This window comes from Leptodactylus fuscus, chromosome 10 (genome assembly GCF_031893055.1).
Source record: "Leptodactylus fuscus isolate aLepFus1 chromosome 10, aLepFus1.hap2, whole genome shotgun sequence".
NCBI classification, from domain to species: Eukaryota; Metazoa; Chordata; class Amphibia; order Anura; family Leptodactylidae; genus Leptodactylus; species Leptodactylus fuscus.
Window position 1 is genome coordinate 66,707,097 of NC_134274.1, and position 72,089 is coordinate 66,779,185.

At 44.6% G+C, this 72,089-nt stretch overlaps 1 protein-coding gene across 1 annotated transcript; it reads left to right on the forward strand.

The window, feature by feature from the left end:
* The first annotated feature begins 14,843 nt into the window (after positions 1–14,843).
* Positions 14,844–37,365, forward strand: CALY (calcyon neuron specific vesicular protein). Its single transcript, XM_075257803.1, has 5 exons — positions 14,844–15,001; positions 29,738–29,874; positions 32,379–32,492; positions 34,758–34,871; positions 37,080–37,365. Exons 2-5 carry the CDS (start codon positions 29,752–29,754, stop codon positions 37,272–37,274), a joined length of 546 nt encoding a protein of 181 aa, XP_075113904.1. The 5' UTR covers positions 14,844–15,001; positions 29,738–29,751; the 3' UTR covers positions 37,275–37,365.
* The last annotated feature ends 34,724 nt before the right edge of the window (positions 37,366–72,089 follow it).

Here is a 72,089-nt window from a genome sequence, read left to right on the forward strand (position 1 = left end):
TCAACATATGATATCAAATAAGGATATCAATGGGGGGCAGAATTTAAGATAGAATCCACCTCAAAATCAGCGCCATATGCTACTGTGTGTATATACAGGTCAATACTAAGTCAGCGGGAAATGAGTTTATTTACCTTTCATTGGAAAGTTTTGTTATGGATAGAGATGAGCGAGTACTGTTCGGATCAGCCGATCCGAACAGCACGCTCCATAGAAATGAATGGATGCACCTGGTACTTCCGCTTTGATGGCGGCCGGCCGCTTAACCCCCCCGCGTGCCGGCTACGTCCATTCATTTCTATGCGAGCGTGCTGTTCGGATCGGCTGATCCGAACAGTACTCGCTCATCTCTAGTTATGGACCCTAATTGTGGTCCACAAGCAACCAAAGTCTAAATCAGAACTGGCACTGTAAACATTTGCCAAGTAATCTCAGAAACCACAGCATAACATATTTTGGAAAAATAAAGCAAAAATTATCCAAACCCTGCACAGGTTCAAATGGTCTTACCGTGTTCAGTAGTAGCCTCAGTACTTGCACACCAAAGCTTGTGGGTATAATGGCAGGACATTGGTCCCACTTAGGTCAAAGGCCTCTGGAGTGGGCATCAAATATATGGTCTAATAAAATCTCACCCTAAATCACTAGGGAATGTGGAATTGAGTTGCTACAACAATAGCGGATGCACTAGGCACCCAATGACTTCAATACACTGTGCCAAGCCTGTCCCCTGTCCACTCAATAGTGAATCAATAGAGAGACAGGACAGCTTAAAGCATGCCAAATGCTCGGCTCGATCACATATACATCACAGCTGGTAAATATAGTAATTTGGAATAAATGAGTGCGAAAAGAAAAAATACAAGAAGGAAGTGGGAAAATAGAGGGATGGATTTAGATATGGAGAAATGAAATAGGTCCAACATCCATTATACAGGTACTGTGGACTGGCTATGAAACAAAGCCTGTTTAACCAACAGTTAGTGTACTAGGCTCTGTCTCCCCTGCTGACATTCACTCTATTTAGTGGGACTTCGGTGATGCCATAGGGTGTCAGAGAAACTGCGCAGGAGAAAACAAACTAGAGTCTGGCCTCCCCAGTTGCCCTTTGCACTGGTTGTAGGTATGATATTATTGCATTGATACAAGGTTTTATAGTTTGCCTTCATTGAAAAATAACATGAGGCTGTAGTATCAGGATGTTGTCCAGCTGTATAATAAAAGAGCTGGTATTGAGCTTTCTTTACTAGCCATCTAATACGGCCCAGAAAACCCCTTTTAGGCCAGAGCTAATCCCATCCACACGTTGCAGAAAAAAAAATCTGCAGTGGAAAAGCTGGCGTTTTCCATATAGATGTAATAGAGAGAGAAAGCCTGGCCTGTCTCCTGGTAGCGCCTCCAGCATGTCATGTTACATCACAGACTGTCCAAGAGTTGGAAGATGCTTTCGTCCAGGTCTGGGAGGAGACCCCTCAGGAGACCTACAGGCACATGGAGGCCACACACACTACTGAGCTTCATTTTGACATGTTTTAAGGACATTACATCAAAGTTGGATCAGCCTGTAGTGTGTTTTTCCACTTTAATTTTGGGAGTGACTCCAAATCCAGGCCTCCATTGGTTAATAAATTTGATGATTGATGATTTTTGTGTGATTTTGTTGTCATCACATATTCAAATATATTTCATTCATTCAGATCTAGGATGTGTTATTTGAGTACTCCCTTTATTTTTTTGAGCTGTATATAATATCATGGTGTTGCTAAAGAGATATTGAGAGGGGGGGCTCAGGATTGAGCTCTCCGAGTACCCGTGGATGCCATCTGCATTATGCAGCAGGCACCCACTGATAAAAGCACAATCACCCTGCATGGCCACCACACAGGTAATAGTGACTCCCCTCCATAGCTAATAGCCCCCTCAAATAAGTAATGCTACTAATGTAATAGTTCGCCAGTAGCACACCACAGGTAATTGTTCCCTCCCTTACGTAAGTAATGCTGCTTCCTATGGGGGAGGGGGGCTAGTAATCTACCCCACAGGTAATAATCCCCTATAAATGCTATTACGTTGGATTTCACTATTACTGTAATAGAGTATTAATAGCACTTCACATAAGTTACCTAAAAATGCCGCCCCACAGGTCCCCCTCCATAGGTAAAAGCTCCCCCACTTTAGAAATGCTATTACCTGTGTGGGAGCATTATTTCTGTAATGGTGGCCTAATAGTATCCCCAAAAGGTAATCGTCTCCTTATACCATTCATTGTTCTATAGCACTGTATTATTATATTATACTTACAGAGCAGCCATGGGGTGGGCAAGACCTCCTTTTGTACAGAGTCTGTGTGCATCTTCTATCTCCAACCTGATTCTATGGTACCCACCCTAATCTGTTGTCTTTTAATTTTTTTTTCTATTTCTATTGAACACAGTTTATGATACTTTTGGATTTGAAAGTTCTTTGTGCCTTTGTTGTTTTTATATATATTTATATACATATTATGTATATATGTTATGTTCCTAAAATGCAGTGCATAGAAATGTTAGGTCTTCTTGGAAGAAAAAAAAATCCCTGACATGATTTTTTTGAGGCTAAGGCCTCACTTATAGAAAAACTTGCAGATTTTGCTGTGTTTTTTGGAGCTAAAGCCAAAAATGGCTACAAAAGGAATGATAAATAGATAAATATATGTACATCAGAATAATGCCATTACACTATAACTTTTCCTGCAAAATACACCAAAAAAAAAACCCTTAGACACATAGAGAAATTTTTTTTAAAAAAAGGTATAGCTCTTGACATATGATGGAAGAAAGCAAAACTAGGTTTGTTCATTAAAGGGAACCTGATGCCAAGAAAATCTAGTGCAATCGCTAAGTATCATGTTATAGAGCAGGCGGGGCTGAGCAGGTTGATGTATAGGTTTGTGGGGTAACATTCAGTATAATTTATAATATATATATATATATTCAAATCTCATTCTTTACTATACAGTTAGGTCTTAGAAGGGAGGCAGTCAATCCCTGATAAGAAAGAGTAGAGATTTCAATAGATAAATTGCAAGATCTACTGAATCTTTTCCCATTAAACTATTTATAAATCCGCTCAGTTCCTCCTGCTCTATAACATGATATTTTTCGATTTCACAGTATTTTTATACAACAATCCCTGCTCCTTTTACATTTTTTAAATCCCGGACAATCCCTTTATATATTTTCATCGCTATTCATACCCAACTGATCTATCAAGTAATAATTTCTGTACATATTTAGAATCGTATCGACTGAACAAATAAAAATGTAGCTACTAAGGAATCCACATACAGAAAGAAGATAATCTTACAACAATATAAGAAATTGTTCACTTCACTCCTATAAATCAATTATGTATAATAATACATTGCAATTTAATATTCATATATTTACCACTTCATGTTGTAGCTCTTGAGAACTTGCTCTTGAGAATTCAGTGTCAGAAGATATGGCTTGGAGACAGAGTTCAGCGCTAACTTCTTTAAGGAACTTTGAACTCTGTTGATAAGAAATTATCAGTTTAGCTGACTCATTTGGTTTCTGGGATGTTTTATTGCATTAGGTACATATATAATATATAAGTGGTTTAGAAATTACTAGTTTAATATTTTTTAATTACGGTATGCTATTCTAGAGTTGTTTTCCTGAAAGTATGTATGTACATATTTATGTATGAAAAATTTGCTTATGGTGTGTACTGTTACAAAACAGTGGTGACCGACCTATCACTTTAAATGAGACCCCATCTCTTTCCATTATGTAGCTACATGTGCACTTCTACAGTTTAATGGAGTTTTCCCCTCTTCGACATTTATAGCATATTCGCAGGATATGTCATACACGTCTTATACATATGGGTCACAAACGTATCTCAAAATTGATGGTCAAGACTCCCTGTTGAAGTCCACTATAAGTGGAGAGGTGGTTGCAGGTTTCCGTCTCTCTCTCTCTGTTCATTGCTGTTTCGAGAAGGGAACTCTTTCATTGCCAAAAATGTTTTTTTTTTTTTAACTAAACACCATGGGCATGCGCAGTATGTTCCTTTATTCAGAAAATGAAGGAGCTCCAAATGTGAGAGCGCACTACACATGCCCCGTACACTGTATATCTATGAGATACTGAGCATGCTCATTAGCTCATAGTACTACAAGAGCATACTGGCCACATGCAGTACACTCCTTTATTTGGAAAATCAAAGATGGCACATGAGCATGAGCAGTACGCACAGCCAAAACCCAAGAAGGCAGCCCGTACTGCACGTGTTAGGATTATGAATGAGGAGGCGGTCAGAGTGGTGCTGGAATGCTAGCATGAATATTAGGGGAAGGCTAAGACAAGAGAAGAGGAGAGCGCATAGGCGGGATCAGAAGGATGAGGCCGCTGTTCTCTGTGGTGAAAATATATGCCCCCTGTACTCTCTGAAGAGGGTGAAGATAAAGAAGAAAAGTGAGTTTATTCAAAATCTGCAGGATGCATCTGAAAAACAAAGATACTGCTGGAAAAGCCTTTATTAAGCCTACAATATATGGTGTTTATTAAAAAAAAAACAAAAAAAAAAACATTGTTGGTAATGATAGATTCCCTTTAATGTAGATTTTTAATTCGCACAGAACTGAATGGAGAAACCTGTGCAAGCATGGTCAATGGTGATTGGGGGGGGGTCCTTTTATATCTATAAAATATATAATATATAAATATGTATATAATTTTAGAAAACTTCTTTAGGTTAAGACCACACATTGCTGAAAAGCAGCTAATTTTGTTGCAGATTTTACTGCAGTTTTATGAGCCAAAGCCAAAAGTGGCTACGAAAGAAATGGGAAATATAGAGACAGTTCTTATTCTGCTGCCTTTTGCTCAATCCACTCCTGGCATTGGCCATAGAAAAATCTGCAACAAAAGGAGCTGTGCTTCCACAATGCGGCTAAGGCCCCACATTACAAAAAAAGCAGCTTTTTTGTTGCAGATTTTGTTGCCTTTTTTGAGCCAAAGCCAAGAATGGCTACAAATTGGAAATGCATAGAAAGCTCTTATGCTTCTCGCTTCTGCTCAATCTAGTCCTGGCTTTGGCTCAGAAAACTGCAACAAAATCTGCAACAAAAAAAAAAGCTGCGTTTCCGCAGCATGGTGCCTTATCCTTAAAGGACAAATTCATCCAGTTAAAGTAGGGTTGAGATGGCTGTATACATAACAATAACTAGTAATATTACAGCTTTCCGCAGCGACTTGACTCCTTGAACCACAGTTGAGGTGCAAATTCCAAGATTCTCTGTTTTCTTCCCTTCAAATAGGTTGGGTTGATATGCTGAATTCTGATGACACACTCCTTTTAAAGAGGACCTTCTACCACCAGCACCAAGTCCAGCTCTTTACATCATTTAGTAGCTGCACTAATTCCGACACAGTTGAAATTTTTTCTCTAGCTCCTGCCATTCTAGAACAATCAGTGCTGTTAATTTTGGTGCCACATATATTATTTTGACTCATCTACATCTTTTGAATGAGCACAACTCGGGGCTTGAGCTAAGTGAATTACTGTTCACCCCAAGTAGCACTTGTACTGAGACCCTGTAACTTTAAATGGCTCTAACTCCAGAACCGAGGAGTTGGTCTTTTTATTAAAGCCAAGAATCTTGACCAATATTATGTCTATAGCTCCCATAGATTTAGAGATATCACTGGTTTAAGCCATATTGATTTCAATGGGTCAATTGGAGGTGCTTATCTTCCTTGGGAATGAGGTTGGGCATGTTAAAATTCAGTCTGTTGCCTGAACTGGTCTTCAGGGCAGAGTTGGAAGTCCTCCATAAATGATGGATCTTTGTCCCATCCTGCTGACCATTACCTGGTTTATATGCCCAATTAACAGAAAAAGCTTCCAGTCCGTGCGATACATATTGCTATATTATTCTATTTTATTTTATTCTGCTGCTCAATCTTTTATAAGATGTTGTCAGGTAAATAATTGCTAGTGTTTGCTTACACATTGATCAAAGCTATATCTTCATTTGTCATGAATATTCATGACACATCGCTGATTTCTGTGCTAGAAAAGGTGTGAAGATGCCTGCACGCACGCTCTACTTTCCTGCCTGGTGATATCACTGTTTAATTAGAATTTCTAACATTTAAGACACTCATGTGATGAGCTTCTTCTGTTGGGCTGCAAAAGTCTACCGTGCAGTTGTCTCATATACTGTAGCGTTTCATTTGCAGTCATGTTAGCCTAACAGCTGCTTAGTTTCCTCTATGGTTGCACCCCTGACTTCTGTAAGGAACATTTTCTAAAAAATTGCAAAACACAGTAAAATATTGCATAACTAAGGTGATTTGTCAACTAGAAGTCTTTCAAAATAGTTTAGGACCCAACTATTGTCAGTTTGCGTAAAATCTTAAAAGGATATTCAAAACCGCACTAGATTCTTATGAAGAGTTAGAAGGATTTTTCAGGATTTAAATACAGACAGTGCCACTTCCAACAATGTTATATTTATTTGTCATGTGGCTTATGTGCAGCTCAGTCTCATTCAAATGTTTGACGCTCAGCTGTAATACCAAGCAAAGCTGCTATATGGTGTATTTCACTGTACATGGTGAGCAGCGAGAAGGGTGTAACCGTCATCCAAACACTGCAGTCTCTTGAAACAACTGCTACTGTTACTGATCTGGTATTGATGACCTATCCGATGTACAGATAAAGATAATAAAGTGTCAGACTGAAGGGCCTAGGGTCCACAGGAGGAACTCGTTCTGGAGGCCCACCTGACAGCTTCTTGCTAATAGCCTTAACCATGTTTCCTTCATTGAAATCTTAAATATGCGCTGACTATCCAGAAAGCAGCACTGCACATTACTGAGTATTTTCCTTATATTATCATCCCCTACAGTACTGCACCTGCTCCAATAGCTCTATGGTCGGTTCATCGCACAGTACTTTATGGAGAATGACACCATGGAGCACCACATGCATGTGCAAATTTTTTTTGAGGGAGCTATGATGCAGACATAGCACACTGGACTGCCATCATAAATTTTGGGGCCAAATACTGGCAAAATTTGTACTTCCCCCTCCTCCCTGTTGTGTCTTACAGTTTCCTGTCCTGTGTCCATACAGTATATAACATGTTCCCCAGACTCCCCCCCCCCACAGTATAGGTCCCTCTCAATGCCCCCCAGTATAATTCTCTACAATGGCTCCACACAATGACCTCACACAGTATAATATGCTCCTCAGAGCCCCCCCCCCCCCAGTACAAACTCTCCACAGTGCCCACCCATTATAATGCTCCACTCAGTATAATATGTTTCCCATATATTATACTCGCAAGGTACTTCAGGTTTTGTATTTTTTGTACGAAAAAGGTTGCCTACCCCTATTCTGGATCATCTGACTTCAACAGGGTTTCATCAAAGTTCATCCTACAACATGGAGTAGCGTAAGAACCAGAATGACACCCGAGATTTGCTTATCAGCAAATTTACTGGGACATCTGTGAACACTATCTTCATTGATAATGTGAGTGCCTCACTCTCTTTGGAGAAGTTTAAGACTATGTCTAGTCTGTTTCATAAATTAGAAAAATTGTAAATGTTATAAATTTTACATAATATCCCTGCAGAATTTTTGCAGATATATATTGTACATCCACCTTGAGTCTACATTTGGCTGGGATAAGACTGGGATAATTATCTTGATGAATGCAGCATAGGTCTACTCCATAGACTGCAGAAAAAAGAACTACATTGATGTTCCAGGCTATATTAAAGGGGCTCTATCATTGGGAAAAGTAATTTTTAGATAAGCACATCCTTCCATAGCCTTTAGAAAGTCTATTCCACACCTACCTTTTGTATGTAAATCGCCTCAGTGGTTTTTGAATTAGCTCGTTTTTATCCATATGCTAATTAGCCACTTGGTGCACCTCGAAAGTCTGATCGTGCACCCTCTGCCTATTGTTTCCTATGGGTGTATACAGCACAGGCTGCTGCCTTCCTGTTTGCACACACAGATAGGAGAGAATAGCAGAGACGATTGCTGCTGGGAACTTCCTGTGCTGGCTGGAAGATAATTAAGCATATGAATAATAAAAACGGACTCATTCAAAAACCACTGAGGCAATTTACATACAAAAGGTAGGAGTGGAATAGACTTTCTAAAGGCTATGCATGTATGTGATTAGTTAAAAATGACTTTTCCCAATGATAGAGCCCCTTTAAAACCTACTGATATGACTGAAATGTGAAAACAATGTTCTAAAACCACTTTTGTGGAATTAGATAGTACCATCCCAATCAAACATGCATTTGGTTACAAATACAGACAAATAACAAACAACCATTATGATAACTATGGGTTCTAACACTATTAATATTCCGATCATTACCACATCCCCAAATTTGTTTTGCCTTGCGCCAAATCAAAAACTCAGCTCCCAATTTATCATTCAGTTTCATCTCCAGCCTAAACTCCCCAGGGATGATCCCAAGTCAGGTGAAGAACAGTATATTATGAAAAATCAGTATGGAGTATTTAGAGGGGGAAGACGTTGAATGCGTGGAATTAAAACTAATTCCGAATACCAAAAAAAAGAAAGCAGAACAACTATTCAAATTACCAACTTAAAGATAATGAAATAAAGTTATTATCCAAAGGGTTGTCATTTTGCCAAGCTACAAAATCAGATTTGTTTCATGAGTTCTTAAATGCTAATGCCTTCATTAGGAAACTAACACTTACACATCAATTCTCCATTTTAAACGGTAACAACTCGAAAACTGATAAGGTATTTACTCCTCCTATATCTGACAATTCTAAACGTGTCCCAGTTTATTCTACTTCCAACTTCAATCCTATTCATCATAGAGGGTGTTTCATTGAAACCTTCCAGAATCTTGTTTTGAATGATCTACGTTATATTAATCATACAGGGACTGCCAGGAAGAATAACCTCAGTAACATCGAGAAACAATCATTATATGCTTGCAGGTTAGAGGGTGGGGTGTTGTTGTTATGAATAAGACCAATTATATTAAGGAGGCTTTGAATATTCTGTGTGATACAATTGTCCGTGTATCCAATGGAAAATGATTGCAGTAATTATAGATTCTTAATAGATGACGCCATTAACAACATCTTAAATAAGGCAAAGAGAGAATTTGTTCTTGTTTCCCACTACAGCAAGCCAAAATTCTATTATATATGGACAGATACTTAAAGTGCGAATCCCTATAGATATACTGTATATCTTAAAACTTAACATTTAATACATTATTTAAAATGTTGAAACTGGAGTCCAGAGAATACCAAAAGTGCTGGGGGAGTAGTATACCAGCCAGGGACAGAAATAGATTTGACAGGCTGGTTAGAAGGGCCAGATCTGTCCTGGGGAGCCCCCTGGACCCAGTACAGGTGGTGGGTGACAGAAGGCTACTGTCCATAGTGACCTTCATGCGGGAGAATAACTCCCACCCCATGTATGAGACCTTTGACAGCACTGGGCAGTACTGTCAGTGACCGACTGCTTCACCCCAAGTGTGAGAAGGAGCGCTATCGGAGATCCATCCTCCCAACCGCGGTCAGGCTGTATAATCAACATCAGTTTAAGTGAAGATCACTCCTCACAGAGAACTAAATGATCCTGAAGTCCTTCTTTTTCTTTTTAGTTGCTATGTCTCCTAGTATTTTTCTCTATCTGCTATTCTGAGCTTGTATGTGTTCTTTTCTTGAAATGTATTACTGGATTATCCATGCCCATGCTGTAACACACTGAATTTCCCCATGGTGGGACTATTAAGGGATTATCTTATCTTATCTTAGTTCACTGTCCAGTCCATATAGTAATGTAGTAGAAAGCCATGGTAGACACTGACTGTGAATAATGACATGTGGGTTATTGAAGTACACATAAGTGAACAAAGCATACATACATGTCCATCCAGATTGCAGTTATAGGGAAAATCCATGTAGTAGATCAATAATAGCATGATATTTTGGTCATTTAAAGGAGTTGCCCACGATTAACCATTTTTAGTAAGAAGGCCGGTGAAAGTGAAAAAAACATTCCATACTCATCTGTACCCGACACTCTGGGGTCTCCCACTGTGGTCTAGTCTTGTGGCACCCTTGCACTTCTTTTAGCAAAAATCCTCCTCTCACGTGTCAATCATTTCCCCAAATAACCTGGACATCACTCACATACGTCACCTGTGATGTCCCATCTTCTTTCTTTTTACATCTAAGACCGCTGATTGGCCTCAGCAGTCACATGTAGTGAGGCTTTCCGTTGGAGGAAGACTCCGGGACCAGCAAGATGGACTATAGCCTCCTTGACAAAATCACTTTACCCTGGACAACCCCCTTTAATAATCCTTAGTAAGCATGATCTGTGATATTAGATGTAGAATTATGCACTATTCCATCAGGCACCAAACTAACAGCACTTTGCTCAGGAATGGTTTGGGTAAAGCAAAAGTGCCAACTATACCATAATCAGTAAAGCAGGAGTATTATATGCCGAAAGCTGGACTTGGTGGAGGTGGTGAAAAGTCCTTCTCTTTGAAGATGCAGAATAATTTTGACATTAAATGCCACAAAGAACGTGGTTGGTTGTACCATAGGAGGAATCCAGCGATATGACCCCATGCTAATCGGTGTGACATATGGGTTGGGAGGAGGGCATGATGTATTAGAGCAGACTTGTGGCCTTTTCAGGGTCCGTTTGGTTGGTCATTGTGCATTAACCAAGGAAACATATACTGCATCTGTGAGTAAGAATGGGAGTGATGCCCACAGACCTAAATGACTGAAGTTACACATTAACGTGTATCTTATCTTCTGTATACTCATTAATTGACTTGTAACACTTTGGTTCCAGTACTAGAGAATGTCTCGTGATTTTCCTTTTCACACAAAACATATGACAAAGGTATTCTCATATTTGTTGGCCTGCTCAATTCAGATTTAGCAGAAGGTCTTGAAATTATAGGGTTAATCCGCCTATCATTGATCAGCAGTGTATACATAGTGACTAGAGATGAGCGAACAGTGAAATATTCGTTATTCGTTTCGAATAGCCCTGCAATATTCGACTATTCGAACGTATATCAAACCCCATTAAAGTCTATGGGGAAAAACCGTTTATTTCAGGGGAAACCACTATTCGACTCAGGAGGGTCACCAAGTCCACTATGACACCTCAGGAAATGATGACAACAACTCTGGAATGCAACTGGGACAGCAGGGGAAGCATGTCTGGGGGCCATCACAGCCTATCAACTACACACTTTTTACACTCAAAAAAACATCTATGAAAGTGGACAGAAACCCAAATTTTACGCTAAAGAAACATCAAGCACCTCTTTAAATCACGTTGCCCATGACAACCACAGATGGACTAGGCAATGGGAAATCCAACAGTACCCACCCTGAACTGTCCTTGTGTGTGTGTGTGTGTGTGTGTGTGTGTGTGTGTGTGAGATGTGGTAAGACGTTAAAAAATTAACTTTTCTGGCCCTTAACGTGAGCCCTTCCAAATTAGGTTACAGGTCCTTAAGCTGAGCTACCAGCAGAGATTGAGGCCCTTTAGGTGACTTCAGCCTTTTACCTTCAGAGTTTTTTGCCCTTTGGGTGAGTTGAGCCTTGCACCAGCAGAGTGTTAGCCCCTTTAAAATTCTTAGCCCCTAAAACGGTGGTTCCAGCACCATCGCTCTCATTGTGTTGGATTGATACAGTGGATTGGACTGAGGACCCAGACATTGACCTTCATTTGTTTTGGGAAATTGATAACATTTTGGCATCAAGTCCTGGGGTAACTTTTATTTAGAGGACCACAAAGGTGGAGAATTGGCTGCAACCATTACTAGCGGTAATGGTCCTCTAATATCGGACTCTACATTACCTCTACAGGGTTCTGATCAGGTGTTAATAATAGTTCAAACAACATGCTCCAGTACTTTAGATGTAGATCAGAAAGCACTTTCCTTTCCGGCACCAGATTTAACCAAGCTTCATCATCATCATCATCATCATCATCCTGCTGAGATGGAGCCACTAAAGGAAACCTTGCCTTCCAAGGCATGTTCTGGAGCTGTGACTGAGCCAAATCTAAACACAGTCCTTTGGAACTGAACAAAATTCACCAGCAGTGTTTTTGGCTCTTGAGGTGAGTTGAGCCTTGCACCAGCACGTTTCCTGTAACATCAGGCAGGCCCTAAGTTCTGCGCTTTGCAAAAAATTCCACTTGACCACCGATTCGTGGACAAGTGCATGCGGCCAGGGATGCTACATCTCAATCATGGCACACTGGCCGAATGTAGTTGAGGTTGGGACTGGGTCGCAAACTGTAGCGGCATGCCTTGTTTTCCGCCCAATATTCCTGGCGGGAGTGCCGAAACACCACTCTCCTCCTCCTCCGCTGCCGTTAAATCGACCCCAGTTACCAGCTGGAACCGCTACAACACTGGCGTGGGGAGACATCAGCAGGCCGTGCTGAAGCTCATCAGCTTGGGGGACAGACAGCACACTGCCTCCGAGGTGAGGGATGCCATCCTGGATGAGATGGCAATGTGGTTTTCGCCGCTGCACCAGGCATTTTTTCATGGTAATGGCCGGAACCTGGTAGCAGCCCTGGAGCTTACCAGCCTCCTATACGGTCCATGCCTGGCCTACGTTTTCAACTTATTGGTGCAACGGTCTTTAAAAACGTACCACAATGTTCTCGAGCTACTGGTGAAAGTGTGGCGCTTGTGCGCCCACTTTGGCAAGTCTACAGTAGCTGTTGCTAGCCTTAATACACTCCAGCAACACCTACATCTGCCTGTGCGAGGTCACCACATGCTGAAACCCTAGACACCATATGTTGAGTAGGGTGTGTGAGTAGCAGAGACCTTTGATGCCTGACTGACTTGCTGTGTATGCCACTTAGGTTTGGGGGGGGGGGGTAGACCGTTAAAAGCTGGATTGAGCTTATATGGACTGACTTTCTGTGTATCACACTTAGGTTTTGGGGGGTATACCCTTAAAACTGGATTGAGCTTATATGGACTGACTGAATTGCTGTGTATCCCACTTAGGTTTTGGGGGGTACAGCATTAAAAACTGGATTGAGCGTATATAACCTGACTGACTTGCTGTGTATCCCGCTTAGCTTTTGGGGGTACAGCATTAAAAACTGGATTGAGCGTATGCAGCCTGACAATTGCTGTGTATCTCCCTTAGGTTTTGGGGGGGACACACCATTAAAAACTGGATTGAGCGCATATAGCCTGACTGACTTGCTGTGTATGCCATTTAGGTTTGGGGGGGACACCTTTTAAAACTGGATTGAGCGTATATAGCCTGACAATTGCTGTGTAGCCCCCTTAGGTTTGGGGGGGGGACACACCATTAAAAACTGGATTGAGCGCATATAGCCTGACTGACTTGCTGTGTATGCCACTTAGGTTTGGGGGGGACACCTTTAAAAACTGGGTTGAGCGTATATAGCCTGACAATTGCTATGTATCCCCCTTAGGTTTGGGGGGGACACACACCGTTAAAAACTGGATTGAGCGTATATAGCCTGACTGACTTGCTGTGTATGCCACTTAGCTTTTGGGGGGTACAGCATTAAAAACTGGATTGAGCGTATGCAGCCTGACAATTGCTGTGTATCTCCCTTAGGTTTTTTTTGGGGGGAGGGACACCGTTAAAAACTGGATTGAGCGCATATAGCCTGACTGACTTGCTGTGTATGCCACTTAGGTTTGTGGGGGGCACCTTTAAAAACTGGGTTGAGCGTATACAGCCTGACAATTGCTATGTATCCCCCTTAGGTTTTGGGGGGTAGACCGTTAAAAGCTGGATTGAGCTTATATAGATTGACTGACTTGCTTTGTATCCCACTTTGACATTTGCGGGTAGACACTGTTGAAGGCTGGGTTGAGCGTATATAGCCGGACTTAATTGCTCTGTATCCCTGTTAGTTTTTGGGGGGACACCCCGGGGAAAGCTGGGTTGAGCGTATATAGCTGGACAAGTGCTGTGTATCTCACTTTGGCGTTTGGGGGGACGCACCGTGCAAAGCTGGATTGAGCTCTGAAAAAAGCTATTGTTGTTCTTCAGTTTTTCCCTGCCTAGCAGAAACTGATCCCTCTCTTGCCCTCAGCAGATCTCTCTCTCTCCCTATCTCTCACCGCAAATGTGACGAAGATGGCGGCCACTATTCTTATAAATCCGAGGTCACATGTTTTCGGCAGCCAATGAGGTTTTTCAATTTTTTTCAATGCCTCCGTTGTCGTAGTTCCTGTCCCACCTCCCCTGCACAGTTATTGGTGCAAAAAACGCGCCAGAGATGGTGGGAGGGGATACGAATTTTTACTGCGTGGAATCGAATACCTCGAACAGCCTGATATTTGATCGAATACCAATTCGATCGAACGGCGTTCGCTCATCTCTAATAGTGACAAAACAATAGAACACAAATGGACATCATTTCACTTTGCATCCAGCTAGTTGGTCCAGGGACAGCAAAACAATGTCCTAATCCCCTGCAGTTTTGCTTTGTTTTCCCTAATGGAGAACATAATAAGACATTCTGATTTTCTAAGATCTTACCAGCAAGAATATTCTTGTCTTTGTCTCTACCTTTGTAATGACTGTGTATTAAGCTATAACAGATCATTTCATTATGTAATTACAAGCTAGTTATGTTATGTGACATTGCATATTTGCTGTACAATTAAGGCTGCACATTATTATGTCTCGGAAATACTCATACAGGCTTTGCTATCTGTGTCAGCTTTACAGAAACCATTTTCTCTAAGCCCACCCTTTGGGAGACAGTCTGAGAAAACGTCACCTAGGAAACCAAGCTTCGTCAGATTCTGCACAGACACACACATACATACACACACACACACACATACATAAATACTAACAGGTGCATCCAAATCTCTACAGCGGCGCTCTCATCATCCTGGAGTGAGAGGTAATCATTGGGTCCGGGTTGCATGCTATATAGACCTTTCTCTGCCACATTCGTCTTACATACTGTCGGATATTTTTCCCTATTCCATGATGCTGCCTAGGGAATTCATAGATTACCCCTTGTGAGTTGGATCCAGGGTTTAGGTGCCGCCATTAACCCTTTTTTTGCTTCCACAGCCATATGTTCGCCAGTTTTTCTTGTGGGGGTTACGTACTCGACATATTCGGATAAATTGTTAATGTCATTGTTATACCCTTCTCATTGAAATGCATGCTAACAATGTCATGTCATGTACAAGAGGTTTTAGAATCCTATTTCATACCCGCAATCCATAGATGTGTAGATTGGTAGCTGTGGTTTTGTATGTGCAGGTATTGTCTCCATCTGCAGTGTTTACATACTTCCATATAACATGATGTCATCCTAAATCCCGTATGCCTTCTCCTATTGCCATAACGTGTGCACTGTATTTTAGATACATCGGTGACTACCAAATATCAAATGTAATTGTGTATGGCAGTAATTTGCTGTACACAGATTTAATACTACACGATGACTGGTTTTGATGACTGCAAATGTGTGTTACTGAATCAAGGAGAAAATATTGCCGTCGTCTTGTTAGATGGTGGTTGGCTGGTAACTGTAGTCCACCATTATGCATGTACAATAATATAGGTATTAATTAAATACATGCATTTGTTTTACATGTACTCTTTGCCACCATAGGGACTTAAAAACCAATGCGTTCCATTATAAAATAAGGTTTACTGTTGTGTTAATGGGTTCCCTCTGCGTTTGTGGCCTTCACAGGAATAATAGTGCAGTTGGTAAGAATACCTGGCTCTCTACTGATATTAAAGACAGTGTCCTGCATAGCTGGCATGACTGTATTATAAACTAGTGTGAACAGAGCCTTATGTGTGTGCTTTGTGGGTAAAAACAGGCAATGCCTTTATGTTTCTTAAAGGGGTATTCTTAGCCATTTGTGACAGGTATGGCTCCCAGAGCTTTGACTCACATTTATCTCTAGGCATGATAGGGATCAGAACTCCCATTATGGACATAGGGGCATTTATCAGACATTCATGACATATCCCAAGGATGTCTTAAAATTAGAAAAAGGCATATATATATATATATATATATATATATATATATATATATATATACAGTGGCGTAACTAGGAATGGCGGGGCCCCGTGGCGAACTTTTGACATGGCCCCCCCCCCCCCGACCGACACCGACGCCGAAGACCTCGACCGATAGTGGCTCCTTCACACAGTATTATGTCCCATAGTGGCTCCTGCACACAGTATTATCCCCCATAGTGTCCCCTGCACACAGTATTATGTCCCATAGTGGCCCCTGCACACAGTATTATGTCCCATAGTGGCCCCTACACACAGTATTATGTCCCTTAGTGGCCCCTGCACACAGTATTATCCCCCATAGTGGCCCCTGCACACAGTATTATCCCCCATAGTGGCCCCTGCACACAGTATTATCCCCCATAGTGGCCCCTGCACACAGTATTATCCCCCATAGTGGCCCCTGCATACAGTATTATGCCCCATATTGGCCCTTGCACACACTATTATGTCCCTTAGTGTCCCCTGCACACAGTATTATCCCCCATAGTGGCTCCTGCACACAGTATTATGTCCCACTGTGGACACCCATAAACAATTATTATACTCTGGGGTCTTTTCAGATCCCAGAGTATAATAATCGGAGACCCGGGGAATAAAAACATAAAAAACTAGGTTTCTTACCTGTCCTCCGACTCCTACGCTGTTGGCCTCTGCTGCCGTCCTCCTTCAATGACGTCAGATGTCACATGACCCGGGACACAGGTCGGGATCATGTGACGTCAGAGACGTCAGACAACTAGGAAGGAGGCCTGGCCAGGATCGTGGAGAGGTAAGTAACAGTGTTTTTTATGTTTCTTACCTCTCCCGGTCCGCCAATCATTATACTCGGGGGTCCGAAAAGACCTGATAGCAGCAGTAGCGGCTGTTACCCGGCCCCTAATGTCCTGGGCCCTGTGGCAGCTGCCTCTGCTGCTATGGCAGTAGTTACGCCACTATATATATATCTGTTAGTGCATGGCTTGTGAATATAAACCAGGGATGTAAAACTGCTTGCTTAATATGAGCAGACTCGGAGTGGCCCATCGAGGTACAAGCAGTGTAGTTCCGGTAACTGCCCCTATTAACTCGCAGCCTCCTCATCAGCTTCTAGGGGGCTCTGGTGCACCACATACTAAGTCATCATGATTTGCAGTGCACAAGACCCATTGAAGGCTGAAGAGGGAAGGGGGCCACGAGCAGGAGTGGGCATCAGTAAGTAGATGCAGCCAGTTGATAAATTTACAGATCGCAGAACCACAGAGAAGTGGCACCCCGACTCGGTTCTATTACTGGTAGATAGGCCACAGGCCACATTGACTCTGTGGACTACAAACTGCATGCAATAAGGTAGCAAGTGTCAAAATTTACCTTTCTTGGCCCGCCAGCTTCTTTTTCCTCCTAGCACACTTACAGTATGAAGGACCAGTGAAGGGGCCCCTGTATGGAGGGGAACAGGGAAGTGGCCATAAACAAATTTGGCTGAGACAAAGAAGAACGATAATGATTCCAGGAACTATACCGCTTGCTTGCCATACAGAGTGTAGCGGTAGATTTACGTAATGAGCAGTATTGCATTGCTATTACCTATAGTCGCTACTGATCAGCAGGGGTCCTGGCAGTGAGCCCCTAGAAACAATTCTACTGGTGGACCCTAGACATCCCAGTCCAACAATGGATAAGGGTAGCATTTTTGTAAATGTAGAGGGCTTACAAAAGTAACCTTGAGAACTGATTCTTTAAAAATGCCTACTACAAAAATTCTGTCAGAAGCTTTCAATTGACACTTGATCAGGAGGCAAAAGTATTAATTGAAAGAGAACCTTTCACGTCCTCAGGGCACCTGCGGTGTAATGCACCGGTAGAAAGCCGACAGGGTGCTGAAATCAGCACACTATCGGCTTTCCCGTTCTGTGCCCCTGCTGAAGAGCTATCGGTGTAGTTACCGTAGCTCTTCAGTGTCAGAAGGGCGTTTCTGTCTGTCAGGATGGCCCCTCCTCACAGTACTGTTCATAGCGCTGTACTAGTCTATGGGCAAGTACTGTCAGGAGGGGGAGGGAGCATTCCTCACTTCTCAGCGTCATGGCTGGGCGATAAGGAACGCCCCCTCACAGTACAGAGACAGGCATCACAGTACTGTATGGACAGTACTGTGAGGACAGACGTTCCAGACAGACTGTCAGAAACACTCTTCTGACAATGAAAAGCTACAGTAATGCACCGATAGCTCTTCAGTGGGGCCACATGCAGCGCCGCACCTCCCATGAGGCAACCCGAAGCGACCGCTTCAGGCGGCGCTATGTCAGGACCCCAGGGAGGGCGGCATTTTTGATTACCTAAGCCAGTCCAGGACAAGCTGTCCTGAACTGGCTTAGCACCGAGCGGTGGTTTGGGGAGGCCAATGGAGCAGCACTGCTCCAGCAGCCTCCCCTCACGCTCAGGCAGAGAGCAGGTCATCTCCGTGCCTGCTCTCTGCCTGCGAATGGTGCTAAGCCCCGCCCCCTTGGCCCCGCCCCCTTCGCTTGGCCACGCCCCTTAGTTCCACCCCCTCCTGGGGGGGGGGCTTTATGTAGTTCGCCTCGGGTGGCAAAAGAGGTAGGTTCACCCCTGGCCACATGACGGGAAAGCGCTGTCGGCTTTCTAGCAGTGTATTACACCGCATGTGCCCGAGGACATGAAAGGTCCTCTTTAACACCTTAGATTATAATGTCACCTAATGCCATCCTAATATATTCACATTGTCCCGTTCCTCCCTCCCTTCTTACTGGGGCCCATCCGCTTCACACGAACTATTTAGATAACCTGCTCCTAACTTTTCCCCCTAGCATCATCATGTTCCTATATGGTTCCTTCCTGTACAATCCACTCCTCCCAGGGGGACTCTCAGCCGCTATGTAAAGCCCTGGAATAAGCTAGGTCTCTTCCACATTGCTAATCTGGTTGACCCGTCGACCCTTGAGCTCAAGTCTTTCGATTATTTCACCTCTGTGCTACGCTTGCCTACTTCTGAATGGTTACACTACCAGCAAATAGTCCATTTTGTAGCCTCCCAGTTCAGATCCTTGAAGGTTTCAGTCGCTATTGCTTTTCAGAGAGTATGCTGAGTCGATACCTTTACAAGTGTCTTGATCTCAGGTATATACAGGTTCTTCTCCTCTTCAGAGGGTCAGACCCCTCTCATAAATATATGGTGAAATGGTCCAAGGCTCTGGATAGGCAGATCCACACAATGGCAGATTATCTCGACCTGTGCAGCTAAGTCCTCTACATGTATTACTTTTATGGAAACCCATTATATATTACTTATGCATTGATCTCACACCCCCGCCTTGTTTCACTCCCTTGATCCTAGCATTCCCTCTTTGCTGGTGTTGCCAGGCGAGGTTAGGTATGCTGTGCCACATTTTCTGGGATTGTTCAAAGATTCACCACTTCTAGTTGGAAGCCAGGTCCCTTACTGATGCCCTTTTTTTATACAGGGTGTCCCCTTAGATCTCCTCATCTATTTGCTTAATTTCCCACCCAGACATCTAGGTAAGAAGACCTCCAGACTATTTTTACTTGCCTCTACTTGCTCTCCACTGGAGGAAGACCTCCCCTCCTACTGGTCCTGACCTTATTGCCCGTATGAAGGACGTTCGTAGTACGGAGGACCTGAATGTCTCCCTTTATCATAACATGGAAGCTTTTGATGCCGTGTGGTCACTTTGGGACGCATACTATATATTACAAGATCTCTAATCCCCCTCCCCATTTTCTTCCCTACTTTCTTATTTCCTTTTTGCCTCCTCCCATACTTTTTGTGTTACTGTATGCCATTTCTTCTTTGTATGTACTTCCAGGCAGTTAGCAATTGGAAATTTGGTGTCATGGTACCCATGAAGGACACCGCCACCCATGATATGTCCTGCCACTAATGACATGTCCTGCCATTTGCAGCCAACCTCTGTTGACTTTATTTGCACTGGGGTCGTAATACAAAAGACTTTAGACAGATACAGGCTGGAATTGTATTTTCTTTATTGACAAATCCATGGTCTGTGTGGGAATCAACACCAGATGGCTTCAAGTGTGGAGGCTTCATGGTGAGTGGTTCCATACTTGTTTCAGGTCAAACAAGATTGATACAGAACATGGCTTAAATTGGCTTATAACTTATAAGTGCATACGGCTATCAATGCTCTTAGGAACCTATCCATCCAATTTCTAGCTCTCTTATGAAAACATAGGTGAAGATATGCCAAAGTGAAAGTGACATGTTTGTCTATGGAAAGACAGATGGTAAGCAGTGGATACAAACTCCGAGTTTAAGCAAAATTGTGCTGTAACTCGCTTTTATGTATTTTAACTTTTAGAACACTCCAAAAACTACCTTTTTTTGGGGGTGGGGATGGCGCTTGCCCACGTTGTTTTTAAACACGTGTGTCGGCTATACTGCAAAGACCTATAGTTTTATAGAAGAATTAGCCAAATAACAAGGAAACAAAGTGGCCATGTGAGCCTCTTTTAAAAGTAATGAAGAATTGTCTTTTCCAAAATAAAAAAGCCGCCAAAAAATAATCCAGAATGCCACGCCAACATTGTGTTGGTATTGGAAGAATCAATGGTGGAGTTGTTTGTTTTATTTTCTTCTTATGCAAAAAGAGTGGTCGTGTCAAGTGACACTGGCAATTATTGAAGACAAATTCATGGCACACTGTCAGTGTGAAAAAAGTGAAGTGGTAAAGACTTGACTTCATAAAAAAATCCACCAAAGATTGGCCTTTAATGGCAGCACGTGCAGCAGCAATGAGCGACAAATGCAAGATATGAAACAAAACTTATCAGCATGCTTGGCCTACCAGCTGAAAAAGCTAGAATATACTATGAAATGGAACAGAGTCTATGGCTGTGAGGACATCACTTGGGAGGTAAAAGGAACCTGGATTATCTACCGGTTATCACTGTTCGAGAGCACATGCCATGTCTACTTTGTGTTGGTGGAGTGACAATTTGCATAATTTCAAGAAAAATTTGGGGTACAATATTGGTGTGCCTGCTGCCTAGCTTGCCAGCTGAAAAAGCTGGACTATCTTCCAAAAGTGATCATCTTTCTTCTTCTTCCACTCACAGTTATGCAGTTCCACTCTACTGTGTCTGTGGGTTGCTGCATACGTAATCATTCACAGTATACTGTTGCTCAAACTGACACTACAGAAAGAGCACATTATACTGGGAAGCAACCTGGAAAGGGGACATTATACTGGGAGGGGCGACCTGTAAAGGTGACCACCATGTTTGAGGGGTCACTAGAGGGGGACCTGTTAAAGTCTCAAGCCCCTGCAGGAGCATTATACCATGTGGGAGTCACTGATGGGGCATTATAATTTGTGTGGGTAAGGTATTTCTAAGGTGTGATGATGGTGGAGGCAATTTATGAAATATTTGCACTGGGCCCACTCGTGTGTTAAAATGGCCATGATCCTGCCTGATGTTGAAACGGTGCCCACCCTGCACCCATGAGGTGATGCCTTGCTGCATTTCTAGTCTGTGGTCACTGACACTCAAAACATTGACTCAGTGGGCCTTGAAAGCTATGTTTTGTCGCTATCCATAATTGCTGCTCAGATATTGAAATTGGTGTTCACCTTTCTACACATAGACACAAAGAGAGGCCCATGTGAGTGGAATCTATTACATTTTCGCCAACTGAAGGCAGCACAAAGTGGCAAGGCAGCAACTGCACTGCCAGTAGCTTGACCAGGTTGGAGTTAAAATTGCAGCACATCCGGATAACTGGGCGCAAATTGCTGTTTATTGGAAATGCATTCCTTTATAGATGATGACTGGCATTGGCTTGGAGGAGGTGGAGAAACAGATGGAGATGCTAATGATAATGATGATCGTGATGACCATATGCTAGGTTTGGATGTGGCCTGCGTACAAAGACGATCATGGGGAGAAGGAATAAAATGGTCTTGCTCAATTGGAGAAACTGCCTTTTTGCCAAATTATCTCATAATGCAATTTCATGTGAGTAGGGATAGACCTAGTCCCTTCATATGTGCCTGCATATGCATGGCTAATCTTTTGCAGATCTTGCACCTTGCTATTGATTTGTCATTTGGTAATGGACAAAAAAATTCCCAAAGGGAGATGACTGCACGTAGCTGCTGATGCCAAAACCAGCAAACGTGTTCCACCACCTCCCAAGCTTGCCTTAGATTTACCCCAGGGTGATGACACATCTTGTGGAATTCTTACTATTTCAGCTGCCACCACCCTCTTCCTCTGACGTTACAATGACACAGTTGCCAGGTCTTATCTGCAATCAGATTCAGCAATGTTATCACCTTCTCCACTTTTTTGTGACTCGTTATGCAATATGATTCCTCTATGCCTTTGCAGTTTTCTCCCTAGTGGCCATACCAGCACTACTACCAGTAACGCACCTCTTGCTACTCCTCCTTCCACCAACACCTTTGTCTTCCACCTCTACCTCCTCTGTATCCAAAAAACACTGGCAGGTCTCATCCAATTATCAAGAAAAGGAAAATGAGTAAGACTTAGACTTTGAGGAAGATCTCTCTCAGCAGATGCCACTGTTACATCTGCACTTGTTTGAACTTCGGTGCCATCCGCTCACATGCTTCAGCGCAGGAGGCGTGTTCAATTTTGATTCCTTGCTTAGGGTTCTTCTTATATTGTCTGAACACTGTCCTATTTCCTTACCTCGGTAACTTATTTTCCGCCACACCCATCTCCTTCGCCTTGGCTTACCTATGCCCCTCTAATAGTTAATTTTAGCCTTACCTGTTTGATTGATAACCTATCTTTCTATCAGGTCTTGGGAGGGTTCTTCCTTCCTATTTATTGTTTGCTTACATTGGTGCTTGCTATTGCCTTGAGCCTGTTGGCTATTTTCTCTTGTTGTTTGCTACCTCTATTCATATCACTGGCCTCTGGCTTACCTTTGACTACTCTCTTGGATTCCGATTCTGTACGGCGTTGCTCGACTGTTACCGAACACTTGACTAACTGACCTTCCTTTTGTTGTTGTTTGTCTTGTCTGAGTTCTGTGTCATCACCTATATTTAGGAAGGGTTTTGATGCTAAGTTGTCGTCTGTCGCCTAGAACAATTCAGGCAAGTAGGCAGGGCTTAAAGTCTTGTCGTACCCCTCCCTCGGGGTTCACCAGCAGCTACTGGGGAATGGCTCCTCTAGCAATTCCTTTACAGTCACATTACTATTAGTAAATAGGATCTGTCTCAATGAAGAAGATACAGTACACAAAAACAAGCATGGTAAATTACATGTTACAACAGAGGAGGAGGGAGAACATACAGAACCCCGAATCAACACTTGTGGATCGCTGCTTTTAAAAACATCTTTATTCTTTGGAACTACAACAAAATTATGGCAACTGGCGGGACTTTTGAGACCTGAACTGGTGTTGTTACCATCCATATTCTTATTGGTAGTACCTGCGCAAGTGCTTCCTCCTCCCCATCCTTATGCCTGCACTCTGCCTTGTTTTTTTCTAGTCATTTTACTGTACAATGCTTAAATATAATAATTAATAAAAAAAAATGATTTAAATGAAAACAGCGAAGCACTAAAAGGGGGACCTGGTCTGTAACTATTGTATGCATATTGAGTAACCAAAAAAACACAGCACAGATATCACTCCTAATATCTATAAATCAATCACTATTCTGCCTGTAAATGATTAAAGGATACCTGAGCTTTCACGGAAAATTTTAATATGTGCAGGGTCTTACTTGGCAGTCTCTTTTATAATAATACACAATCAGTTTTTCTGCTGCTAATGTCCTTCTATTGGCTGAAGTACATTTTTCTTTGAGGCTGTGGGTATGTACAATAAGGATCTGTCTGGCCCCCTCGCCTATCATTAATACCTATTTTGGTTTGTTTACATGTATTTCTACCTGGAATAACTGTAGAAGAATAATCAAATAGCTGAGAAAACCCCAAATGACCATAATATAAGAGATCCATGAACACTGGACTGCAAATATAGGGTGAATACATGCAGGTGCCCACACTATTACAGCTTCTATCATGAAGGCATGACACAGAAAAATAGCAATCTATGAGCATTGTAAATAATATCTCCTCTGTAACTCCATAAGCAGCCAGAACTATATGCAAGCATACCTCCCGACCGTCCAGATTCTGTGTCCCGCGATCCCAGTCAGCAGGAGGTATGTTCTGGATTCAACTCATCTGCATCCAGAGAGTATATGGATGAGTTGAATACAATGGAGAAGCAAGCTTCACCACTGTTCTCCTCCCTATGCTTCGCCCCAGTAGCTGTGGGCACGATGTGATGACATCACTCACATTGTGCCTGCAGCTTTCTGTACACTCCAGGAGAAGATTGTTAAACTTTCTGGGGGACATTAAATTGTGGAGAGATATAGGGGGTCATTAAACTGGTGGCAGATTAGGGGCAATTAAACTGGGAACACATGAATGGGGCAATTAAACTGGGGCAGATGGAGGGGACAATTAAACTGGTGGAAGATGAAGGGTGACATTAAATTGGTGGCAGATGAAAGGGACAATTAAACTGGGACAGTTGAAGGGGGCATTAAGCTGGTGGAAGATGAAGGGGGAGAGTAAATTGATGGTACGTGAAGGGCAGTGGTGAACCTAGCCTCTCTGCTGCCTGAGGCGGACGATCGAAAGACACCCCCCCCCGACCGGGGGGGGGGGGGGTGATGTTCATCTTTTGATCGTCAGCCAAAGACAGCAGGGGGGGTGGGGAGAGGAACATTACAATAAATACAATGCAGTAATACTCACAGGAGACGTCTCCCCCCATTTCCAGTCTCTTCCCTTTGGACCGCCATGACCACTTCTTTCAGCTGTGACTTGACTCTGTAAAGTTTGAAACATAGACATCTTTGACTCCTCAATTCTCCCACAGTGGCCCCTGCAGCCTATATTATGCCCCACAGTGGCACAATAGAGGTTGCAGCGGGGCTGCTGTGGGGCATAATAGAGGTTACAGGGGCCACAGTGGAACCTTCAAGCTCTATTATGCCCCACAGTTGCACACCCATGAACTATTATTATACTCAGGGGTCTTTTCAGACCCCCCGAGTATAATAATCGGAGCCCCAGGGGAGATGAGGGAACATAATAAACAATGTTACTTACCTCTCCGGGACCCGATGTTAAAGAGGACCTATCATGGGTTTGGGCAAAGGCAGTTCTATATACTGCTGGAAAGCTGACAGTGCCCTGAATTCAGCGCACTGTCGGCTTTCCCGATCTGTGCCCCGGGTGAAGAGCTAGTGGTCCCGGTACCGTAACTCTTCACAGTCAGAAGGGCGTTCCTGACAGTCTGTCAGGAATGTCCTTCTTCCCAGCAGCGCCTATAGTGCTGTACGAGCCCCCTCCCTCTGCTCACAGTACTCGTCCATAGAAGAGCACTATCAGGAGGGGAGGGAGCGTTCCTCCCCGCTCACACAGCACAGCACTATAGGCGCTGCTGGGAAGAAGGACGTTCCTGACAGACTGTCAGGAACGCCCTTCTGACTGTGAAGAGCTACGGTACTGGCACCAATAGCTCTTCACCCGGAGCACAAATCAGGAAAGCCGACAGTACGCTGAATTCAGCGCACTGTCAGCTTTCCAGCGGTATGTAAAACTGCCTGTGCCCAAACCCATGAAAGGTCCTCTTTAATGCTGGCAGGCTTCGGGCCTATATGGTAATGCACAGACATCACGTGGTCTGGGATATTACCATATAGGCCCGAAGCCTGCCCTAGCAGTACCATACAGGCCAAAGCCTGTGTTAGCAGTAACAGGCTATTACTACTAGCACAGGCTTCAGGCCTATATGGTACTGCTAGGGCAGGCTTTGGGCCTATATGGTAATATTCCAGACCACGTGACGTCTGGGCATTACCATATAGGCCCGAAGCCTGCTAGGAGTAACACCGGATCCTGGAGAGGTAAGTAACACTCACTGCCGGCCTCCACGGCCTATAGTACAAGGGGAAGCGGGGGCGGCAGTGAGCAGGTCTAGGGAGGTAGGTAAATAGGCCGCTACCTGCTGGAGATACTCCAGCAGGTAGCGGCCTATTATGAAACAAAAAAAGAAGTTTTATACTCACCGATCTTGTTGTTGTTCCCACCGCCTCCGCGATCCTCTTCTCCTGCAGGCTGACGTCTGCGTAGGCGGCGTCACTAGGCCGCGGACGCACGCTGATACGTCCTCAGACGTCTAGGTATCAGCGAGCGTCATCACGTAATGACGCCGCCCACGCTGATACCTAGACGTCTGAGTAAGTATCAGCGTGCATAGGCGGCCTAGTGACGCCGCCTACGCAGACATCTGAACCAGCGCAGAGAGAAGCAGCTCTCCTGCGCTGGTTCGAAGTAAAAAAAAAAAAAATAAAATAAAAAGTCGCCCGTGCGCCGCCCCCCTCCCGTGTGCCGCCCGAAGCGACCGCCTCAGGTCGCCTCATTAGAGGTGCGGCCCTGGTGAAGGGAGTACATTAAATTGGTGGCAGATAAAGTGGAACATTAATCTGGGGACAGATGGATGGGACATTAAATTGGAGACAGGTGGAAGGGGGACATTAAAATTGGGTAACTGGAGGAAGACATTAAATTGTGGGGGTAGCTGGAGGGAAACATGTCTTCTTCTCATTACCCCCATTTTAATGTCCTTATCTATTTGTCCCCAAGTTAAACTGGAGCACAAAGAGAGGGACTTCATACTGTGGGGCAACTGGAGGGGAGCATTATAATGTGGGGGCAAATAATGTTAGGGTGACTGTAGGAGGATTATACTGGATGGCACGGAGAAGACAAAGGCGGGAGAAGAATAGCCTTTCTTAAGGCTATTCCTACGTGTTAGGGACAAAAAAATTCATTCTCAATGATAGGATCCCTTTAATGTAGTTTGATGATATTAGTGGTTTTTATCTTATGATTGATTTATAATATTAGATGAAGATGAGCATACATTCATGAGAACCTCAGAATGACTTTAATGTGTGAATGCCTAAACATGATAATGATCACTCTTCTAATAATTTCAGTATAGATAAATATATTCTAGAGAGGTTCCTGCTTTATGTAGGCTATGTTCACACATAAATATTTGATGAGGAATAAGAGAACATTCACGTGACCGAGTTTCAGCCGTGAATCTCAGTCCGTGTGTTGGCCTGCACCTTATGCAGTTATCTATACTGCTAGGAGTCTCTGCCGCCTAGTGACATAACGTACTTTACAAATTACAGTAGAGTACAGTACACTCACCGGCCACTTTATTAGGTACACCATGCTAGTAACGGGTTGGACCCCCTTTTGCCTTCAGAACTGCCTCAATTCTTCGTGGCATAGATTCAACAAGGTGCTGGAAGCATTCCTCAGAGATTTTGGTCCATATTGACATGATGGCATCACACAGTTGCCGCAGATTTGTCGGCTGCACATCCATGATGCGAATCTCCCGTTCCACCACATCCCAAAGATGCTCTATTGGATTGAGATCTGGTGACTGTGGAGGCCATTGGAGTACAGTGAACTCATTGTCATGTTCAAGAAACCAGTCTGAGATGATTCCAGCTTTATGACATGGCGCATTATCCTGCTGAAAGTAGCCATCAGATGTTGGGTACATTGTGGTCATAAAGGGATGGACATGGTCAGCAACAATACTCAGGTAGGCTTTGGCGTTGCAACGATGCTCAATTGGTACCAAGGGGCCCAAAGAGTGCCAAGAAAATATTCCCCACACCATGACACCACCACCACCAGCCTGAACCGTTGATACAAGGCAGGATGGATCCATGCTTTCATGTTGTTGACGCCAAATTCTGACCCTACCATCCGAATGTCGCAGCAGAAATCGAGACTCATCAGACCAGGCAACGTTTTTCCAATCTTCAATTGTCCAATTTCGATGAGCTTGTGCAAATTGTAGCCTCAGTTTCCTGTTCTTAGCTGAAAGGAGTGTCACCCGGTGTGGTCTTCTGCTGCTGTAGCCCATCTGCCTCAAAGTTCGACGTACTGTGCGTTCAGAGATGCTCTTCTGGCTACCTTGGTTGTAACGGGTGGCTATTTGAGTCACTGTTGCCTTTCTATCAGCTCGAACCAGTCTGGCCATTCTCCTCTGACCTCTGGCATCAACAACGCATTTCCGCCCACAGAACTGCCGCTCACTGGATGTTTTTTCTTTTTCGGACCATTCTCTGTAAACCCTAGAGATGGTTGTGCGTGAAAATCCCAGTAGATCAGCAGTTTCTGAAATACTCAGACCAGCCTTTCTGGCACCAACAACCATGCCACGTTAAAAGGCACTCAAATCACCTTTCTTCCCCATACTGATGCTTGGTTTGAACTGCAGGAGATTGTCTTGACCATGTCTACATGCCTAAATGCACTGAGTTGCCGCCATGTGATTGGCTGATTAGAAATTAAGTGTTAACGAGCAGTTGGACAGGTGTACCTAATAAAGTGGCCGGTGAGTGTATGTCGCTGGGAGGCAGAGACTCGGAGAAGCATAGATAACTATACTGGTAGGAGTCTCTCATAATATGCAGGCCGGTAAATTTGGCCAACTTACGGACTAAGTTTCATAACCGATACTTGGTTTTGTGAATCTATCCTTAAAGGGATTCTACCATTAAACTACCTTTTCTCTTGCTCTTGTAGTTCCATACGGGAGCATAGAGAGGCCACCCCAAAATGGCCACCGGCCGGCTCCTGTATTGAACTGCAAGAGCGGCTACCCCAAAATGGCCGCTGGCACAGGAAAGAGCTCTCAGGCAGCAATGGGGATGCGCTCATCGGCCTTTCAGCGCTGGGGCCCGCCCTCATTGCTGCGGAAAGCTCTTTTGCATACCGGTCAAAACCGGTATTTCTACGGTACGGCGCGGCGGAGACCACGTCTAAAGGTAGGAGACGAATAGCCTTTCTTAAGGCTATTCCGATGTGTTCATTAGAAAAAAAGGTAGTTTAATGGTAGAATCCCTTTAAATAAGATAAATTCTCATCAAAAAGGGGCAACACGGTGGCTCAGTGGTTAGCACTGCAGCCTTGCAGCGCTGGAGTCCTGGGTTCGTATCCCACCAGGAACAACATCTGCAAGGAGTTTGTATGTTCTTCCCCTGTTTGCATGGATTCCCTCCGATTCTCCAAAAAACATACTGATAGGTAAAAAAAAAATAGGACATTTTGATCCCTATATGAGGCTCACAATCTACAATAAAAAAAAAAAAATTCTCATCAAAGTGGCTGACATTCTACATCCAATGTAAATGAATGGGGAATTTTTATACCTTATTCACGTGCAGCAAAATAAATCCACGTGGACGTGGAACAAGCAGAGTGCCAATACGGCATTTACAGAATACAGCATTTTAGTATTTTGAATAGAAATTTTGTATTCAGTGTGGGATTTACTTCGGATTCAATCAGATACTTGCACATATACACACACACACACACACACACACACACACACACACACACACACACACACACATATATATATATATATACTGTTATGTATATATATATATATATATATATATATATATATATATATTGCCATGTAAAAACACCTGTGTGTTTTTTGCAGCTGCATCAGGGACCATGGTACAACTGGGAACTAGCTTGACAGAGAAAGGGGACAATGAACAAGCCTTGGATGAAGACAAGGTACCCTTGATAGCACCCCTTGATGTCAACCAACTGGAGCAACCTTTTCCTGACAAGGTTAGTTAAACATGAACATTTTTTTTTCTGTACTACTCTTCTGCTCAGAATTTTCAAATTAAATTTTTCACACAAATACTGTTTTATTTATGACAAAGAAGTATATAATAATACTTTACGTATTCTAGATAGGTATTGTCCTTCCAAATATCGCTCTGTTTCCAATATCCCTTTTCTCTCGCTGAGACCCCACGTTGCTGAAACGCATATATATATATATATATATATATATATATATATAATTTTTTTTTTAAAAGCCAAGAATAGCTACATAGGGAATGGGAAATATATAGAAGGTACTTATACTTCTACCTTCTGCTCAATCCACTCTTGACTTTGGCTCAAAAAACCACAGCAAAATCTGCAACAAAAAAAGCTGCATTTCTGCAGCGTGGGGTCTCAGCCTAAAGGACTCCAATATCTTCAGTAGCTCGAACACCTGGTTTCCTCTTACATCATGAACTGTACCTTTAACCCTCTACTGGACTTCCTAGAAAATGGTTTCCAAATGACCTCTCAAATTTTAAATTTAGGAGGGAATTTGAAGTGGATGTAATATCAGAAAATGACCTATTGCATGTTTTTTATGTTTTATATATATCTTTTTTTTAAAAAATTCTATGTCACTATGTGATTCATCACATACTCACCACAGGCAAGTTTACAATGGAGAGTAACATGTATATTATATAACACAGAAAACACAGGTTAACCCCGTCTTACACAATCACGTCTGCAAAGGGCATGCCTAGAACACCATTTCATAGATGTCACCTCCATAGTACAGGCTGCTGTAGAAGATATAGTTGAACTGTTGTTAATAGAACTAAGTAACGCACTCCATGACCTTGTGCTTTGTCATGTTTTTTATTGTCTTTTTCCAGATTGTTCCTTAAGGGTATGACCACACATATCTATAACACTGTGAACATTCAGCAATGTTTTCCAGCAGAAAAATCTGCTGGTGATCAGGCAGTAGAAAACATTGCTGAATGTTCACAGAGTTAGGGGGCAGTCACACTTGCGCCCCTGTGCACCCTGTCAGTCCACTGGGTTTCCATCCTTTTCCCCAGAGAAAATGCATAGGGGACGGCTTGCCGGCGGTCATTTTTAAAACACAGTAATTTGAATGGGCTTTAAAAGTAAACCGTCAGTGTCCATATGCAGCTTCTTCACAGTTTATTATGGCTGGACACAAAAATACATGCCTAGTCTAAATTTATACCACCAATTGTGCCAGAATTCTGCTTTTTCATTAGTTGATCTACCCCAGTGTTTTGTTATTTTGCTTTTAATCTTTAATTTTTGTAACAGGTTTTTATATTTTTTGAGCAAACATCATAAATTGGTGCAAATAGACTGAGGAAGGACCTACTGTCAGTTTTTCTTCTTGCTTAAATCTTGACAGCATTAAAAAAAACTGCTAACATGATGTGTGTGCAATCCTAAATGTCTTGACAGGGCCAATATAGCATTATAATATGTGTAGAAGTCCTATGTATGTACATTTTTGTCCTTTGTACTGCATATGATAGTGACACAAGATATTCTTGTAAACTCTTATTAACTACTTCCGGACCACCCATTGGGTATATAAGTCCGGAAGGTGGTTGCCTTGTTCTGACAGGACGTACCGGTACATCCAAGCAGAACTCAGCAGCTGCATGACATCATGCAGCTGCTGAAACTGGGAGCCGGCTGTAACTTCAGCCAGAGCTCCCAGAGAGAAGGCAGGGAAGGTTTATTACCTTCCCTGCCTTCTCAATCACTGTGTATACAGTGCTCAATGATCACTGTATACAGCGCTATGGGTGCCACCATGATGCAGCCGCCCTCTGACCCGGCAATTACGTGATCCACTGGTGTCAGTCTAAGAGCTGCTGGGTCCTACAAGACCCAAATCAGCTCTATTAGTCTTACAACAGTGTGCAGGGGAAATCAGCCTCCAACACAACAAAAAAAAGTGATCAGATGTCCCCAAAGGTCTATTATAGGCACACAATGTTAAAAAAATAAAATAATAATAATAATCGAAAAGTTAAAAAAAGTAAATAAAATAATTTAAATAAATAAATAAAATAATACGCCAATAAAACGCCGGTTTTAAAGGTTATAGACCCACCCCCGTAGACACCATCCAAAATAAAAATGACTGTAATAGAGAGGAAAAACTATTTACCGGTAATAAAGTTTTATAGTAGCACTTTGTGTTATTAAATAAAAAGGAAAGTGAAATCCAGTAACAATTTTCCTCCTATTTAGTTTATATTTTCCCGGATATAAAAAAAAAAATTCAAACACATGCAAAAATAAAAACAACATAAAAATGAAGCCGTATTTGTCACAGAAAAAAGACGCAGAAATTAGTTGAATAACACATATGATAAAAATGTTACAGCCCTCAAAACCACACTTACAAAAAAAACCTAAAATGCGTCTGGTCCTGAACCACAAATTGGCCCAGTACTGAAGTGGTTAAACAACTTTGCCCTTTCTTCCACTAGCTGATTGTGAAGACACGAACAGAGTATCAGCTTCAACAGAAGAAGAAGATTCATGTTCCAGGCATAAAGAGACTGAACATCAACCTTTATGATGAGGTTTCTGAAAAAGTTAAAGTAAGTAAAAAAAAAAAACATAAAAGGACATACACCGCTTTTACGCAATGCAAAAATGTGAGCGAATAGAAACATAAAAAAAAACCTGATCGATTTGAGCACTTTGCTGAAGGTATAGATTGTTAGTGCATCTGATAGCTGCAACGTATCCATTCATGTCTCTTTAGCAAAACTACCCCTTTTGTATGAAAAGTGCACTATTGCTGCGCTATGAGAGACTGGAAGAAGAGAACACATGCTCTCAGCCTGCTATACACAAACATAACATAATATACTGTGGAGAAAAATGGGAACATTATTATAACTTGATCTGCCTTGGATATTTGATACTAGCATGGACAGTAGACCAAAACTGTGACACCCCTCCAGATAATGCAGTGCAGTGATGGAATTAGGGTCGCAGATGCGCTCAGTTCTAAAACCCGGCTCTCTTCTGTCTGAGCCTAACACCTGTGAACTTGATAACTCATGGAGTGATAATGTCCCCACTTATCCCCAAGATACCTGTTCATAGACTTGGTTTAAAGCATCTAGACAGCCTAGCCCACCCATAACCAAGCAAAATATTGGTGAGTGGTGGAGTTATGTCCTTATAGAGTACAAGTGATACAAAACTTTGGTATTACTTGGATTTCTGCATTAATTACTAATGAAATGTGCTCCAAAGCACAAATCTCTTTCCAACTTTCCTTTTCTTGTTTTTTTTGTCATTGTGTCACTCAATGTCCATTGGCGCTGAGGTCTTGGTCTGCTGCCCTTCCATTGTTATGAAACCCGTACAGCCCTTACATTCATATGGCTATATTGTGTACGACAATGCAAAATATGTTGATGAAATAACACCTGAATGTCATAATAATATACTTTATTATGTATCAAATAACATTGCAAAATGAACTTATATATTATATATGGTTTCACTAAATAAAATTCTTCATTACAGAAGAATATTTAATATTGTATGTTTAATATTATGGTCATTTTGTAAATGCTTACCAGGAGTGATGCCACTGATATTTATTTAATATATGTTATGATTTCTTTAGTCCTGGGGTAGCAGCCATTGGATCCTCTTCGTATACTCAGCAGCCACAGCTTTAGAATGAAAATCATCTTACTGAGCAATAGCCTATGGAAAATGATGTGTTAATGAATAAAACAAATGGATATATCCCAAATCTATTCTCTGTTAGGGTATGCTCACCTCCCCCCCAAAAAAAAATAAAAAATAATAATGAGGAAACAAAACATATGTGCACCCTTCAAAACACTCCAAGTTTTGTTTTTTCTTTTGTTTTTTTCAGTTCATAATGCTCGTTTCCCATCACTGTAAAACAGGCTGGTCTTACACGACCATAGTGGTTTTTGCGGTCTGCAATTTGCGGATCCACAACACAAATTTCCCTCTAAAAACTCATTACGCAGACGTCCGTGCCCAACCGCAAAGTGCATCCACAACGTTCCATGTGTATCAGTATTATGCAGATCCGCAAACAAAACAAAACACACCACAAAACACACATGTTGACATCCGCAATTACGGATACACACTGAACATGTATTGTGTGTATCCGCAAAAATGCACGCGCCCATAGACTTCTATTGGACCTTCCGTTCCGTGCCGTAAAAGCACGGCCATTACGGACATGCGGTATACTGTCCAGAGCAAGGATGCGGCACACCACAGCACTGACAAAATCTACGGTCGTGTAAGAGGCCTCATAGAAAACTATGGGACCGTAAATGGTCTGCAATTTTAAACCTGCAATCATTTGCGGTGTAAAACTACGGTCGTGTAAGGCCAGCCTTAGTGTAATATCTCAAACAAATGAATGGCATAAATCTTGTAGGATTGGCAAAATATGCCTGACAGATTCCCCACAATCTCGAAGGCTAAAGCCCCACATTGCGGAAACACAGCTTTTTTTGTTGCAGATGTTGTTGCAGTTTTTTGAGCCAAAGTCAGAAGCAAAAGGTAGAACTATAAGAGCTTCCCATAGATTTCCCTTTCCATTTGTAGTCATTCTTGGTTTTGGCTCAAAAAACCGCAACAAAATCTGCAACAAAAAAAGCTGTGTTTCCGCAATGTGGGGCCTCAGCCTTACACACAATTTCCTTGCAGTTATATTTTCTTTTTCTGTGACTTCCTTATCACTTACTTCTTACATTTCTTAAAATGGTCCCTTAACCTCTATCAAGTTTAGCAATATTTTTGTTATTTGCTCTGAAAAATGTGAATGAATAATACTGTCATTGGCTCTCCAGCTGACTGGCCTAATCCTGATCACCATGGTGTTCCTCGCCTGCCTTCTGATGTTGGTTATGTACAAAGCTTTGTGGTATGAACAACTCACCTGTCCTGAAGGATTCATTTTTAAGGTATTGTTAGACCATGCTCCTTTATTGTAGCAAATAAAAGATGTTATCTAAACTTGATAAAAACAAACCGAAAATATAGCAGGACGTATCATAGCCATATATAATATGTCACAACAGAAGACAATCAGGAGTTACCGGAATTGTCCAAAATACTTACAATAAAGACATCTACTAAGGCATAAATATGGCATCCTGAAAACAAAACTTCCCACCACCTAAAATAGTAGGCTACTTCCTCTACATTACTGTCACAATGCCTATTCTCTTTCCTCTTTTCAAAACCATATTGGTTCCAGAAGATCTGTTGCAATTTGGTATGTGAAACAATGAGAAAAAATGTCTAGTATTGTCATGATACAATAATACGTAAAACATGAAGCTGATACAGCAGTTCTGCATGAGGACTTAAAGGGGTTGTCCAGTCCTATAAAAGGAGTTTTATGAAAGTTATTAACTTATACAACAACAACATATTCTGCAGTCCTTTATTGTCTTCACTCATTGTTCCAAGGAGGTCTCATAATCTAAATTCCCTATTAGTAGTGGAGTGTGGGAGAAAACCCTTGTTATTACAGGGAAGAACATACAAACTCCATACACATATTACCTTTGGCTGGATTCAAACTCCAGACCCCAGCCCTTGCAAGATGCCACTCTTAACCACTGAGCTGACTTATCCAGCAATTTCTGGTTAACGGGTATCTGACCTGGGGACCCTCACAAATCAGTGACTGAAACCCAGTGACATCATATTCATTTGTCACGGGGCCTGTTTGCAGCTCACTTTTTTTGAAATGAGGGGGCTGAGCAGCCCCTTTGCTATGTATGGTCCCATGCTTGGTATTCAGGGAAGATAGGTCCAAAAGACCCCAGAGTATAATAATTGTTTATGCGTGTCCACAGTGGGACATAATACTGTGTGCAGGGGCCACTATGGGACATAATACTGTGTGCAGGGGCCACTATGGGACATAATACTGTGTGCAGGGGACACTATGGGACATAATACTGTTTGCAGGGGACACTATGGGGGATAATACTGTGTGCAGGGGCCATTGTTGGGAATAATACTGTGTGCAGGGGCCACTATTGGGGATAATACTGTGTACAAGGGGCCACTATGGGACATAATACTGTGTGCAGGGGACACTATGGGACATAATACTGTGTGCAGGGGACACTATGGGGGATAATACTGTGTGCAGGGGCCACTATGGGACATAATACTGTGTGCAGGGGACACTATGGGACATAATACTGTGTGCAGGGGACACTATGGGGGATAATACTGTGTGCAGGGGCCACTAAGGGACATAATACTGTGTGCAGGGGCCAGTAAGGGACATAATACTGTGTGCAGGGGACACTATGGGGGATAATACTGTGTGCAGGGGACACTATGGGGGATAATACTGTGTGCAGGGGCCACTATTGGGGATAATACTGTGTGCAGGGGCCACTATGGGGGATAATACTGTGTGCAGGGGCCACTATGGGGGATAATACTGGGCGCAGGGGCCACTATGGGGGATAATACTGGGTGGAGGAACCACTATGGGGGATAATACTATGTGCAGGGGCCACTATTGGGGATAATACTGTGTGCAGGGCCCACTATGGGGGATAATAGAACGTGCAGGAATGCGTAGGAGGGGGTCGGTTGAGGTCTTCGTCGTCGGTGTCGGTCGGGGGGGGGCATGTCAAAAGTTCGCCACGGAGACCCGCCATTCCTAGTTACGCCACTGGTTTAAGCACAGAATGTAGCCAACAATTGTAGAGCACTGAGAACTGATATAAAAAAAGGGGTGAATAATTTTGGAATCTACTGGCCCGTGTTGTTAATGACTTACCGAGTATGCCTGAAAAACTGCCATTGGTCAATTCTAGGGAAATAATTATAATATATACCAAGTGACCTTTGATATGCAGCACACAGAGATCCCGCTCCAACAAAAACCACAGTGTTACCGCCCACTTTGCTAATAATCTCTAAATTGCATACACAGTGGAGAGGCTTATATCTTTCATTTGATTGACTGTTCATGGTGATGACAGCTGAAGAGTTATTGGTCTTATTGAGACCTGGTGATAAAACAGTTAAATATTTCTAATGACATGATCATGGAATTATATATTATGTTTATGAGTTTATGAAATATTAAAGTAAATATTTGAGTATAAGTATGTAACATTTTCATGTAATTGCAGCACAAGCACTGTTCTCCAACAGATCTGGAAATGTATTACTCACAACAAGAAACAGGACCCCGAGGTGCTCTCTACACGGCCATAACCCAGGCCAAGAAGACCCTCCCAGATCTGCCATCCCCTTGGTTACCAGTCATCAATGCCCTAAAGGAGGCAGAAAAGGGCAAAAGAGAGCTGGGCGCAGCTCAGCAGTGAGCTTATACAGTGAAGGGATAGGTGGATGGTCTGTGAACTTAGGCTGTTCTTTGAGTTGGGGCTGTTTTGGGGGGATAATGGGAGGGGAATTGATCACTAATGCACTATTCCTCGCTAACATATTATATAAAAAGAAAAATAATAACAATCAGTTTAACATAGTAAATGTTGGAGTTGCAATAAAGTGAAAACTTTCCCAATTAAACAATTTTCATGTCTGGTTTTCATTTTCACTGGCGGTATTGTGGCATATTATGGGAAAAATAGGAATTAGAAAATAGGAATAGGAAGTCTACCAAAAAACTATGCACTGTTCACCGGAATGTTTTTTACCAGAACGTCCAATAACAAATAATGCAGTCCCTTATCAGTCGGTGTCCTAATAATACAGTTGTCAATGGTAAAAACTGATGGACTGGATTTTTGATAGTCTAACACAGGGATAGCAAATTCATCTTTGCCGAGGGCAACACAAGCCTTATGGTTGTCTTCAAAGTTTCATTAGTAATTCTGTGATTGTATACATGTAGCTAGCAATAAAAAAAGCTAAGGTTAACATGTTGTTCACATAGGTAATAGAAAGGAGTGAGTACTATTTGAAGCTCCTGTTTCGAATAGCACGCACCAATAGGAATGAATGGACGCAGCCGGCACGCAGGGAGATTCGAATAGTACTCGCTCATCTCTAGTAATAGTATCCTATTTATCTTTTCCCTACATGCAATAGTACCCCGCCCCCAGAGGTAATTGTGCTCTCCTAAACATAGATAATAGTGTCCTATTTGCAGGGCCAGTTTTAGACAAAGTGGGGCCCTGGGCAAAATTAAAAGTGGGGCCCCAAATGTGGAAATAATTTCATCTACTACATAGTCACACACTGTTAATTGGATATGCTGCACTGCCTATTGGTATTTACAGGGTTGTTCCTAAGCTCTTTAAAGGGACCTCAAGGATCCTATCTATACTGGTAGTTATGTAAATTGAAGACGTTTCCTAAATATTGCTTTAGAAATGCTGCTTTGTTTGTCTGCTGTGTGTACTTATTCCTCCCATTGTTTACCCAGCCTTGCTATAACCATGGACCTGTAGGACAAGTGACCTCACTCACTGCTTTTGCCAGCAGGACAATCAGTTCAGCTAATTGCAGTGTGCTGCTAAGAGTCGGTTATCTCTATGTGTAAACACACAGAGGTTCAATAAAACCCTTAAGGGTGGTTAGCAAGGATGGCACAGATTGGGATTGCCTACTTCCCTATTTAATGTTTGTAATCTGGGAAGTACCCCAGTCCTCCTTAGGTATTTCCCCATTTGAGTTGGTATATGGTAGACACCCATGTGGTCTCCTAGATATAGCTAAAGAAAACTGGCAACCAGAGCAAACTCCTTACAGAAATGTAATTGAACACATTACCCTGATGCAAGACAGAATTGCAGCAGTAATACCTATTGTGAAGGAACATATGGAGCAGGCCCAAATGGCTCAGAGCCATGTCTATAACAGAACAGCTAAATTTAGAACCTTTATTCAAGATGGGCGTTGGTGCTGGTTCCCACGGTAGAAAGCAAATTTCTGACCAAATGGCTAGGGCCATATGAAATTATTGAAAGTGTGGGAGAAGCAAACTATAAGGTGTACCAGCAGGGCAAGAGGAAGCCCGAACAAATATACCATATAAATTTACTAAAACCCTGGAAGGACAGGGAAAATGTCAACATCAGTAGGTACCCCAAGCATGGTTACTACTGAAGGGGTAAATACTCCTGGTAAGGCTTCACCCGAGGTGAAAATATCAGAGTCCCTATCTAAGGCACAGAAACAGGAGACAAAAGAACTTGCACACAAAAATAATGATGTGTATTCTGAGTTGCCTGAACATAACACTATGGTAAAACATGACATTGTCACCGAGCCACAGGTACAGGTTAATCTAAAGCCATATCGGGTACCTGAAGCTCGGAGACCAGACATATCTGAGGAGGTCAAAAATATGTTGGCACTTTGGGTAATTAAGGAGTCCAAGAGTGACTGGTCGAATCCCATTGTTGTGATTCCTAAGCCAGATGGTACCATAAGGTTATTATTATTATTGTGCTGGTACTGTAGCTCTTCACTGTCAGAAGGGCATTTCTGACAGTCAGTCAGGAACGTCCTTCCTAACAGCAGCATCTATAGCGTACTGTGAGAGCGGTGAGGAAGACCCCCTCCCCTACTCCTGATAGTACTTGTCCATAGACTAGTACTGGGGGGGGCCCTTCCTCACCACTCAGCGTCATCGCTGGGTGGTAAGCAACACCTCCTCTCACAGTACAGCGCAATAGACACTACTGTGAGGAAGGGCGTTCCTGACTGACTGTCAGAAACCCCCTTCTGACAGTGAAGAGCTACGGTACCGGCACCGATAGCTCTTCACCAGGGGCACAGAAAGGGAAAGCCGATAGTGCACTGAATTCAGCACACTGTCGGCTTTCCAGCTGTGTATTACACCGTATGTGCCCCAGATGGTGAAAGGTCCTCTTTAAATAATAATTGCAATGTTATGTCTCTTGCACTTAACACATCTTAAGGGTATCTGAAAGTAATGGATACTGATGATCTATCCACAGGATAGGTCATCAGTATCTTATCAGTGGATATCTGACATCGGGACCCCACACCGATTGGCTGTTTGAGCTGCCTGAAGCTGGATACAAGGTATATATCTAGTAGTAACTAGGCTCCTAGTCAAGTGAATGGAGCAAAGCTGCAGTTCCAAATAGCCATCAATAGTGTGTATGGACCGGCAATCTGTACACGTTACGTACATTGTAATGATAGCACCAGAGAACTGCAGCCATTGATTTCAACAGGAGCCATCTTTTTGGTCAGGATTTTGAGGCGGATACGGCCTCAAAATCCTGACCAAAAAACCCTGTGTGAACTTAGCCTTAGAGGAAATAAGGATGACACAAGAGGTTCTTGCTTTATACAATGATCCAGTGAAGCTGCATGAGTCACCAGCCAGTATCTGTATATTTAGGGGGCGTTCACATTACCACCACTGTCCACCCAGGGGTTTCCTTCCTAAACCCAGGGAAACTGGACAGGGGACGGCTTGCCGGCAGTCAGCTTTACAACCCATTCACTTGAATGGATTTTTAAAGCTAACCACTGGTGTCCATATGCAGCCTCTCCGCCTGGAGCCTGTTTTTTTTTTTTTTTTTTTTTTTGCACAGGCACAAAGTCGTACATGCAGGATGTCTGACAACTAAGAGCTCCACAATCGTGAAGAAGAGACTCAGCTACCTTTCTCCAGTCCTATAGAGATGAGATGAGCAGCAGCACGCATATTTAACTGCTGCATTTATATAGAGGGCTATGGAACTTGCCTTTTTATAACTGCTGGGGTCCCAGTAGCTGAACTCCCATTGATCAAAGCAGGTTATATATTTTAAACCTTATTGTAGTCACAAGACTGAAAAACTTAGTATAATGGTTGGTTGGAAAAAATAAACCTGGGAAGAAAGAAAAAACAGCCATTATAGATTGGGTTGTTTCCACAGTGAGAAGAGAGCAGAATGTTTTGTTTTGTTTTAAATTCTGATTTTATTAACAATTTACAAATTACAATTTAGTTCAAAAGGTTTCACAGTATAACATAGAGTAGAATACAAATATTAAATAGTATTAGTGCAGTACAATAAGAAATCTTGCCAAAGGTGGCCTGCTGAAAAACTAAAACTAAAAAGATATTTGAGTCTGAGCATTCTTAATAGGCAGGTAGCACGTTCTAAACAAGTCTAAATACTCAACAAAGAAATAGGGAAGTAGTCAATGACCCTTGTTAATGGGGCAGAGATGGGAGCGACCTAAGGCACCTTAAGTGGGTGTGGATTATAAGTGGGGAAGGAGGGGAAGGGGGGAGAGGGTGGCCCGTGTAGGGTAAACAACATCTATAGGTAAGTGTTACCAAGTACTCAACCTACAGAGTTACACACAAGAAATTCAGAACAATTGTAAGAGGAAACTGGCAATGAACCATTAAGATGGGGTTATGGCTTCATAGGAGGCCCACCAAGATGACCAGATTTTCATGTAAGTGTCTCTTGTCCTTGTTCTCCAACTGATGAGTTTCTTTTATCTCGCTATTTGATGGACTTTTTCCATCCATTGTTGTATGGTAGGGGGTGAGGTTTGTGAAGAGAGCAGAATGTGAAGATGTTTTTGAGGTGCATGTGACATGAGCATGTCAGTGACTGAGTATAGGAATCAAATAAAAGGAAAAAGTTAGAAATGACCGACATGGAGAGAGACTGAATGTGATGTGGCGGATAGTTGCCACCAGGTTGGTAGACCACTTTCCTTACCTCATTGATTAACTTTTATTAATTCTTTCGGGGAAGGATGTTATGTTCGTGTTTATGCCCAGACCCAGAATCAGGACTGCAGACTGCACCGCTAAGGGAATAGGGGATGGAGACTTTCCCTGACGCTACGGCAGCTAGCTAGGCTGCCTAGGTGGTGGTCAGCTATTCCCAAGCTAGCCTTGGCCCCGACAACTCCTGGCTCTCTAACACGAAGGCCTAGCTGACAGATAGGGCAAGAGCTACAGAGAGTTAGGGACTGGGGATACTAAGGTGGTCACCCCTACAGAAACCAAGGTGCAGCTGCAGACAAAACAAACAGGATGGGGTGTGCTGGACAACAGACACGCAGAACAACACAATACGCAACAAGAGAATGAGGAGAGGGACAGTGGAGAGGTGAGGAAAGGGTTAACACAGGACTGGGGCAAACAAACTGGAACCCAGAACCTCACAAATAACCAGATAGTGCCAGGCAAACAGAACTGAAGGACAGGGCAGAGTAGAAGTGTGGTGGGACAAACCAGACTCACACAAGGCAACACTCACACCACTTCATAGTCAGTTGCAATTCTACCAAACAATATTCCTCCCTGAGCCACGATTTCTAGGTGGTAACCACGAAAACTGGCAACTAGTGAAGCCAGCCCTCCTCCTAATAGACCCATAGGATAATGACAATGACCAACACCTGAGGTTCGATCCGTAGAACCTCAGGTACACTCAAAAGGCTGATACCAAATGCCTGAGCAGATGGCCTAATAGCAAGGAAACCACCATAAGACTCCAGACCACCGGATCAAAACCCCGACCAACCCCACCAGAGAACACCAAATTTTATTAAACAAAACAAGGTCTTGGTAAAGGAATAGCAAACAACAACAATTTTAGCATAGCATTGCCTTTTTATGCTACAAATTTTGTGCCATTCACCACCTGATAAATGTATTTGACTGGGCTGAGATACAGAGAAAAATGGCACGGTTGCCATGCGGATTTTGGCGCGAATCCTTGTTAGATTCCGCGCGGAAAAAAAAGCCTCGCCATTTTGCTCCGTGTATATGTACCCTTAAATTGTTACTAAATTGTAAAGTTTTTCTTTTGAAAAGTAAAAGCACACAATTGAGAACCCATAAAGGAATTGTGCGAGGCCTTTTTTATTGCAGGAAGCCTTTATATTTTTATTGATGAACAAGAAAATGAAAAATAAAAACCCGGGATATCTATAGAGCGCTACTGTGTGACAGTAAAACAGAAGCCAATTGCATGCAAAAATAAAACCAAATGATTGAGTCTATTGATTCCAATTGACAGTAGAAAAATAGGCGAAATATAGGCTACGCATTTCGACGCTGAACGGGCAGCTGAATCAGCTGATTCCCATGCACTGACAGTTCAGGACTTCTTGGCCTGAGGAAGACTGAATGTGACGTGGCGGATACCCGGACACTGGTTGGTGTCCGGGTAAGAGCTGCAACTGTTTATCTTCAGCCCCCTTCTGGGAGGTTTTATATACGGGCGCCAGGTAACTTTTTTTTTTTTTCTTCTTGTGTATTTTTATTGATGTCATTTTTAGGAATTATAAATAGTTTGATCCATTTTTATTTGTTTGGTGGCTGAAAGACAAAGAACAGAAATTCTAGCATTGTTTTTTAGATTTTATTTATACTGTTCAATGTGCGGGTAAAATACCATTACAGTATTGCTTGAGTCATTACAGATGTAGCTATACCTAATATGTATGGCATGGTTTATTATTTATTAACCCTTAGGAGATGCAGAAATTTTAAATTTTTCTTTTTTTACTCCTTAAATTCCAAAAGTCATAACTTTCTCATTTTTCTGTCTACATAGTCATATAAGGGCTTGATTTTTGCATGACAAGTTGTACTTCAAAATTGTACCATTCATTATTTTGTACAATGTACTGGAAGCGGGAAAAAAAAAATCAGAATGAGGTGGAATTAAGAAAAAAAAACGCATTACTGACGTTTTCTTATGGGTTTTGTTTTCTGCAGGTCAGTATGAACATGATGATACCAAATTAGGCTGAGTTCACACAGAGTTTTTTGGTCAGGAATCCGCCTCAAAATCAGCTAGCAGAAAAAGGAACCCATTAAAGTCAATGGGAGGCTTTATTTTCAGTGCTGAAATTCCACACCAAATTCTTCACCATTTTCCTCCGTGTGAATGGACCCTAAGGACACCAGTAACAAAACTGTAGACCTGCACAAGGCTGGACTACAGGACAATAGGCAAGCAGCTTGGTGAAAAAGTGGAAGAAACACAAGATGACTGTCACTCATCCTCGATCTGGTGCTCCATGCAAGATCTTGCCTTGTGGGTAAGAAAAGGTCTGAGAAAGGTCAAGAATCAGCCCAGAACTACACGAGAGGACCTAGTCAATGATCTGTAGAGAGCTGGGACCACAGTCTCCAAGTTTACTGTTAGCAACACAAAGCATCGTCATGGATTAAAATCCCTATGCTCATGCCAGCACACATCCAGGCCCGTTTAAAGTTTGTCAGGAACCAACTGGATGATCCAAAGAAGGCATGGGAGAAGAATTATTTTGAGACCAAAATAGGACTTTTTGATATCAACGCCACTTGCTGTTATTGGAGAAAGAAGGTAAAACCCCAACAACCCCATCCCAACTGTGAAGCATGGGGGTGGAAACATTATACTTTGGGGGTGCTTTTCTGCAAAGGGGAAAGGACAACTGCACCATTGAAGAATGGATGAGACCATGTATCATGAGATTTTGGCCAAAAACCTCCTTCTCTCAGTAAGGGTGCTTTCACACGTAGTAATGCTACGCTCATTCTGACACGTAAACACGTGTTAGAGAGACCGCTGTAAAACAGAATCCCATTAACTTAAATGGATGCCATCTTACGCGCACTACACATTGAAATCAATGGGTTAAAAAGCCTCCCATTGATTTCAAAGTGTAGCGTGCGTAAGACGACATCCATTGAAGTCAATGGGATTCTGTTTTACAGCGCTCACTCTGACACGTGTTTACGTGTCAGAATGAGCGGAGCGTTACTCCGTGTGAAAGCATCCTAAGAGCAATGAAGATTGGTCATGGCTGAGTCTTCCAGCATGACAATGACTCAAAACACACAGCCAGGGCAACTAAGGGCTAATAAGCATTTCAAGGTCCTGGAGTGGCCTAGCCAGTCTCCAGACCTGAACCCAATTGAAAATCTTTGGAGGGAGCAGAAATTCAATGTAGCACAACAATATCCACAAAACCTGAAAGATCTGCATGGAGGAGTGGGCCAAAATCCAGTTTTTCTGTATCAAATACTAATTTAATGCAATAAAATGCACATTAATTATTTAAAAATCATACAACATAATTTGCTGGATTTTGATTTTTAGATTCTATGTCTCACAGCTGAAGTGTACCTATGATATTTAATAAAATTAAGGACCTCTCCATTTTTTTATAGGTGGGCAAAATCACCAGTGTACTTATTTCCCCATTGTAACTAGTTTAATTTAAAAGTACATTAGCAATTCGTCTGAGGTTTAGATTTCCGAGACATGCTAATTACACTATTTGTAGTGAAGAAATATTCCTTATGTAAACTATTTCTCTTCTCCATTCAATTTTCACTTCCACCATACAGTACAGACCAAAAGTTTGGACACACCTTCTCATTCAAAGAGTTTTCTGTATTTTCATGACTATGAAAATTGTAGATTCGCACTGAAGGCATCAAAACCATGAATTAACACATGTGGAATTATATCCTTTACAAAAAAGTGTGAAACAACTGAAAATCTGTCTTATATTCTCGATTCTTCAAAGTAGCCAACTTTTGCTTTGATTACTACTTTGCACACTCTTGGCATTCTCTTGATGAGCTTCAAGAGGTAGTCACCGGAAATGGTCTTCCAACAGTCTTGAAGGAGTTCCCAGAGATACTTAGCACTTGTTAACCCTTTTGCCTTCACTCTACGGTCCAGCTCACCCCAAACCATCTCGATTGGGTTCAGGTCTGGTGACTGTGGAGGCCAGGTCATCTGGTGTAGCACCCCATCACTCTCCTTCTTGGTCATATAGCCCTTACACAGCCTGGAGGTGTGTTTGGGGTCATTGTCCTGTTGAAAAATAAATGATGGTCCAACTAAACGCAAACCGGATGGAATAGCATGCCGCTGCAAGGTGCTGTGAAAGCCATGCTGGTTCAGTATGCCTTCAATTTTGAATAAATCCCCAATAGTGTCACCAGCAAAGCCCCCCCACACCATCACACCTCCTCCATGCTTCACGGTGGGAACCAGGCATGTAGAGTCCATCCGTTCACCTTTTCTGCTTCACACAAAGACATGGTGGTTGGAACCAAAGATCTCAAATTTGGACTCATCAGACCAAAGCACAGATTTCCACTGGTCTAATGTCCATTCCTTGTGTTCTTTAGCCCATACAAATCTCTTATGCTTGTTGCCTGTAGTTAGCAGTGGTTTTCTAGCAGCTATTTTACCATGACGGGCTGCTGCACAAAGTCTCCTCTTAACAGTTGTTGTACAGATGTGTCTGCTGCTAGAACTCTGTGTGGCATTGACCTGGTCTCTAATCTGAGCTGCCATTAACCTGCGATTTCTGAGGCTGGTGACTTGGATGAACTTATCCTCCGCAGCAGAGGTGGCTCTTGGTCTGCTTTTCCTGGGGCGGTCCTTATTTGAGCCAGTTTCTTTGTAGCACTTGATGGATTTTGCAACTGCACTTGGGGGCACTTTCAAAGTTTTCCCAATTTTTTCGGACTGACTGACCTTCATTTCTTAAAGTAATGATGGCCATTCGTTTTTATTTACTTAGCAGCTTTTTTCTTGACATAATACAAATTCTAACAGTCTATTCAGTAGGACTATCAGCTGTGTATCCACCTGACTTCTGCACAACACAAATGATGGTCCCAACCCCATTTATAAGGAAAGAAATCCCACTTATTAAACCTGACAGGGCGCACCTGTGAAGTGAAAACCATTTCCGGTGACTACATCTTGAATGTCATCAAGAGAATGCCAAGAGTGTGCAAAGCAGGAATCAAAGCAAAAGGTGGCTACTTTGAAGAACCTAGAATATAAGACAGATTTTCAGTTGTTTCACACTTTTTTGTTACGTATATAATTCCATATGTGCTAATTCATAGTTTTGATGCCTTCAGTGTGAATCTACAATTTTCATAGTCATGAAAATACAGAAAACTCTTTGAATGAGAAGGTGTGTCCAAACTTTTGGTCTGTACCGTATATTGCAAATATCTGCCACATTGCAGCTTCAAATAGAGTTTCCATTCAATCAATACATTTTCATTGCTATATGTGATTGTCTACAAAACTCATATTTTCATACCTCCCAACCGTCCCGATTTCTGCAGGACACTCACGATTTCGGTGTCCTGTCCCGTGGTCCTGGTTGGCGGGAGGTATGTCCCGATTTCAACTCATCCTACGGACGCCGATGAGCTGAATACATAGGCAAAGAGGACCTTTCATGGTCCGGGGCACAGGCAGTTCTATATACTGCTGGAAAGCCGACAGTGCGCTGAATTCAACGCACTGTCGGCTTTCCCGATCTGTGCCCCGTGTAAAGAGCTAGCGGTCCTGTGTGAGCGCCCCCTCCCTCTGCTCACAGTGCTCGTCCATAGACAAGTATTATTAGGAGGGGAGGGGGTGTTCCTCCCCGCTCACACAACACAGCGCGATAGGTGCTGCTGTGGAGAAGGACGTTCCTGACAGACTGTCAGGAACGCCCTTCTGATGGTAAAGAGCTACGGTACCAGGACCGCTAGCTCTTTACTCGGGGCACAGATCGGGAAAGCCGACAGTGCGCTGAATTCAGCACACTGTCGACTTTCCAGCAGTATATAGAACTGCCTGTGCCCCGGACCATGAAAGGTCCTCTTTAAATCAGGAGCTGTCACAGCTCAGCTCCTGCTTTAACGCTGCGCTCTGGCATTTGTAGCCGCGATGTGATGACATCACATTTTGCCTACAACTATGTGTATGAGGGAGAGAGCGGAGAGAGAGGCGGGGGAGCGATGGAAGGTGAGTGTGTTTATATGTGGTGGGGGGAGAACTGCATTACACTGGGGCAGATGAAGGAGGGGAGAACGGCATGACACTGGAGCAGATGAAGGGGGGAGAACTGCATGACACTGGGGCAGATGAAGGGGGGGAGAATGGTATGACACTGGAGCAGATGAAGGGGGGAGAACGGCATGACACTGGGGCAGATGAAGGGGGGAACGGCATGACACTGGGGCAGATGAGCAGGGGGAGAACGGCATGACACTGGAGCACATGAAGGGGAGGAGAATGACATGACACTGGAGCACATGAAGGAGGAAGAGAACGGCATGACACTGGAGCAGATGAAGGGGGGGAATGGCATGACACTGGGGCAGATGAAGGGGGGGAGAACGGCATGATACTGAAGCAGATGAAGGGGGGAGAACTGCATGACACTGGGGCAGATGAAGGGGGGAGAATGGCATGACACTAGAGCAGATGAAGGGGGGAGAACGGCATGACACTGGGGAAGATGAAGGGGGGGACGGCATGACACTGGGGCAGATGAAGAGCAGGGGGAGAACGGCATGACAATGGAGCACATGAGGGGGGAGAATGACATGACACTGGAGCAGGTAAAGACGGGGTAAAACGGCATGACACTGGGGCAGATGAAGGAGGGAGAACAGCATGACACTGGGGCAGATGAAGGGGGGAGAACGGCATGACACTGGGGCAGATGAAGGGGGGAAGAACGACATGACACTGGAGCAGAGACGGGGGGACATGAAACTGTGGGCAGATGAAGAGGGAGAGAATGGCATGAAACTGGGCAGACAGATGGGGGAAATCAAACTAGGGCAGATGAAAGGTGTATATGAAGCGGGGGGGAGAGATGGAGGGGGGACATATAATTTATGGGTGACTGTAGGCGGAGTCAACATAAAAGTGGGTGGAGCCAAAAACCTACTGCACACAGAAACCTACCGGACCCTGGATGACTCACACTCGATTGTCCAGCTTGACTTCTTGGTTACCTAGCCATCGGTTTCTGCAGTGTTAACAGTCATATGCGGACTTCCCCCCACCCTCTTCCCTTTTTCTCCCGCAGGACTACAGCCATTTATGCAGTAAATATTGTGATCAATCCCAACTACAAAGGCTCCCAGAGGACTAATATATCAAAATCTGGTGAGCCCCTTGGGGGTCTAATATATCTCTTATGTGGACCTTTTATCTGTCGACTTATCCTACTCCCCCCCTCTCTTTGTATATCTGGGGGTGCTTCCCCTTGCTCAGAGGGTCAGGGATAACGTCCCTGGGGCTCTGAGTGATGGGGGTCCCTGTAAGAACAACTATTTCAAAATCCTTACCATCCCTCCTCCCCCCACTCCTCTCATGCTATACATGCTATACACCCTGACCGACCATAAGGTGAACTTCCTGCTATACGCCGATGACCTCCTACTCCTGTCCCCCACCGAGAAAGACCTCCAAGAAAGAATGTCAGTGCTGGAAAAATTCAGCACCACATGGGCTCTACCTATCAACCACAAGAAGACCAAAGTCATGGTATTTCAGAAGAAGGGCCACAACAAAGCCTTCACCCCACAATTCACACTGAACGGCTCCACACTGGAGAAAACCAACAGCTACACCTCCCTTGGGCTGGAGTTTAGCCAATCAGGAAGCTTCAAAACAGCAATAGAAACCCTGAAAACAAAAGCCTGCAGAACCTTCTACGCCATCAGAAGACAACTGTACCACCTCAAACCATCGGTGAGGGTTTGGCTGATGATATTCGATGCAGTCACTCCGATCCTTCTCTATGGCAGTGAGGTTTGGGGCCCAGCCATCTACCCAGACTAATCAAAGTGGGATTCCAGCCCAACAGAGACCTTCCACCTGGAGTTCTGCAAGTACCTCCTCCATGTCCATCGCAGCACCTCCAACATGGGATGCAGGGTAGAGCTAGGCAGACTCCCCATATGGTTCACCATGCAAAAGAGGGCACTATCATTCTGGACACACATACAGGGCAGCAGCCCTGGCTCTTACCACCACCAAGCCTGGATGAGCCACAGAGCCCTGAGCAAACCCGACACCCCCCAAACAAGCATCAGCCATCTGCCAAACCAAAACCCACAACATGCCCTGAACAAGGCTCAAATAAAAGGAGCCATTGAGAGAGACAAAGAGATGTACATCGAGGAATGGAGAAGCGCAATAAATAACTCCAAGAAACTCACTGTGTACCAGTCACTGCAAAGGGACTAAACCATGGCCACCTACCTGTAGAGAATACCCCACCCCAAACACAGACAGACCCTGAGCCAGTACAGACTGAGCGCCCACAGCCTGGAGATGGTGACAGGGAGACACAGGCAGACGTACAAGCCACGGGAGAACAGAATGTGCCAGCACTGTGACCAGGAGGCCCTAGAAGACGAGTCCCACTTCCTGCTACACTGCACCAAATACTCAGCTGTGAGGGCTATCTACTTCCAAAGACTCTCTGCCCACATCCCAGACTTCACATCTGCAGATGAGAAGAGGAAACTCTACATCCTACTGGGAGAAGAAGAGCCCACTGTGGAGATCGCTGCCCAATACGTGTCCAGCTGTCACCAACTAAGAGGAAGATGAGACCCCATGGACTGTTATACCCCCAATCAATCACCCCCCCCATACAGTCGTCACCAACAAAGAAAAAGATGAGACCCCACGGACTGTTATACCCCAAATCACCCCCCCCCCCATACCCACCACTCTCCTCCCCCCCATACCCACCACTCTCCCCCCCAACCCCAACTCTCCCCCCCCCCACTTTACTAGCTTTGGCAATGCCAAATATCTATTCAGACATGCCACTAAAGCTTTTTTTTTATTCTTGATAACTGTCCCTCTCCCTCTCACCTGTCCCTCTCACTGTAGTTATAAGGTCGCAATAGTAATTCTCATCATTGATATTAGAGACACTCTCTCCCGTCCTGGGGCTTAGGGGACGGAGCAACCCATGGCTTCAGATGGTGGAGAGCTCTATCTTTTTGGCAAATAATTCCCCCTTTTCCCTCTTCACCCACCCTCTATATTATTCTCCCGTATCATATTTGCATTCTCATAGGGTGTGTCCTCCTGTCCGGAGCTTCAGGAGTGTTCTTATTCCCGTGGCCAGGGCCGCCATCAGGAATTTTGGGGCCCCATACAGCCTAAGTGTCTGGGCCCCCCCCCCCCTGCCATTTTTGCTTTGCGCGCCGCGGGAAATTTAGCCCCACCCACTGTTATGTTGACTCCGCCCACTCATTAATTTTCCATTTGCCCGCACACTGTATAATCCTCCTACAGTCACCCGTAAATTATATGTCCCCCTCCGTCTCTCCCCTAGCTTCATATACACCCTTCATCTGCCCCCAGATTCATGTCCCCTCCATCTCTGCCCCCAGATTCATGTCCCCTCCATCTCTGCCCCCAGATTCATGTCCCCACATTTCTGCCCACAGATTCATGTCCCCCCATCTCCATACCTCCCAACTTTTGAAGAACTAAAAGAGGGACAAAATGTGTGGTGCGCTTAGCGCGCCGCAGCAAATTTAGCCCCGCCCACTTTTGTGTTGACTCCGCCCACTTGTTAATTTTTTCATGTGCCCGCACACAGTATAATCCTCCTACAGTCACCCGTAAATTATATGTCCCCCCCTCTATCTCTCCCCCAGTTTCATATACACCCTTCATCTGCCCCCAGTTTCATGTCCCCCTTCCATCTCTGCCCCTAGATTCATGTCCCCACATCTCTGCCCCCAGTTTCATGTCCCCTCCATCTCTGCCCCCAGATTCATGTCCCCCCAGATTCATGTCCCCCCTCCATCTCTGCCCCCAGATTCATGTCCCTCCATCTCTGCCCCCAGATTCATGTCCTCTCCATCTCTGCCCCCAGATTCATGTCCCCACAGTGTCATGCCGTCCCTTCCTTCATCTGCCCCAGTGTCATTCCGTCCTCTCTTTCATCTGCCCCCAGATTCATGTCCCCACAGTGTCATGCCGTCCTCTCTTTCATCTGCCCCCAGATTCACGTTCCACCTCCACATTAAACTTACCTTCTCCTCCGCTCCCTTGCCGCTCTCTGCGCGTCTCTCTCGCTGACACATGCGGCTGAAGGAAGGAGCTGACACAGGTCAGCTCCACGCTTCGCCGGTGGGTGTCTCTCTCGCTGACGCTGACATGTATGCGGCTGAAGCGAGGAGCTGACCTGTGTCAGCTCCTCACTTCGCCGCTGCCGGCTCTCTCGCTGACACATATGCGGCTGAGCCGGGTTCCGGCTCAGCCGCATATGTGTCACCGAGAGAGGCGGCAGCGGTGAAGTGAGGAGCTGACCTGTGTCAGCTCCACGCTTCAGCCGCGTATGTGCTCAACTCAGATCTGCGTCCTCTGGACGCAGATCTGAGTTGAAACAGGACATACAATGACTGCTGCCGGCGCCAGGGGGCACGGGCCCCCCCCCATTTTAAAATTTGGCCGGGCCCCTGACGCCAGTAGCAGTAGTACTGGCCTATCGGCGGCCCTGCCCGTGGCTGTGGATGGCGGGAAAACCTAGATTCCCTCATAGAGATTACTCATTCCCTCTCCCCTTTCCTCCTCCCTTATCTATCTTGACTGCATAAAACACTTATATTTACCAATGGTATTTCTGCTGCTCCTTAATCAAGGAATGCACTCGTTGGAATTGTTCCATGTGTTGCTCCATATTGCGTTTATATATAAACTTAGAAGGCGTAATTAACATGACGATTTATGTTATTGAAACCACCATTCATATATTGTCATTTTTTCCATGTTTCTTTTTTTTAAATTCAAAGTTTTATTGCAAGTTTTTAGTACAACATGGCCTGAAATAGGCCTATAACACAAAGAAACATGGAAAGGAAAAACACAAGTACGAACAGTACATTCAAATAAAAATAATAATAATAGAAGCAACAACAAAAACAACCCAAACCCCCAGGGAATCCCGGGAGAGGTCCAGTCATAATAGGAGCGAGGGGAAAAAGAAAGAGGAGGAAGGAAAATTAGGAAGTTAAAAAAAAGAGGACAGACACCTTGAAGAGAGGGAGAGAGAAGAAAATAAAATTTAAAAAAAAAAGGGGGGGGTGAGAGAGGCCAGAAGTCCAATACCAGAGAGCAGAAGGCAACACAATAGTGGGAGCAAGGGTACAACTGCTCACAGCAACCATGAGCAGATCAGCTCTCCCATGACTAGGAGGGAGGTCCAGAGCCCAGGAGCGTCCAATACTCCATGGAGCATTGGAACTCAAACCAATAAAACCAGGTCTTAGTGTAGGCTTCAGTCGTGCCATGCAGGAAAGAGGTGAGATTCTCCATATGCATGATCTCATTGACCTTCCGAATCCAGAGGGACAGAGGAGGAGGTCAACTCGCCTCCAGAAGAGCGGAATGCAGTCACGAGCAGCGAGGACCAAAAATTGTATCAGGGAGCGCTTGTAAACTTTGTAAACTTTCACCGATGACTCACAGTGATTGAGGAGAAACAACGCCAGGCCCAAGTGATGATGAGTGTCAGTTAAATGCAAAATGATCCGTTTAACACCATCCTAAAACAAGGACAATGCCGGACAGGACCAGAAGACATGGAGCATGTCCCTCTCTGTCTGTCCACATCTCCAGCACATTGTGGAAATTGGTTGGAAGAACCTGTGTAGCTTTGTGGGGACCCTGTACCAACGAGACAGAATCTTGTAGCTGGCTTCCTGGTAGCGGGAGCTGACAGAGGTTTCGTCATCTAGCCATCTAGGAGTTGAGAGCCCGACTCTGCCCGTCATTAGGTAAGTAAAGGGAGGCAAAGGTAAACAACTGGGAGGAAATACGGCCCTTTAACATAAGCAATCTTCCCTCATCATCAGTGCGAGTTTCCAAATGCTCCCAGGGCAGGGAATGGGAGATCAATATGCTGGCCCTCTGGATTTAGGGTCAGATGAGGGGCTATGGTACGTGTGTGGGAACCATGCGTTACACAATTTAAACGGTTTGCTGGAGCAATAATGAGTTTCTTGCAAAAAAAATGACATGAAGCCTCCTACCTTTGAGTAAGTTGTAGAGAATGGAAAGCTTCTCCGGGCTATGGAGACCCTTTATGTTGAGAGAACCCATTGTCACAGGTCAAGTGGCGGCATCATGAGAGGAAGGTGCCTTCCGTCCAAACCCTAAACACACGGAGTTGAGGAGAAGAAAAAAAAAAGGGTTGAGGGGAGGAAGGAAGGGGAAACAAAAAAGGGAGGGAGAGAAAAAACAGGAGCAAGGAAGACGTGAGAGAGAGAGAGAGAGAGAGAAAATTGAGGAGTAGACAAGAGAGGGAGGGAAGGACAAGGGGAGACAGAGATAGAACAAATCTAAGTACCCCTAAAGTGATGTGAGGGGTATAGCTTCAAATTGGGGGAGGGCAAAGAAACAAGAAAAAATCAGGAGAGGAGCCCATGTGCTCCACGAGTGTACCATAACAATGAGAGTCCCGTTTCCCCAACCCCCTCTAAGAGAGAGGGACGTGGGGCGCAGGATGTGAAGTAGAATCTTGGGTCAGACACTAAGCTGAAAAGTCAACACGACTATATTGTGACTATAAAAAAAAAGGGGGGGGGGGAACAGGAGACATAGGGCTGACCACTGGTAGCGAGGGACAGTAGGAGAGAACAACTAAGGCTACTCCAGTGACCTAGGCGAAGAGCACATAAATCGTAAGGGTGAAAACACCTAAGGTCAACTACACCATCTGTGCCTACATTGTCCTAGTGGATCTAGAAACAACCAGGGAGGGGATGTACAAAAGGACAGCTAGGACAAGAGAGGAGCAATAGGAATAGTGCAATAATAAACAAAAATGTCCCAAACAGAGCAGGACCGGGACCACCTGCTATTGCAATGATGGCCCAGGGGCCAATAGCATAGAGTGTCATGGAGTGTCATGCCTCAATAGGAAGCCGATGAGACAGGGCCGGCTGAGTCAACGATGGACCTGTAGGGTCGGGAGGCGTTGAGGGGAGGGGGCCCTCCGGAGCCATCCGGGAAACATCAAGTGCAAGCCAGTTCGGAACTTCCAGTGGGGTCACAACCAGAAAGGCGAACAGCTCAGGCAGATCGGCTGGAAAACGGACCAGGATGGAAGAGAAACCTCTACAGACTATCAGATGGAACGGGTGTCCCCATCTATAGGAACCTCCATTATCCTTGATGAATATGACAGAGGACGCGCTGCATAGCAAGCGTACGTGTAGAGACATCAGGGAGTGGTTTGATGGTGGTGTCTTCAAATGACACGAGGCCCATAGACCAGGTGCATCGCAGAATGTGATTGTAAGGGAATTGCTAAGACAGCAATTCCCAGAACTGTTAAACCCTGGGAGGGGCACAAGAGACAGTGAGCCACAATCTGAATCCCCCCGCTTTCCCTTCCTATTGCCAGACCCTATCCTAGGTAATAGGCGACAACCACGAAGACAATCCCTCCCTGAGTATGTGACACACAAAACGCAGACAAGACGAACAACAACAAAGGTAGGTCAGCTAGCCAGGGTTCGGTAACAGGAGAGCAATGCAGTGCCAAATCAGAGTCAAGAGAATAGTCAGTGAGGAAAGCCAAAGGTCAAGTATAATAGTATAAGCAAAACAGGGACAGTAAGAGCAGGTATGCACACAGCAATAACAAGCACTGGTGTGAATGGGAACCAAGGCTAAATAGGGAGGAAGAACCCGCCCATGGAGTTCACAGAAAGGCAGCTGTCAATCACAGGGCAAGGCCAGATTAACCATTTAATGGACAGAGGCAACATAGGCAGAAGACAGGTGTGGTTCAAATGCAATCACATAACTAGAGCTGAGTTCACACAGTGCGACCAAAAACTTTAATCCAAGAACCAAACTGTACCCGCCTCCTGCGCCACAGCACGCGAGCAGTGGGTGGTGCAGTGGCCCGAACAGGCAGAGATGTTACAGTACCCCCCCTTTTATGAGGGGCCACCGGACCCTCACCAGACACACCAGTTCTAGAGGGATTCTGAGTTTTCCCTGCCTTGTATTTTGGTTCTGCTTGAAACACAGACGCTTGAGAACCAGGCAAATATTTTTTATTCATCCGGCGTTTCTGATACCACCAGGTTTTAATACCGGAGGGGCGTTCCCAACTTTTAGTAGCTGAGACCTTCTCCTCACTGACACAATCTACAGAATGTAAAGCAATACAGTGAGATGAGCACTGATCTCCCCACTTTACCAACTCCTTTTTACCCCAATCAAAAATAGGGTTATGGAGCTTCAGCCAGGGGAACCCCAAAATAACATCAGCAGAGAGATTCTCCATAACAAAAAGGCTTATGACCTCTGAATGTGTAGAACCCACTTGCAAAGAGATCAAGGGGTTTTTAAAACTGACTTTACCCCTGGCCAGTGGAGTAGAATCCGCTCCAGTAACAGACATAGGTGTGTCAAGTGGCAAAAGCTCAATGCCCAAAGATTCAACAACTGAATATTTAATAAAATTTGCTGCAGACTCAGAGTCAACTAGGGCCTTGCCAGAAACAGATCTGTCCCCAGAGGACAGAGACACAGATAACATCATCTTATAGTTATTCCCACCAAATACCTGGTTGCCTGAGTGGTTCTTCTGATTACCACTCAGGCACTGAAGTTTTTTCGCAGGTGACAAGGGTCTGATAGAGCAGTCTCGGATGACATGACCAGAGGAACCACAGTACAGGCACAGGTTATTCCTGAGACGATGCTCTCGTCGTGTCTTGGCGTCCATAGCTCCCAGTTGCATGGGTTCCTCACCAGAAGTGATGGGAGGAAAGGTAGGTTTTTCAGAGGAGAGAGAGGAAGAGACAGAAAACTTGGAGGCAACAGACCCTACTCTCTCTTTTAAATTTTCTCGGATCTTGCGGTCAATACGGACCACCAAAGTCATGGCCTTCTCAAGAGTCGGGGGATCTGGGTGACCAACCCAGAGCTCCTTAACACGGTCACACAAACCTTGCTTAAAGTGAGCCTTTAGAGCTGACTCACACCAACCTGCAGTTACACTGTACTTACGGAACTCTGCGCAATACTCCTCTGCAGAGCGTTTTCCCTGCTGCATGGTGAGGAGCTGAGATTCCGCAAGCGCAATGTGGTGTGGCTCAGCATAGATAGAGCCCAGGGACTTAAAAAATTTTTCCACATCAGACCACTCATCAGCATCAGGAGGGAGTTTAAGGGCCCAAGCTTGTGGATCCCCCTGTAGCAGAGATATAACCACTCCCACCATTTGGGCCTGAGTCACATGTGGATTAATCCGAAAATACAAGCAACAAGACTTCCTGAACGTCTCAAATTTTTCACGGTCCCCTGAGAAACGATCCAGGAGTAACATCTTGACCTTGTAAGGTGCCAAAACAGCTGGGGATGATGCAGCAGCCTCAGTTAGGGTCTGAACCTGTTTAGCTAGCTCAGCTACCAGGCCGGTCAATCCTTCCAACTTGGCTGCAAAGCACTGAATAGGATCCATGCTGTCTGTAGGGAAGCAATGGATGTAGGTTTTTGGGCTTGTTATTATGTAAGGGAATTGCTAAGACAGCAATTCCCAGAACTGTTAAACCCTGGGAGGGGCACAAGAGACAGTGAGCCCTAATCTGAAGCCCCCTGCTTTCCCTTCCTATTGACAGACCCTATCCTAGGTAATAGGCGACAACCACGAAGACAATCCCTCCCTGAATACGTGAAACATAAAACACAGACAAGACGAACAACAACAAAGGGAGGTCAGCTAGCCAGGGTTCGGTAACAAGAGAGCGATGCAGTGCCAAATCGGAGTCAAGAGAATAGTCAATGAGGAAAGCCAAAGGTCAAGTATAATAGTATAAGCAAAACAGGGACAGTAAGAGCAGGTATGCGCACGGCAATAACAAGCACTGGTGTGAATGGGAACCAAGGCTAAATAGGGAGGAAGAACCCGCCCATGGAGTTCACAGGAAGGCAGCTGTCAATCACAGGGCAAGGCCAGATTAACCACTTAATGGACATAGGCAACATAGGCAGAAGACGGGTGTGGTTCAAATGCAATCACAGAACTAGAGCTGAGTTCACACAGTGCGACCAAAAACTTGAATCCAAGAACCAAACTGCACCCGCCTCCTGCGCCACAGCACGCAAGCAGAGGGTGGTGCAGTGGCCCGAACAGGCAGAGATGTTACAGTGATCCTTCTCAAAGTAATAGTGAAGTCTGCACAGGACATCTCTGGGGTTAGCTGAGTCCATCGGGCCACAGCCCTGAACTCTATGTACTCCATCAAGCTCCTATGTAGCATCCAGAGGGCGCTGCGTTGCAATATTAAAGATGACATTCACTCTTGAGGAGAGATCATCCTGTGGGCCCAGCTCCGGATACCGCGCAGGCGGATATTATTTTTTCGACCATGATTCTCCTGGTCATCAAGCAAGAGAGCGCCATTTTGAAGATGGGCTACAGATCAGGACTGATTGTCCTCCACAGCTGAGGGTCTCTGCTAGGTCAGATAATGACTGGTCAGTGGTGTCGGCTCTAGTGGTGAGATTGGACACATCTAATCAGACGGCCTCCAGTGATTGAGCTTAAGACTGCTCCAGGTGGGAGACCACATCATCTATGTCCTGTTTGGTAGGAAGAGCCTGAGTAAGGTCCCGCAGCAATTGAAAGTCCGCTGAAGACATATGAGCTGCCCAACACTGAGAGGAAGGAGGGGTAGACCGGTCCGGTAGCGGCCCGCTCACACCAGGTTTAGTTGCAGAGGAAGAGAGTGATGCCTGTGACAGGCGTGTTGTGGGAGTTGTTGTCTTCAATATCAGAAGATGTGGCAGAGTCACCGGTGCAAGAGAGATAACTAGAAATGGAGGACGACGTGGTCAGCGACCGGCCCAGAGTGTGGGGGAGAGCAGTAGAGTTGTTAGGACGTCTCCTGGACATAATACAGGGAGGGTAGACTACAGATTGTAGTGAGGGTACACTCGTGGTTACATCCGGCTCTACATAAAGCAGCTACATAGAACCATCTTCAAGCTCAAATTCCCAGGCAACACAGAGATAGTGTGGCAGCTGTATGCAGAAGACTTCAGAGAGCAGCGGCGCCTCAATTGCCACTGATCCCAACTTGAAAAAAGGGGTGCCGAGGGAGACCGAGGAGCCTTCCTGGTGTTTGTGTAAGGGCTCTACTCCTCTCCCCCAAACCCAGAGTACTGGCACAGAGAGAACTATAAGTCTATGCCTTGTCCAGGAGGTCTATAAGATGATCAACAGGAGGCTGGAAAACAGGTCACAGGGAGGGTGAGGAGCCCCCCTGATGTTAGTGTAGGAGCTCTACACTCCCCTCCCTGCATACAAGTGTCCGACTCTGGGCAGCTTAGGGATGCCAGGAGGGGTAGCCGAGGAAGTTGGATCGGCTAGGGAAGAGAGGAGGCTTTGTAAGTGCTGCTAAGAGGGTTAGCTGGAGGGTCTTCAGGTGCAGGCTTAAAATGGCGGCCAACCCTCTCTACCTAAAGAGAATGTGGGGGCCTACAGAGGTATGATAGCAAAGTCCAGAGTCTTGATCCATGTGATGTGGGACTCACCATAGATGAGATGTCGCTGCAGAGCTGCTCCCTACAGTCTTTCCAGTATCCTGCAGTTCAATACAGATAAGCAGGGAAGCAGCAGGGCAGGCACTAGAACCCAGAGTCTTCTACAGCTCCAGATGTCAGCTTCAGTGGATGGCTTTACAACTCGAGCCCAGGCTTCGGCTGGAGGTAGGCCACAACTGTTGGCACTGCCGCAGGCAGCTGAAAATGCCTCAGCTAGATGAATGGAGGGCTGGAAGAAGCCCCTGAGGCAATTTAGGTGGCGGTCAGTGTAGTTAAGCTGCTGGATGGAGATAGATGTAGAAAAAAACAAATATGATCCAGCATCCACAGGAAATCGATTAGTTAAAACGTAGCTTTTATTGCTATATTAAAAACATAGCGTTATCACCTTTGTGCATATAGAAAATATTTACTTCAATGAAAAAAATGTAAAAATATGTCCATGACACGAAACAAATAACATGTGACAAAAAAACAATCAAATAAAAGGAAAAAGTTAGAAATGACCGACATGGAGAGAGACTGAATGTGATGTGGCGGATAGTTGCCACCAGGTTGGTAGACCACTTTCCTTACCTCATTGATTAACTTTTATTAATTCTTTCGGGGAAGGATGTTATGTTCGTGTTTATGCCCAGACCCAGAATCAGGACTGCAGACTGCACCGCTAAGGGAATAGGGGATGGAGACTTTCCCTGACGCTACGGCAGCTAGCTAGGCTGCCTAGGTGGTGGTCAGCTATTCCCAAGCTAGCCTTGGCCCCGACAACTCCTGGCTCTCTAACACGAAGGCCTAGCTGACAGATAGGGCAAGAGCTACAGAGAGTTAGGGACTGGGGATACTAAGGTGGTCACCCCTACAGAAACCAAGGTGCAGCTGCAGACAAAACAAACAGGATGGGGTGTGCTGGACAACAGACACGCAGAACAACACAATACGCAACAAGAGAATGAGGAGAGGGACAGTGGAGAGGTGAGGAAAGGGTTAACACAGGACTGGGGCAAACAAACTGGAACCCAGAACCTCACAAATAACCAGATAGTGCCAGGCAAACAGAACTGAAGGACAGGGCAGAGTAGAAGTGTGGTGGGACAAACCAGACTCACACAAGGCAACACTCACACCACTTCATAGTCAGTTGCAATTCTACCAAACAATATTCCTCCCTGAGCCACGATTTCTAGGTGGTAACCACGAAAACTGGCAACTAGTGAAGCCAGCCCTCCTCCTAATAGACCCATAGGATAATGACAATGACCAACACCTGAGGTTCGATCCGTAGAACCTCAGGTACACTCAAAAGGCTGATACCAAATGCCTGAGCAGATGGCCTAATAGCAAGGAAACCACCATAAGACTCCAGACCACCGGATCAAAACCCCGACCAACCCCACCAGAGAACACCAAATTTTATTAAACAAAACAAGGTCTTGGTAAAGGAATAGCAAACAACAACAATTTTAGCATAGCATTGCCTTTTTATGCTACAAATTTTGTGCCATTCACCACCTGATAAATGTATTTGACTGGGCTGAGATACAGAGAAAAATGGCACGGTTGCCATGCGGATTTTGGCGCGAATCCTTGTTAGATTCCGCGCGGAAAAAAAAGCCTCGCCATTTTGCTCCGTGTATATGTACCCTTAAATTGTTACTAAATTGTAAAGTTTTTCTTTTGAAAAGTAAAAGCACACAATTGAGAACCCATAAAGGAATTGTGCGAGGCCTTTTTTATTGCAGGAAGCCTTTATATTTTTATTGATGAACAAGAAAATGAAAAATAAAAACCCGGGATATCTATAGAGCGCTACTGTGTGACAGTAAAACAGAAGCCAATTGCATGCAAAAATAAAACCAAATGATTGAGTCTATTGATTCCAATTGACAGTAGAAAAATAGGCGAAATATAGGCTACGCATTTCGACGCTGAACGGGCAGCTGAATCAGCTGATTCCCATGCACTGACAGTTCAGGACTTCTTGGCCTGAGGAAGACTGAATGTGACGTGGCGGATACCCGGACACTGGTTGGTGTCCGGGTAAGAGCTGCAACTGTTTATCTTCAGCCCCCTTCTGGGAGGTTTTATATACGGGCGCCAGGTAACTTTTTTTTTTTTTCTTCTTGTGTATTTTTATTGATGTCATTTTTAGGAATTATAAATAGTTTGATCCATTTTTATTTGTTTGGTGGCTGAAAGACAAAGAACAGAAATTCTAGCATTGTTTTTTAGATTTTATTTATACTGTTCAATGTGCGGGTAAAATACCATTACAGTATTGCTTGAGTCATTACAGATGTAGCTATACCTAATATGTATGGCATGGTTTATTATTTATTAACCCTTAGGAGATGCAGAAATTTTAAATTTTTCTTTTTTTACTCCTTAAATTCCAAAAGTCATAACTTTCTCATTTTTCTGTCTACATAGTCATATAAGGGCTTGATTTTTGCATGACAAGTTGTACTTCAAAATTGTACCATTCATTATTTTGTACAATGTACTGGAAGCGGGAAAAAAAAAATCAGAATGAGGTGGAATTAAGAAAAAAAAACGCATTACTGACGTTTTCTTATGGGTTTTGTTTTCTGCAGGTCAGTATGAACATGATGATACCAAATTAGGCTGAGTTCACACAGAGTTTTTTGGTCAGGAATCCGCCTCAAAATCAGCTAGCAGAAAAAGGAACCCATTAAAGTCAATGGGAGGCTTTATTTTCAGTGCTGAAATTCCACACCAAATTCTTCACCATTTTCCTCCGTGTGAATGGACCCTAAGGACACCAGTAACAAAACTGTAGACCTGCACAAGGCTGGACTACAGGACAATAGGCAAGCAGCTTGGTGAAAAAGTGGAAGAAACACAAGATGACTGTCACTCATCCTCGATCTGGTGCTCCATGCAAGATCTTGCCTTGTGGGTAAGAAAAGGTCTGAGAAAGGTCAAGAATCAGCCCAGAACTACACGAGAGGACCTAGTCAATGATCTGTAGAGAGCTGGGACCACAGTCTCCAAGTTTACTGTTAGCAACACAAAGCATCGTCATGGATTAAAATCCCTATGCTCATGCCAGCACACATCCAGGCCCGTTTAAAGTTTGTCAGGAACCAACTGGATGATCCAAAGAAGGCATGGGAGAAGAATTATTTTGAGACCAAAATAGGACTTTTTGATATCAACGCCACTTGCTGTTATTGGAGAAAGAAGGTAAAACCCCAACAACCCCATCCCAACTGTGAAGCATGGGGGTGGAAACATTATACTTTGGGGGTGCTTTTCTGCAAAGGGGAAAGGACAACTGCACCATTGAAGAATGGATGAGACCATGTATCATGAGATTTTGGCCAAAAACCTCCTTCTCTCAGTAAGGGTGCTTTCACACGTAGTAATGCTACGCTCATTCTGACACGTAAACACGTGTTAGAGAGACCGCTGTAAAACAGAATCCCATTAACTTAAATGGATGCCATCTTACGCGCACTACACATTGAAATCAATGGGTTAAAAAGCCTCCCATTGATTTCAAAGTGTAGCGTGCGTAAGACGACATCCATTGAAGTCAATGGGATTCTGTTTTACAGCGCTCACTCTGACACGTGTTTACGTGTCAGAATGAGCGGAGCGTTACTCCGTGTGAAAGCATCCTAAGAGCAATGAAGATTGGTCATGGCTGAGTCTTCCAGCATGACAATGACTCAAAACACACAGCCAGGGCAACTAAGGGCTAATAAGCATTTCAAGGTCCTGGAGTGGCCTAGCCAGTCTCCAGACCTGAACCCAATTGAAAATCTTTGGAGGGAGCAGAAATTCAATGTAGCACAACAATATCCACAAAACCTGAAAGATCTGCATGGAGGAGTGGGCCAAAATCCAGTTTTTCTGTATCAAATACTAATTTAATGCAATAAAATGCACATTAATTATTTAAAAATCATACAACATAATTTGCTGGATTTTGATTTTTAGATTCTATGTCTCACAGCTGAAGTGTACCTATGATATTTAATAAAATTAAGGACCTCTCCATTTTTTTATAGGTGGGCAAAATCACCAGTGTACTTATTTCCCCATTGTAACTAGTTTAATTTAAAAGTACATTAGCAATTCGTCTGAGGTTTAGATTTCCGAGACATGCTAATTACACTATTTGTAGTGAAGAAATATTCCTTATGTAAACTATTTCTCTTCTCCATTCAATTTTCACTTCCACCATACAGTACAGACCAAAAGTTTGGACACACCTTCTCATTCAAAGAGTTTTCTGTATTTTCATGACTATGAAAATTGTAGATTCGCACTGAAGGCATCAAAACCATGAATTAACACATGTGGAATTATATCCTTTACAAAAAAGTGTGAAACAACTGAAAATCTGTCTTATATTCTCGATTCTTCAAAGTAGCCAACTTTTGCTTTGATTACTACTTTGCACACTCTTGGCATTCTCTTGATGAGCTTCAAGAGGTAGTCACCGGAAATGGTCTTCCAACAGTCTTGAAGGAGTTCCCAGAGATACTTAGCACTTGTTAACCCTTTTGCCTTCACTCTACGGTCCAGCTCACCCCAAACCATCTCGATTGGGTTCAGGTCTGGTGACTGTGGAGGCCAGGTCATCTGGTGTAGCACCCCATCACTCTCCTTCTTGGTCATATAGCCCTTACACAGCCTGGAGGTGTGTTTGGGGTCATTGTCCTGTTGAAAAATAAATGATGGTCCAACTAAACGCAAACCGGATGGAATAGCATGCCGCTGCAAGGTGCTGTGAAAGCCATGCTGGTTCAGTATGCCTTCAATTTTGAATAAATCCCCAATAGTGTCACCAGCAAAGCCCCCCCACACCATCACACCTCCTCCATGCTTCACGGTGGGAACCAGGCATGTAGAGTCCATCCGTTCACCTTTTCTGCTTCACACAAAGACATGGTGGTTGGAACCAAAGATCTCAAATTTGGACTCATCAGACCAAAGCACAGATTTCCACTGGTCTAATGTCCATTCCTTGTGTTCTTTAGCCCATACAAATCTCTTATGCTTGTTGCCTGTAGTTAGCAGTGGTTTTCTAGCAGCTATTTTACCATGACGGGCTGCTGCACAAAGTCTCCTCTTAACAGTTGTTGTACAGATGTGTCTGCTGCTAGAACTCTGTGTGGCATTGACCTGGTCTCTAATCTGAGCTGCCATTAACCTGCGATTTCTGAGGCTGGTGACTTGGATGAACTTATCCTCCGCAGCAGAGGTGGCTCTTGGTCTGCTTTTCCTGGGGCGGTCCTTATTTGAGCCAGTTTCTTTGTAGCACTTGATGGATTTTGCAACTGCACTTGGGGGCACTTTCAAAGTTTTCCCAATTTTTTCGGACTGACTGACCTTCATTTCTTAAAGTAATGATGGCCATTCGTTTTTATTTACTTAGCAGCTTTTTTCTTGACATAATACAAATTCTAACAGTCTATTCAGTAGGACTATCAGCTGTGTATCCACCTGACTTCTGCACAACACAAATGATGGTCCCAACCCCATTTATAAGGAAAGAAATCCCACTTATTAAACCTGACAGGGCGCACCTGTGAAGTGAAAACCATTTCCGGTGACTACATCTTGAATGTCATCAAGAGAATGCCAAGAGTGTGCAAAGCAGGAATCAAAGCAAAAGGTGGCTACTTTGAAGAACCTAGAATATAAGACAGATTTTCAGTTGTTTCACACTTTTTTGTTACGTATATAATTCCATATGTGCTAATTCATAGTTTTGATGCCTTCAGTGTGAATCTACAATTTTCATAGTCATGAAAATACAGAAAACTCTTTGAATGAGAAGGTGTGTCCAAACTTTTGGTCTGTACCGTATATTGCAAATATCTGCCACATTGCAGCTTCAAATAGAGTTTCCATTCAATCAATACATTTTCATTGCTATATGTGATTGTCTACAAAACTCATATTTTCATACCTCCCAACCGTCCCGATTTCTGCAGGACACTCACGATTTCGGTGTCCTGTCCCGTGGTCCTGGTTGGCGGGAGGTATGTCCCGATTTCAACTCATCCTACGGACGCCGATGAGCTGAATACATAGGCAAAGAGGACCTTTCATGGTCCGGGGCACAGGCAGTTCTATATACTGCTGGAAAGCCGACAGTGCGCTGAATTCAACGCACTGTCGGCTTTCCCGATCTGTGCCCCGTGTAAAGAGCTAGCGGTCCTGTGTGAGCGCCCCCTCCCTCTGCTCACAGTGCTCGTCCATAGACAAGTATTATTAGGAGGGGAGGGGGTGTTCCTCCCCGCTCACACAACACAGCGCGATAGGTGCTGCTGTGGAGAAGGACGTTCCTGACAGACTGTCAGGAACGCCCTTCTGATGGTAAAGAGCTACGGTACCAGGACCGCTAGCTCTTTACTCGGGGCACAGATCGGGAAAGCCGACAGTGCGCTGAATTCAGCACACTGTCGACTTTCCAGCAGTATATAGAACTGCCTGTGCCCCGGACCATGAAAGGTCCTCTTTAAATCAGGAGCTGTCACAGCTCAGCTCCTGCTTTAACGCTGCGCTCTGGCATTTGTAGCCGCGATGTGATGACATCACATTTTGCCTACAACTATGTGTATGAGGGAGAGAGCGGAGAGAGAGGCGGGGGAGCGATGGAAGGTGAGTGTGTTTATATGTGGTGGGGGGAGAACTGCATTACACTGGGGCAGATGAAGGAGGGGAGAACGGCATGACACTGGAGCAGATGAAGGGGGGAGAACTGCATGACACTGGGGCAGATGAAGGGGGGGAGAATGGTATGACACTGGAGCAGATGAAGGGGGGAGAACGGCATGACACTGGGGCAGATGAAGGGGGGAACGGCATGACACTGGGGCAGATGAGCAGGGGGAGAACGGCATGACACTGGAGCACATGAAGGGGAGGAGAATGACATGACACTGGAGCACATGAAGGAGGAAGAGAACGGCATGACACTGGAGCAGATGAAGGGGGGGAATGGCATGACACTGGGGCAGATGAAGGGGGGGAGAACGGCATGATACTGAAGCAGATGAAGGGGGGAGAACTGCATGACACTGGGGCAGATGAAGGGGGGAGAATGGCATGACACTAGAGCAGATGAAGGGGGGAGAACGGCATGACACTGGGGAAGATGAAGGGGGGGACGGCATGACACTGGGGCAGATGAAGAGCAGGGGGAGAACGGCATGACAATGGAGCACATGAGGGGGGAGAATGACATGACACTGGAGCAGGTAAAGACGGGGTAAAACGGCATGACACTGGGGCAGATGAAGGAGGGAGAACAGCATGACACTGGGGCAGATGAAGGGGGGAGAACGGCATGACACTGGGGCAGATGAAGGGGGGAAGAACGACATGACACTGGAGCAGAGACGGGGGGACATGAAACTGTGGGCAGATGAAGAGGGAGAGAATGGCATGAAACTGGGCAGACAGATGGGGGAAATCAAACTAGGGCAGATGAAAGGTGTATATGAAGCGGGGGGGAGAGATGGAGGGGGGACATATAATTTATGGGTGACTGTAGGCGGAGTCAACATAAAAGTGGGTGGAGCCAAAAACCTACTGCACACAGAAACCTACCGGACCCTGGATGACTCACACTCGATTGTCCAGCTTGACTTCTTGGTTACCTAGCCATCGGTTTCTGCAGTGTTAACAGTCATATGCGGACTTCCCCCCACCCTCTTCCCTTTTTCTCCCGCAGGACTACAGCCATTTATGCAGTAAATATTGTGATCAATCCCAACTACAAAGGCTCCCAGAGGACTAATATATCAAAATCTGGTGAGCCCCTTGGGGGTCTAATATATCTCTTATGTGGACCTTTTATCTGTCGACTTATCCTACTCCCCCCCTCTCTTTGTATATCTGGGGGTGCTTCCCCTTGCTCAGAGGGTCAGGGATAACGTCCCTGGGGCTCTGAGTGATGGGGGTCCCTGTAAGAACAACTATTTCAAAATCCTTACCATCCCTCCTCCCCCCACTCCTCTCATGCTATACATGCTATACACCCTGACCGACCATAAGGTGAACTTCCTGCTATACGCCGATGACCTCCTACTCCTGTCCCCCACCGAGAAAGACCTCCAAGAAAGAATGTCAGTGCTGGAAAAATTCAGCACCACATGGGCTCTACCTATCAACCACAAGAAGACCAAAGTCATGGTATTTCAGAAGAAGGGCCACAACAAAGCCTTCACCCCACAATTCACACTGAACGGCTCCACACTGGAGAAAACCAACAGCTACACCTCCCTTGGGCTGGAGTTTAGCCAATCAGGAAGCTTCAAAACAGCAATAGAAACCCTGAAAACAAAAGCCTGCAGAACCTTCTACGCCATCAGAAGACAACTGTACCACCTCAAACCATCGGTGAGGGTTTGGCTGATGATATTCGATGCAGTCACTCCGATCCTTCTCTATGGCAGTGAGGTTTGGGGCCCAGCCATCTACCCAGACTAATCAAAGTGGGATTCCAGCCCAACAGAGACCTTCCACCTGGAGTTCTGCAAGTACCTCCTCCATGTCCATCGCAGCACCTCCAACATGGGATGCAGGGTAGAGCTAGGCAGACTCCCCATATGGTTCACCATGCAAAAGAGGGCACTATCATTCTGGACACACATACAGGGCAGCAGCCCTGGCTCTTACCACCACCAAGCCTGGATGAGCCACAGAGCCCTGAGCAAACCCGACACCCCCCAAACAAGCATCAGCCATCTGCCAAACCAAAACCCACAACATGCCCTGAACAAGGCTCAAATAAAAGGAGCCATTGAGAGAGACAAAGAGATGTACATCGAGGAATGGAGAAGCGCAATAAATAACTCCAAGAAACTCACTGTGTACCAGTCACTGCAAAGGGACTAAACCATGGCCACCTACCTGTAGAGAATACCCCACCCCAAACACAGACAGACCCTGAGCCAGTACAGACTGAGCGCCCACAGCCTGGAGATGGTGACAGGGAGACACAGGCAGACGTACAAGCCACGGGAGAACAGAATGTGCCAGCACTGTGACCAGGAGGCCCTAGAAGACGAGTCCCACTTCCTGCTACACTGCACCAAATACTCAGCTGTGAGGGCTATCTACTTCCAAAGACTCTCTGCCCACATCCCAGACTTCACATCTGCAGATGAGAAGAGGAAACTCTACATCCTACTGGGAGAAGAAGAGCCCACTGTGGAGATCGCTGCCCAATACGTGTCCAGCTGTCACCAACTAAGAGGAAGATGAGACCCCACGGACTGTTATACCCCAAATCACCCCCCCCCCCATACCCACCACTCTCCTCCCCCCCATACCCACCACTCTCCCCCCCAACCCCAACTCTCCCCCCCCCCCCACTTTACTAGCTTTGGCAATGCCAAATATCTATTCAGACATGCCACTAAAGCTTTTTTTTTATTCTTGATAACTGTCCCTCTCCCTCTCACCTGTCCCTCTCACTGTAGTTATAAGGTCGCAATAGTAATTCTCATCATTGATATTAGAGACACTCTCTCCCGTCCTGGGGCTTAGGGGACGGAGCAACCCATGGCTTCAGATGGTGGAGAGCTCTATCTTTTTGGCAAATAATTCCCCCTTTTCCCTCTTCACCCACCCTCTATATTATTCTCCCGTATCATATTTGCATTCTCATAGGGTGTGTCCTCCTGTCCGGAGCTTCAGGAGTGTTCTTATTCCCGTGGCCAGGGCCGCCATCAGGAATTTTGGGGCCCCATACAGCCTAAGTGTCTGGGCCCCCCCCCCCCTGCCATTTTTGCTTTGCGCGCCGTGGGAAATTTAGCCCCACCCACTGTTATGTTGACTCCGCCCACTCATTAATTTTCCATTTGCCCGCACACTGTATAATCCTCCTACAGTCACCCGTAAATTATATGTCCCCCTCCGTCTCTCCCCTAGCTTCATATACACCCTTCATCTGCCCCCAGATTCATGTCCCCTCCATCTCTGCCCCCAGATTCATGTCCCCTCCATCTCTGCCCCCAGATTCATGTCCCCACATTTCTGCCCACAGATTCATGTCCCCCCATCTCCATACCTCCCAACTTTTGAAGAACTAAAAGAGGGACAAAATGTGTGGTGCGCTTAGCGCGCCGCAGCAAATTTAGCCCCGCCCACTTTTGTGTTGACTCCGCCCACTTGTTAATTTTTTCATGTGCCCGCACACAGTATAATCCTCCTACAGTCACCCGTAAATTATATGTCCCCCCCTCTATCTCTCCCCCAGTTTCATATACACCCTTCATCTGCCCCCAGTTTCATGTCCCCCTTCCATCTCTGCCCCTAGATTCATGTCCCCACATCTCTGCCCCCAGTTTCATGTCCCCTCCATCTCTGCCCCCAGATTCATGTCCCCCCAGATTCATGTCCCCCCTCCATCTCTGCCCCCAGATTCATGTCCCTCCATCTCTGCCCCCAGATTCATGTCCTCTCCATCTCTGCCCCCAGATTCATGTCCCCACAGTGTCATGCCGTCCCTTCCTTCATCTGCCCCAGTGTCATTCCGTCCTCTCTTTCATCTGCCCCCAGATTCATGTCCCCACAGTGTCATGCCGTCCTCTCTTTCATCTGCCCCCAGATTCACGTTCCACCTCCACATTAAACTTACCTTCTCCTCCGCTCCCTTGCCGCTCTCTGCGCGTCTCTCTCGCTGACACATGCGGCTGAAGGAAGGAGCTGACACAGGTCAGCTCCACGCTTCGCCGGTGGGTGTCTCTCTCGCTGACGCTGACATGTATGCGGCTGAAGCGAGGAGCTGACCTGTGTCAGCTCCTCACTTCGCCGCTGCCGGCTCTCTCGCTGACACATATGCGGCTGAGCCGGGTTCCGGCTCAGCCGCATATGTGTCACCGAGAGAGGCGGCAGCGGTGAAGTGAGGAGCTGACCTGTGTCAGCTCCACGCTTCAGCCGCGTATGTGCTCAACTCAGATCTGCGTCCTCTGGACGCAGATCTGAGTTGAAACAGGACATACAATGACTGCTGCCGGCGCCAGGGGGCACGGGCCCCCCCCCATTTTAAAATTTGGCCGGGCCCCTGACGCCAGTAGCAGTAGTACTGGCCTATCGGCGGCCCTGCCCGTGGCTGTGGATGGCGGGAAAACCTAGATTCCCTCATAGAGATTACTCATTCCCTCTCCCCTTTCCTCCTCCCTTATCTATCTTGACTGCATAAAACACTTATATTTACCAATGGTATTTCTGCTGCTCCTTAATCAAGGAATGCACTCGTTGGAATTGTTCCATGTGTTGCTCCATATTGCGTTTATATATAAACTTAGAAGGCGTAATTAACATGACGATTTATGTTATTGAAACCACCATTCATATATTGTCATTTTTTCCATGTTTCTTTTTTTTAAATTCAAAGTTTTATTGCAAGTTTTTAGTACAACATGGCCTGAAATAGGCCTATAACACAAAGAAACATGGAAAGGAAAAACACAAGTACGAACAGTACATTCAAATAAAAATAATAATAATAGAAGCAACAACAAAAACAACCCAAACCCCCAGGGAATCCCGGGAGAGGTCCAGTCATAATAGGAGCGAGGGGAAAAAGAAAGAGGAGGAAGGAAAATTAGGAAGTTAAAAAAAAGAGGACAGACACCTTGAAGAGAGGGAGAGAGAAGAAAATAAAATTTAAAAAAAAAAGGGGGGGGTGAGAGAGGCCAGAAGTCCAATACCAGAGAGCAGAAGGCAACACAATAGTGGGAGCAAGGGTACAACTGCTCACAGCAACCATGAGCAGATCAGCTCTCCCATGACTAGGAGGGAGGTCCAGAGCCCAGGAGCGTCCAATACTCCATGGAGCATTGGAACTCAAACCAATAAAACCAGGTCTTAGTGTAGGCTTCAGTCGTGCCATGCAGGAAAGAGGTGAGATTCTCCATATGCATGATCTCATTGACCTTCCGAATCCAGAGGGACAGAGGAGGAGGTCAACTCGCCTCCAGAAGAGCGGAATGCAGTCACGAGCAGCGAGGACCAAAAATTGTATCAGGGAGCGCTTGTAAACTTTGTAAACTTTCACCGATGACTCACAGTGATTGAGGAGAAACAACGCCAGGCCCAAGTGATGATGAGTGTCAGTTAAATGCAAAATGATCCGTTTAACACCATCCTAAAACAAGGACAATGCCGGACAGGACCAGAAGACATGGAGCATGTCCCTCTCTGTCTGTCCACATCTCCAGCACATTGTGGAAATTGGTTGGAAGAACCTGTGTAGCTTTGTGGGGACCCTGTACCAACGAGACAGAATCTTGTAGCTGGCTTCCTGGTAGCGGGAGCTGACAGAGGTTTCGTCATCTAGCCATCTAGGAGTTGAGAGCCCGACTCTGCCCGTCATTAGGTAAGTAAAGGGAGGCAAAGGTAAACAACTGGGAGGAAATACGGCCCTTTAACATAAGCAATCTTCCCTCATCATCAGTGCGAGTTTCCAAATGCTCCCAGGGCAGGGAATGGGAGATCAATATGCTGGCCCTCTGGATTTAGGGTCAGATGAGGGGCTATGGTACGTGTGTGGGAACCATGCGTTACACAATTTAAACGGTTTGCTGGAGCAATAATGAGTTTCTTGCAAAAAAAATGACATGAAGCCTCCTACCTTTGAGTAAGTTGTAGAGAATGGAAAGCTTCTCCGGGCTATGGAGACCCTTTATGTTGAGAGAACCCATTGTCACAGGTCAAGTGGCGGCATCATGAGAGGAAGGTGCCTTCCGTCCAAACCCTAAACACACGGAGTTGAGGAGAAGAAAAAAAAAAGGGTTGAGGGGAGGAAGGAAGGGGAAACAAAAA

Excerpts from the sequence above, each read along its gene's own strand:
- CALY (XM_075257803.1), top strand. The coding sequence starts at position 29,752 with ATGGTACAACTGGGAACTAGCTTGACAGAGAAAGGGGACAATGAACAA. Across the intron at positions 32,493-34,757 it reads AGGTTTCTGAAAAAGTTAAA|CTGACTGGCCTAATCCTGAT; the intron begins GTAAGTAAAAAA and ends TTGGCTCTCCAG. Across the intron at positions 34,872-37,079 it reads CTGAAGGATTCATTTTTAAG|CACAAGCACTGTTCTCCAAC; the intron begins GTATTGTTAGAC and ends ATGTAATTGCAG.